General features: G+C 40.3%; 1 protein-coding gene across 1 annotated transcript; it reads right to left on the minus strand.

Moving 5' to 3' along the window:
- Nucleotides 1-15,139: 15,139 nt before the first annotated feature.
- Nucleotides 15,140-38,988, minus strand: LOC125484496 (bone morphogenetic protein 2-B-like). The gene is made up of 2 exons (XM_048603397.1): nt 38,641-38,988; nt 15,140-15,965 (listed from the first exon to the last, which is right to left on the minus strand). Exons 1-2 carry the CDS (start codon nt 38,957-38,959, stop codon nt 15,142-15,144), a joined length of 1,143 nt encoding a protein of 380 aa, XP_048459354.1. The 5' UTR covers nt 38,960-38,988; the 3' UTR covers nt 15,140-15,141.
- Nucleotides 38,989-72,089: the final 33,101 nt, after the last annotated feature.

A 72,089-nucleotide genomic window follows, 5' to 3' on the forward strand; every position in this document is an offset into this window, starting at 1 on the left:
AGACACTCACCACCCTGACTTGGAAATATATCGCCGTTCCTTCCCTGTCGCTGGGTCAAAATCCTGGAATTCCCTCTCTAATAGCATTGTGGGTCAACCCACAGCATGTGAACTGCAGCAGTTCAAGAAGGCAGCTCACCATCACCTTCTCAAGGGCAACTAAGAACAGGCAATAAATGCTGGCCAGCCAGTGATGACCACACCCCACGAATGAATAAATAAACAGATATAATCAAAATGTCATCATGCTCTGGTGCGATCTTGAAGCACTGAATATAATGCAAGATTTTACTGCAGTGGAGTTCATCTTTCTCTCTTCTTCTTGTTCCTCCCCCACTGCTGCTCCAGTCATTGCTTGACATTGGCCAGAGTCTCTGAAACAGGCCGCAAGGTCTCTGAAGTGGGCTTTTTGGTCTTTGTGATGGGCTCTGAGGTCTTGGTTAGTGGCTTCCACCGCTGCCACAATCAGAACTGCCTCATCCGAGCTGGAGCCACAGGCCTGGCAATTCTGTTCCTCATCAAAGGTTCTCCAGAGGCAGCTGCCGGCATCTTTTTTATTATTCGTTCACAGGTTGAGGGCATCGCTGGCCAGGCAGTATTTAGTGCCCATCCCTAATTGCCCAGAGGGCAGTTAAGATTCAACCACATTGTTATGGGTCTGGAGCCAGACCAGGTAAGGATGGCAGTTTTCTTCCCTAAAGGACATTAGTGAACCAGACGGGTTTTTCCAACAATTGACAATGGATTCATAGTCATCATTAGACTCTTAATTACAGATTTTTTTTATTGAATTCAAATTCTACCACCTGCCACAGCAGGATTCGAACCCAGGTTCCCAGAATATTATCTGGGTCTCTGGATTAACAGTCCAGCAAAAACACCACTAGGCCATTGCCTTCCCTATGGCTATCGATTACCAGGATGAGTGCAGCTTCAACAACATTCAAGAAACTTGACACCATTCAGGGCAAAGCAGCCCACTTGATTTGCACCTCATTTGCAAACTTTATCTGCCTCCAGCACTGACATTGAGTCATTGAAAGACAAATGGAAGTGCTAACCAAGTAAGTGCTAAGGAAGCAAATACGCAGCCTTACAACGCAGCTTGATCAAATCCAGAAACTGAGTGCCAATCCCTGTGCACAAAGTGTCTTACAGCAGCATTTCAATGTTCGCTGCCAGTGAGCCTCAAAGTGTGACTCAGCAGTACAGAAGTGTACAGGAAGTGGATTAGAACTGTGCTGTGGAGGTACAGAAAAGCTGACATATTGGATGCCAACATCTGTGGACATGGAGTAAGTGCAGCCATCACCCATTGGGCATGCCCAGAGATGTTGGTGCTGGTTGTCCAAGCTGGTAATGCAGTGAGATAAAATAAATTCAGAGGAGGCCTATGTGGAGCACAAACATCATCTTAGACTTATGGAGCTGATTAATCTATTTCTGCACCAATCCATACTTTTTTTCTCTCAGTGTCACTAATAGATTAGGTTGTTAATAAACTGCTGATTTACCAAATAATAGTTGAGTGATAAATATTGATCACAATACTGGAGGACACTCTTGTTTCCCTTTGAAAGTATGCCTTTTGATTCTTTTAGGTCTATGTGAAACAGAGTATGCTTCTGATACAGAGCAAACAACCCATTCTCTTAATTTGACAGTTCACATCTGCTACTCCAAAAGAAATCAATATCTTCAACAGAGAATGGCTTCAAACCTACATATTTTGAGCAGTATGGTTTGCTGTTCCACAGAGAAGTGTTTTTTTTTGCTTTCTTTTATTTCCCTGTGATATGTGTGCACTGTTTGCTGGACCAGCATTTATTGCCTGTCCCTAATTGAACCTTGAGAAGATGGAGGTGAGCTGCCTTCTTGAACTGCTGCAGTGCATTTGATGTAGGTACACCCACAGTGCTTATAGGGAGGGAGTTCCAGGATTTTGACCCAGCAACAGTGAGAGAATGGCAATTTATTTCCAAGTGTGGATGGTGAGTGGCTTGAGGGGAACTTGTAAGTGATGGTGCTTCTATGTATCTGCTGCTTATTCCTTCTAGATGGTGGTGTTTGTGGGTTTATAAGGTGCTATGTAAGGAACCTTGGTGAACTTCTGCAGGGCATCTTGTAGATTGGACAAACTGTTGAGACTCAATGTCAGTGCTAGAGGGAGTCAAGGTTTGTAAATGTGGTGCAAATCAAATAGTGTCAAGCTTCTTAAATGTTGTTGGAGCTGTACTCATCCAGGTAAGTGGGGAGTATTCCAACACACTCCTGACTTGCACCTTGAAGATAACGGACAGGCTTTGGGGAATCAGGTGGTGAGATCCTCTCTGTAGGATTCCTAGCCTCTGACCTGGCCTTGTAGCCACAGTATTTATACGGCAAGTCCAGTTCAGTTTCTGGTCAATTGTACTCCTCAGGAAGTTGATAGTAAGGGATTCAGCAATGGCATTGAATGTCAAGGGTCAGTGGTTACACTCTCTTTAGTTTGAGATGGTCATTGCCTGGAATATGTGTGGCACAAATGTTATTTGTAAGCATAAGTGCAAGTATCAAAACCATAAGCACTTGTAATCACATTCATGTAAAAATAAGACAGTAAAGTGTAATATGCCATTCCTTATCTTACAAATGAATTATTTTTAATGCCGTTATAACTGATAATTGAACATTCGCTGAACATATTCACCAAATATGCCATTGCTATCAGAGATTAAAGAAGCATAAGATTGCATTTCAAGGACACCTGGTTTTGTCCCCAGTATTGTACTCTGTAGAATCTGGGCCACACTCAACTGCCAGGCACTCCAGAAGGATTTTGTTTCATCTGGTTGGATCATGGTTAAATTGTTTTGGCATTTGGGCTTACCCAAAGTGCTGGATATGGGGCTGTACCACATGGGCATGGGCAGCTATGGAAATGAAGCAGCAATGGACATTCTTGAGGTAACAGGATCAGTCTGCTTTTGCAGTTTGCAATTTGCAGTTCTGAGGAAAGATCGCTGGACCCGAAACAAAGACTTTGATTTTTCTCCAGTGATGTTGTCAGACCTGCTGACCCTTTCCAGCAATTTCTATTTTTGTTGTGGTTTTCGTTATCATTTTGTGAGGTTCCTGAAGAATGTAGGTCCCTTAGGACAGAGGGAATGAGGGAACCAGGCAGTAAGTTGTTGATAACGAAAGCGGAACCTTCTTTTGCAATCTTGTTGACGATTATGCAGCCTGAAGGTCTTCAACATGTTTTTGTCCAATCTTACAGGTAGCAGATCAAGAGCACAGCATCTACACATGAATGTCCATTTTATTTCCTATCATGAAGGTCTGCCAAGTGGAGGGCCTGCATCATAGGTGTGACTAGGCCATAAAAATAACAGATTCTGCCATCTTGGTAACCCAAGGTACAGCACACATTAAATACGGTGCCTTTCCACAATTTGGACATAAAAAGCAAGGAGTATTGAGCCCTATTTGAACACACCAGTTGCATTAAGCATGCATACATATGAAAGGTATGAAAATTCTAAGTGCCGTGGTTCAAAGAGACTTAGCCTGAGCAAGGAACGCAAAAACATGTCGGTGCAGCAAGCAGTTAGAAAAAGAAATGGAATGTCGGTCTTTATTGCAAGATATTTGAAGTATAAGAAGAAGCAAGTCTTCAACTGGGGAGGGCTTCAGAACAACATCTGAAGATGGTTAGGTTGAAGACACTAGAGAAACTCCTGCAAAGGTGTTTCGGAGCCGAGGTCACTAACGTTCAACAACCGCGACCATCTTCCTTTCTGCCAGGAGTGACTCCAATCTGCTGAGACTTTTCTCCCTGATTCCTATTGACACCAGTTTTATTAGGGCTTTTTGATGCCACACTCGGTCGAGTGCAGCCTTGGCATCAAGGGCTGTTGCTTTCACCTCACCTCTGGAATTCAGCTCTTTTATTCACGTTTAAACCAAGGCTGTAATGAGGTCAGGAGCTGCGTGGCGTTGATTGAACCCAAAGTGAGCATCATTGAGTAGGTTATTGCAGTTTATTCACTGTTGCTGGGTCAAAAGCCTAGAATTCCACTCTAAGGGCATTGTGGGTCAACCTACAGCACATGGTCTGCAGCGATTTAAGGTGGCAGCTCACCACCATCTTACAAAGGGCAACCAGGGATGGACAATAAATTCTGGCACAGCCCCGAGCTGCCCACGTCCCATGAATGAATAAAGTAAAGACTGCAATATTGGGGTCAAAGTAGAACTATCCTGGTGTAGACTGGTACTACTTCAGTTTTCTTCATGCTAATATAAGATCAAAACATTTGTGGACACAAGTGCATGCTAAATCATCAATTAATATCCAACAGCTCGTTGTAGTGCAGCCAGTATCCTGCTGATTCTTTGGGAGATGTGATGAGAAACACCACCTTCCAAAAAATGGTGCCCCAAAAAGCTAGGAAACAGAGAATGTGGGAGACCAGCTAGGAATATACTAGTATAGTCAAGTCTATAAGAAACACAGCTATGGATAAGGATTAGCTGCAAATGAACAAAGCCTGGGCATTGTTACAAGGAAAATGGGCAGACTTAGCATTGACATGGATATGTGGTCAAAAGTTCATCTCAGGGTAAGATGTCAAATGAAAGCCAAAAGCAGCCTGTGAAGTCTGTCTGGAAGATCAGACTGACATTGATGAAGACTCGGGAACAGAAATAACTGCACAGAGGCTGGTATTCTGTCACCAAGTCACCCTTTCTCTTTTTGTTAATCCCCACACTACTGCTGCACCCAAAGGGGTCCCAGGCTGGCTGGCTGGCTGGCGTGCGTGCGTGCGTGCGTGCGTGCGTGCGTGCTAAATGAGTCCCATGGGCTCTGACCAACCAGCTCAGAGCCAGTCTCTAGAATGCAGAGGGTCTCTGAATCTCTTGTGTATATCTGTCAGATAGGACTCCCTGATTGGCCCAGATTAACAACCCCAATCAAGAGTTTCATAGTTGGCCGTCATTTCAATCACTCCACAACAGCATGCACCTAGTTCCTGAATCTGGAACTTTGTTTAGAACCCAAAATTAGAAGGGGAAAGAATACTTCAAGATTCTTGTCTACAGTGGGTCAGGGGTTTTACTTTTAATTAATATATATGAGAAAACTGGGTAAAGTGCTAAGAATCAAAATACCCAAGCATTTTTACCTGTTGGTCATAACCACACAGTATGCTGGATCTATTAGGAGCAAAGGATTGGTGTCTTTAGAAGGTTTGTAGGAGCAAGAGCTGAAGGCCATGAGCTAGGGATGGCGCCAGGACAGGAGAAAAGAGCCTGCAGCGGTGGAAAAGGGAAGTTTTAGGCTACAAAGCCTGGGCTGGAAGTGGAGGAGCTATTTCACTGTCACTATTTTCTATACTGCCTAGCCAATTCAAAACAAACCATAAATATGCAATAAAATTATTTAAGGCTTTAATGCAATCTTACTTGCAGTATGGTACCCATTTTAGTCTCCCACATACTGAAGATTTGATCTGGAAAAGGTGCATTTCTGAGATCCTGAATGGTCTTGAAAAGGTGGTCGTGGAAACAATGTTTCAGCTTGTGGGTCAGTCTGAAATTCGGAGCACTATTTTTAAACGGGGCGTCACTTTATAGGACAGGTTTGAAGGGAATTCCTCTCCTCACAGGGTTGTGTGACTTTGGAACTTTGCCTCAGAAGAAGGTGTGGTCATTGAAAACTTTTAAGATGGGGGTAGAAAGATTGTTAGGGAATCTAAAGAAATGGTTAATTCAAAACACAGACAGATCAGCCACAATCTTATTGGATAGCAGAGCAAATTGAAGGGTCAAATGACCAACTTCAGCTCCTGTTTTGTATATTCATATACGGCGAAGAACAACAGAAATGAGCCCCAATCTTAGTTCGGTGAGCAAACTAAAAGGAAATTGAAACTTTAGATCTGACTTAGTAAAGGAATGGAAACCTAGCAGGGATTTGCTCCAGATATTTAATCTTGTTGAAACATTGATCATCATATAAGAAGATAATCTTAAGATTAATGACTCAGTAGCAGGCAGAAGAATGCCCTACAAATGAATTCAGCTTTTAAATCTATTATTATACAATACTGTTTATGATCTCAATGCTTGAAAATTCTATCTATAACAAAAGCACATATTGAATGTATAAAATATACCAACTATTTTGTCACACTATGACTTCATGACAACTATTTACACTTATAATATGTTTTCAACCTAACAAAGACACGAGCAGTATTTTCTAGGTAGATGCCAACAAGGAAACAGGAGGAAAATTGTGGGAGATGTCCAAAAGCACAGACATATGAAATGGTGAAAATTATACACTTTGCTTTGAATGTCTGGTTATTCAGTGATAATTAGTTGTTACTTTTCCAGGGATATAATTAAAAATTGGCAATGTCACAATTAACCATAAAAACTGTCGATTGTAAACTTTTAGGTAACAATAGTGTAACTCTGCACTATACAGATTGAGCAAAGTTAGCCACTAAATAGTTACATTACATTGCTGCTTGATCCTTGCTGTGTGAACACAGGACTAAAAATCATCAAGAGGCTGCAGCCGAGATAGGGATAGTATTGTAAATTAATTCATCATTGCCTGTGAGATACAGGAAACAGTGCAAAAATTGAAATGTGGAAGCAAATATTTTTCATATTGGGACATTTTATTTGATATGTTTTTGTTTATCGTTTTAAATCTGTTTTGCTATAATATCACTAACTATATTTATTCATATATGAATGAATGGATGCCATGAAAAATGCTGCATATCTAGTAAATATTTCTATTCATGCAAATGGTTATCAAAGATATAATGCAGAAAGTCATTATAACATACCGTACAACATTTAATTGTCTTTAACATTTGCGTCAAATGTATAATTACATTAGGTTTAGAAATCTATTATGTTACTGTAATACAACGTACAATAGTTCATTGTAGAAGATTGGGTGGCAAAGTGGGTTGAAACATTGTCCTTTCACCTCTGGAAATTAGCTCAATTCCATCCCAGACAGAGAAGTTGCAAGTATCCTCTCTTTGGCTGTGTTAACAAAGGGTCCTAAGAGAAAGATTCACTAGAGACTCAACCCAGTAACTCTTACATATATAATATTCTACATAGTTTGAAAATGTCAGAGTATGAAGGAAAAACAATTTTGTAAAGCACTTTGGAAAACTACTAGAATTTGAAGAAGAAGTGCATTGCAAGTTGGCTAAGAGATCGTTGAAACTTAACTTTTGCAAAAGCAAGTAATTACTTGATAATCCATAAGTATTCATTATTCCAGTAATGTAGGAGCATAGGCAAAAAGATATGAACACAGGCATAAGGCAGATAAAGAAATTCATATCCCAGATATGTGACACTAAGAAGCTTTTTAAAATACTATACAATGTTATGCCAAATATCTGCAAAGTGAGGGAAAAGAACAAAATCAGCTCACTGGGAAGTGGGGAAGGGGTTTGGAGGGTGTAAAATACCTCTTCACTAACATCCTAAACTAAACAATGATTGTGAAATATCGATGTAAAATATGACACTTTCTAGTTCAAGCTCAGCCCTTTTTCCCTATAAAAGTATGTGCCAGATATAATATTTAATTCTGTAACAAGTCGGTGACTTGCAGATATTACAGTAATAAAACACACTCTCTTTTGGCAATATTTTAGTTCGATTTAAGCCCATCTCATCTGCAAGCAAACCAGCCAGTTTTCTGATCATAAAATTGCAACTTAAAAAACAGTAAATATTCCACGCAGAAATTTGGAACATGTCCTTCAAAATATCGTTTGTGAGTATAGTTCTGGTTTGGGAAGTGCTTTGCTGCTACATTTGTCACATTTGGTGATGAGTCACCCCACAGTGTTTGCAAACACTGAAAATAGCCTCTTTAGCACAGAGTTCAAATTTTAGAAATTCAGCCAGTAAGGGGCCTAAGTTCTTTTGAACCGCAAACCAGCGCAATTCTAGCAACATCCAATTATGGCTCTTTAGAACAGCAAGACCCAAGGACCAAGCTAAATTTCTCCTTGAAATAGATGCAACAAACAGGCCCTTTCCCATAACTGACTTGTCAGGATCTTATCAAAGCTGATTTGAGCCTGGATCATGGGGTGAAGCAACAGGTGTCCGTGCAGTTTTCTTGTGATGCTAGAAGGGAGCATATTTCTGATGAAGGGTCTAGGCCCGAAATGTCAGCCTTTCTGCTCCTATGATGCTGCTTGGCCTGCTGTGTTCATCCAGCTCTGCACCTTGTTGTCTTGGATTCTCCAGCACCTGCAGTTCCTACTATCCCTCCCATACCTATATCCTCCACCTCCACAAAAGCCAAATATTTTCTGAACTTGTTTGAGCAATTACCAGTAGTTGATTTAAAGCCTGCTGATAAAGCTGCTTAACTTGGAAATGACCAGCCAGAACTTCTGTATTTCACACTCTAACTAGGATAACGGTGCCCATTTTAGCCTTCCATGTAAGATTTAATCTGGAAAAGTTGCATTTATAAGTTTCTGAGAAATGGGCATGGAAATTATGTTTCCTCTGTGGGTCAGTCCAGAACTAGGGGGTATTATTTTCAAATCAGGGGTCACTCTGTAGGACAGGATTGAGGGGAATTCTTTCTCTCAGAGGGATGAAAAATCATTTTGGACATTTTTGATTTTGCAACAAGTTCATGCCAGTTGCAACCATAATAAAAGTACCAAAAAATTGGGGTCAAGCCTATATACTTTAAAAAAGTGATACCAAAGAGTAATTTCAGGATAGTAATCTAATCAATATGTTCAGATGATGGTTCTAAACCTCTTTAACTCTCAGCTCTTCCAGACTAATTAGGAAATTTAAGTTCTGAAGAGTCATTATAATCAATTCTGTTTTCCATCCACTTGCGGCCAGACCTGCTGAGTTTCTCCAGCATTCTCTGTGTATGTTTCAGATATCTGCAGCAATTCATTTTACAGGTAATATCAATTTTGGTGGACAAATGTTGATGTTTTTCCATGTCCTAACTGCAAAGAGGCATTTCAAAATTATAAAGTCCCATTACTCCGTTCTCTAATCCTTAGCCTCTAATACAAAATCTCATTCGATCTCCTGAAAAATCATTATCTCATTTTCTAATAACACTTTCTTTTCAGACAAGTTTCAATGACCTCTTCAATTCCACTCTCAATGAACCTAACAAAAATTGCACTCCATGATATCTACAGTTGTGTTCCACTCTGATGGGGTGAATTTTATGGGAACGGAGTAACTGCACCTCTCCATCCCCACCCCACACCAACTGAAAAGCACATCGGCCTATGGCTTTAAGAATGACACTTCTTGATACCTTTGGAGTGTGGTGGACACTACTAAGAGTGGAATGCTTTATTTCCCCTTCTAACTCCATTTTAATTTAGTCCCCTCCTGCTCTCCTTAACTCTCCTTCACATTTGGTAGTTTGCACTGCCCTTAACAGGCTTTGCACGTAAATTATTGAATTGGAAACATGGATATTTACTGGCGCCGATTAATCGCTGAAAAAAAATACCACGAGTGATTGGGTGATGGAAAAAAAAATGTTCAGTTGTGTGTAAGAGCACTTCTGGAAATAAATAAAACAAAAAAATTAAAAGTGACACTTCAGTCCCTCAGAGACAAACAGGAAGTCCCAGCCTAGAGACCTGCTGACCAATCTGACTCTCACAAGCTCTGCAGTCACAGCAGTATCAGGATTGAGTAGTGGCTACTGCTGGAACTAAAAGTAGTCCCGAAAGTTGAGGTGCGATAGATCCCAATTTCAGGAACGTCCAGGGACTTTGGACAGGCATACCGGATGAAACCAATAGAAGTGATGCTGGGTGGGGTAAAGGAGAGGATTTGGGTTTTGGAGGTTTGTGATTGGGGGCTGGGAAGGAATACAGGTGGGTGCAATCTTGGGAGGAAGCACCCAGTAGACATAGAAGTCCCTACTTCCTGTCTGCCAGCAGCCCATTCAGTGAAAGTTGCTGGAATTTTCATCATTCCCCCATCTTCTCCATTGTGACAAAAATAAATGTGGCAGAGGCAGATTGAGGAGCTTAATTGGCAGTTAATTGTATGCATAAGGGGCTCAATAGGCTGAAGAGTTGGAGGGTTGCCTGACACCTCAACCGGCCACTATAATACAAGGGACTGGGTGGGATTGGTATCAAGGCTACAGGTTGACCACCCACTTTATTTTACATTACCTCTGCTTGCAGGGTCTTTAAAATTCACCCTTCCCTTAAGGAATGTTTCCAATAGTTAGTAAAGTGTTCAGAATGGATCTTTTGGCATCAGTTTTGGCATGCTCCAGAGGTTTGTCATACACAGTCTGAACAGTTTGAAGATTTGAATTGTTAGATAGTGAATAAAATTCAATAAGCAATTGGGTACATTGGGTTGAAATCTCTGGTGTTCAGTTAATTTTAGAAATAGTCACAAGTTATACAATATCCTTTGAAATAAAAAAGCTGTTCAGTTTAGTTCTGTTCCTCCTCCTCCTCCATCATCTATTTTCTTTTTATTCAAATATTTAATTCCATCTTAGATAATGGGATTATCTTGGTTTCTACTTAAATTAATATATTTCATAATCTAATGATATATTTGAGGAACAAAACTTTTTCTAGCTTCCTTTGTATATAATCACCATAAATTTATGTACTTCCTGGACCTCCCTTGGTCACCAACATCTTGACCAATCCCCACCCACCCCTTCCTGGCCTCCAGGTCCCTGCCAGCAAAGCGGGTGTCAATTTCCCTCTGTCCGGGGCAAATAAAGTTCAGGGCAGCCGTGGGTGGCTAATGTTTGGCCAGGTGGGCTTTATAGATGGTGGTAAAAATCTCCAGAGGTTCTAGCATTCAAGCCAGGTTTCATTCTGGGACTTGACTTGTTGGGATCATATCAATATAAAAAGTATCTCACTGACATCCCATCCCTTGTGTCTAAGATTTTGGTGATTTGTCCACGCACCTGAAGACCTGCTTGTGGAATGTTGGAGAATTTGAAGAAAATGATGAGTGAGGTGCATAAGAGCATAGGTACTGAGGCGAGTTTGGAAAGATGGCACAAGCAAGCATGCTCAGGTTCATGGAAATTCTACATAAAATTTGCTAAAATCGACCCTTAGCCAATTTTAAGTAAAATTCAGCCCTGAATCTTTTTGGGTTAATGGCAGGAAGAGTAAAAACGTTTTCGTCATTAGTTTTGCTTTCAGTTCATTTTGAACACATCAGAGTTTGCACTGCAAAAAATCAAGAGTTGAGTTCAGAAGCAAGCTTTTAGTTTCTCTACCAACAGGTTTAAATTCAGTTCAGTTTAAAGGAAGCTAATCACTGCAGTTGTTGGGTTTTGTTCAAGTTTGTAAAATTTCCAAAGCAGAATAATTTGGGATCAAATTTTCAGGTCGTTAAAAGTGAATAAATGTAGGCCATCAGAATTATGAAAGGTTCATGCTATCAGACTTGGAAAGGAAGCCTAAAATTGTCTCTGCAGTTCAAGAAAGAGAAACTGAAAGGATTCAATTAAATAAAAATGAGAAGAGTTGAGATAGGAGTATAATTTCTCTGGACTCAATGTAATAGAAAATGTTGGGATATATATTGGTTTATTTGTTTTCTGTCTTTTGTGTAATAACTTATGTTCGGATGTTAAAGAATCTCAGCAGCCTCATGGGAATATGTTACAGTACCCAACCACCACATTAACTAGCAAAACATTTGATGTTTCAAGCCAGGTTTCGTTCTGGGATCTGACTTGTTGGGATCATATCAATATAAAAAGTACCTCACTAACATCACATCCCTAGTGTCTAAGATTTTGGTGATTTGTCCACACACCCGAAGATCAATGCTACCTTGACCTTGGAGTGTATGAGTCTGACTTTCACACACTTCAACCAAATCCTAAGACTTGAAAGAAATAGCTAGTGAGATAGTCAAAGTATTGGTTTTAACTTTCCAAAATTCTCTAAATGCAGGAAGGTTCTATTGGATTAGAAAATCATGACTATAACTCCTTTATCAAAAAGAGGTAGGAGATAGAAACCAGGAAACCACAGGTTTTAAATCTGTCTTAGGGAAGATGTTAGATGTTGTTATTAAAAAGACTGCACAGAGGCCAGTATCCTGTCAGCAAGTCACCCTTTAGTTACACCTGGAGAGTCCTTGACACTGGTCCAGCTCCATCAGAGCCAGCTCTCAAACTGAACAGGGTGTCTGACATTCCTGTTCTTATCTGTCAGCCAGGGCTCCCTGATTTGACCAGATTAACAGCCCCAATCAGGGAACTCATATTCTATGCGGTCCATCTGGCTGAATTCATTACAATCGCAACAATTATAGCATTTGAGGTAATCAAGCAGAGTCAACATGGTTTTGTGAATGGGGAGTCATGTCAAACCAATTTATTGGAGTTCTTTAAAGATGTAACATGTGCTGCGGATAAAGAAGAACCAGTAGATGTATACTCTACATAGATTAAGGGTAGAATTTGATAAAGTGCAACATCAAAACCTGTTGTAGAGGCAGAGGCCTATTGGTAATATTACTGAATTAGTAATCCAGAGTCCCATGCTAATGGGAACACATGGCATACACATTCACCATAACGATGATGAAATTTGAAAACAAAATCTGGAAATACAAGCTTGCCTAATGCAGGACGTGTAACTGCTGTTACTTGTAATGGTTCATTATTGTCCTTTAGGGAAGGAAATCTTTCATCTTTATCTGGTCTGGCCTATGTATACCTCCTGACTCACAGCATCATGGTTGATTTTTATCTGTCCTCTGGGCAATTAAGGATGGACAATACATGCTGGCCTAGGCAGTGACACCAATATCTCATGAACGAGGAATAAAGAAGAATCCCATGCTGTAGGGTGTAACATCTTGGCATGCATTGCTTGGCTAAGAAGAAATAGACATTAGGCATAAATGGTTATTTTTCTGATTGGCAGGATGTAAAATGTAGTGTGCAGCAGGGCCTGGGGCCTCAACCTTTGCATGAAATGATTTGGATGAAGGACCAAAGATATGTACCCAAGTATTTTGATAGCCAGTGAATCCCTAGAGCAATGTAGACTGGAGTTGTACATCAGGACCATGCAGAATTCTAATTGTAGCAAACTCCATGGGAATTGCCTGGGAAATTGAAGATTTTGATGAGCAACTCCCCTGCAGCTGGAGGCCTCTGAAAGAGTGTATTGAAGACAGAGAATTTGGAGGGTTCCAAATCAGTTATGTTAATAGTTATATAGGTAATATTAGAAAATTAAAAACCTACTCTAACACTTTGCTGTTAAACTGAACATACAACTCACTATTCACCATACTCAAATTCCAACTCTGTCTGCTTGCATCCCCATATCCCTGATAACAATACTCCAATCTGACACCCCACCCACCTAACATGATTCCAAGCCTCCACCATGGGAGACAACACCCCTCCCACCCCATCAGCCTGTTGTGCCTGACAACCCTGGCCACCAGCCTGATCTCCCTGCCACCCCCTCATTGATGGCCTGGTTGCTATTGATGACAATGATACATCATGCTTCCTCAGACATGCACATTACCTACAACATATCTGTGCAAGTACAAGTCCATAATGAAATCTGGTTCTCTCAATGCAAAGCTGGTTTCTATTAGCACTCATCCCATTTCTGTCCAAATTTATCATTTAAAACTTCTCAGCATTAAATTTCACCCTTTTGCTTACTTTATTTTGGAAGAAGGGTGAAACTTCATGAAATATTACATCTAATAAAAACAGTAGGCAAAGTCCATGATGGCAGCAAATATGTAGAGTCTGTGCAAAAAATAGGCTTAATGGGGCAAATGAGTCCTTCGTAATTCTATGCTTTCAGATGTAGTCACGTAAAGTAAACACTGGAAACTTGGCACTTCATCTACAAGATCATTCATTCCAAGATATGTCAGCACCTATTGTTCCCTCTTTACTGTATAAAGGGCTGCATGATTTGATTTATTGCTGCTTAATATTAAGAGTATGTTGAGAAATCCAACCAACTGCTTGTTTTCACCAGACAGAAGAATCAACTGGAGAGAAGTACTCACCCACTGATCTCGAAAAAAGCTCCCCTCCAAGTTATTTCCCCCAAAAAAACTTGGAAGTAGTTTCATGCCTGTTCATCAAATTATCATTTCTCAAACTGCAGATTAAATGTTCCTTTCCCACACTTACCCTCACGAGTCATGTGTAATCAGATGTACTTGATCGGGTATTAAAATTTTATTTGATCTTGAACCTGATTTATCCAAATCAAACAGCAGGTTATGTACTTCATTAACAATGTAAGGCACCATCAGAATATAATATGTCCAACTGAACTTAATGAATGGCCACTCACTTATCAATATCACTGTTTGGTTGCATAGAAGTCCTTTGAAAAAGTGTAGAAAAGTATGAAGAGGTGCCACTGACATTAGACAGGGTTAAATTCCCTTGGTGCTTTGCCAACTTCATTGTCATAACTACAGCTGAAATTCAGTAGAAATCTCATTTATGCCATGGATGAGGTTTTTGCTAAGGTGGTGGAGCATAAGAAGCCCCAAAATAAATTGACTCTGAGGTTTTGGAACTGGCTCCATCCAGTTTGCTAGATCAAAATCCTGGAATTCTTTTCCTAATAGATTTATGGGTGTACCTATTCCCTATAGACTGCAGAGGTTCATAAAGGTAGTTCAATACCACTTTCACAAGGACAATTGGGAATAAGTAATAGATGCTGGACCAGCCCCCACATGCCTTGAATAAATAAAGTTTGCTTCAGTCATTTAATTCTGTAACTTTTATTTGATGACCCATTGCATGTACATTTCTATTTAAATAGGCCCTTTTCTTTCTGAAAGTTGTATTAGCTGCAAATTGGAATTTTCAAGAATAACTTCGTTTTATGGAATATCAAAAAGGCACAGCTAGACATTTGGGCATTATCTGTACTTTAATTTGACATCTAGTGTACAATGATGAAGTAATAGAGGGTTGAATGAAATATTATCAAGATAAATTATTTTTACTGCAGATGGAATAGCACATAAATATCAATAAATACTTTCTTTGCAATAAATAGCTAAATTAGAAATTGGTTAATAAAATTATGAGCAATGGCATCTGGACACAATCATGTCATCAAATGCTGTAAGTGTTAATTTGCTGTTACTGTTAAAATGCAGGAGAGTTAGTGGTTCATAGGATGCAGGAACACAACAAGGTGCAGGAATAGCTCCGTTAGAAAGACGATTCATCTTTGATTTGATTAATGTATGCATTGTGGCAAGTTTATACTTTTGAGGACAAGTACCCTCACAGTAAAAGGCATTGTAACTTAGAGGGGCCCGAATCCAGTCTGACCATCCAATCTCTTCAAAAGATACGTGTAGTGGTCGCCTACAACACTGTCTTTGATTTCTCTGGCAGTCCTCTGTATGGCTTTCACGACGTGTGCGGACCTCTTTAAAAACCTTTTGCACTTCTATTTCTAGTTCTGCTTCGATGGTCACTATGTCATCAGGATTGTGTTTGTGACTTGCAAACCAAGGAATCAACTCAAGTTCAAGACCATAATTTTCCTGTGGATAGTTTATCCAGTATTCAACTGTTTTTCGAATGTCAAACATTGCGGCCTTCTCATCATTTGACGTAATGACTTTACTGCCAAGGAAATGGAGCTGAAATTCTTTCCATTCAACTGCTGGCTTGAGCAACTGGTAGATTTTCACAAGCTGTAGGTTTGCATCTCTCTTTTTCTGAAGTAAATTTGTATTCTGCTGTAAGCGTTTGTAGAGTTTAAGTTCACCTCTCAAAGTTTTTATTTCGGGAGAGACAAGCCAGTTCCTGGTAATGGTAATATTGAAGTACAGTCGCTGTTTATTGCTGGTCAGGTAATTTGCTGTTCTACTGGTGGTTTCCAAAAATGTCCCTGTCACAAACATAAGAGAAATATACAATTATTCAATAGATTATGGTGAATTTTCCTTATATTCGCCTAACTGACTTCGTATAGTTTCAGCACTGTGAATCTGTCCCTGAGAAAAGAAACAAAATTGGGCTGGATATATATCTCCAACCTCCCAGGATTCTCAATCAAACATCAGTTGGTAGTGCTCTTGCCTCTGAGTCAGAAAGTTCCATGTTCAAGTCTCATCCTTGGGTTTGAAAAGAAAACTCAAGGTTAACATTCTAGTATAATAGCATATATGCTGCATTGTTGGAAATGCTGACTTTCAGGCGAGATGTTAAGTTGAGACTCTAAATTGCATGTAAAATATTCCAAGCAGTACTTGAAGAAACATCAGGAGATATCCTTCTCTTAAAGTATTTGCCTTTCAAATTTTGCTTCACTCTTTCTGTGGCTTTGCCTGATGCTACTTTGGTCAATTATCAGCCATAAGCATGTTGACTGGTAGGGCAGAGCCAATGGGCTGAATGGCCTACACTTGTTTCTATGTTTCTAACAGTGGCTTACTTCGAAACAATCTCACTTCTGAGTCAAAAGGTTGAAATTTACGTCCATTCCAGAGACTTAAGTGCAAAAAGCTCTCAGCTGACATCCTGGTGCACTAGAGAGAGCACTAAAGGTTGGATATGCTGTCTTTTGAAAAGAAGACTTCATCTGTGATCTCAGAAAGCTCTGAAAGGTCTTATGGACATATTTCATTGAAAAGCAAAAAAAAATTATCCCCAGCATTCTAATCAATATTTACCCTCAGATCACCATCCACTAAAAAAAACTTTGGTCATGATCAGACTGTTGTTTGTAGGACCTTGTTGTGTGCAAACTCATTGTTGTACCCCCATCCATTAACAGTCACTACATTTCAAGGAATTTCATTAATTGTAAAGAACTTATTCATGGAAGGCACTGCAAGCATTTTTTTTGAACCGAAAGAAAGACAAGTTGAGGAATCACAGCTGTAAATTCCTCTTTCTTCTAGATTGTTGGATCTCCAATGTCTTATCACCATGTTTATTTCTATATAATTTGATAATTCACTTCAAATCACTACATTACTTTGATAATGAGTCAATTGGTTGCATAAAAGTAATGGTATTTTTCAGCAAGATCATCTGACCAATTCATATGAAAATCTGCCTTGTTCGTTAAAGACGCACATCTTTTACTGATATATAATTTATCAGCATTCACAAACTCCTTTATGCACGAGGTTGGAAATTATTTTTGAGCAATGTTGGAAATCTCATGAGTAGAATAGTGATATAACCATCCAAAGGTAGAGAGTCCAAAAAGTTATCTTGTGAAGCACTACCAAAAAGGAAATAAATTATGGCCATGAGCTTGGTGCTGTCAAGTTTTAAAGTACAGTCAATAAAGAAATATAGATATCACATAGAATATAGAATATAAAAAGGAGACACACTGTTGTCTTTTTTTTGTCTTGCATTCATCAAGACAGAATTACAAGAATACTAAGTCTTGAGCGAACAGCAATATAGACTACATGAGAAATGGGTCCTGATTGTGGACTCTAATTGGTAGTGACATTTCTTAATTGGATCTGTTCCTTAAATGTTATATTGCCTCTCTCTTGGAACTCACTGAAGCAGCCATCTTTGTGTGTGACTAAACAGTGGATGATGGATTATTTCATAGTACAAGAATATCACAATTGTGTCTGACATTCACAAACATACAATTATCAACAAGGTCGTCAGATAATGATCAAGGGTTACCAATGGTATTGCTGACCCAGTTAGGATCAACTGTTTCATCACAAACCAAGGATGTTTCTGATGGCCTATATAGTTCAGTACAACATTGTGCTGTTTTTGGACTCTCTACACTTGGATGGTTATATCACTATTCTACTCATGAGATTTCCAACATTGCTCAAAAATAATCTCCAATCGTGTGCATAAAGGAGTTTGTGAATGCTGGTAAATTATATATCAGTAAAAGATGTACTTCTTTAATGAATATGACAATATACAAATATAAAGTCATAGAAACAAATGGCTGTGACTTCTTTTGCAGGAATGTTTGATATAATATTTAGGGTTATACTCGACATGTGTTACATTTTTAAATAGTTTGAGCTTGTCATTTTGGAAACAATAGTGAATGCTTTCACCAGGTCTATGTCTGTTGCCACTTCTTATATCATTTTCACAGCAAACATTCCTAACTATCTTAGTTCAATACAGGTGCCCTAACAATAATGTACACCACAATGTGAAACAAGATATACGAGAAGAAATTTTGGTTGCTTGTGAAAAGGGGACGTCAAAAATTATTGATCACTTTAATCTGCTTATAAAGTGTAAAAATCAGCAGTAATTGCATGGATGAAGAGTTCATAGAATGGTTTCAAGATTGTTTCTTACAGCAACACGTTTCAGAACCAACCACAGCACAGATTATATCAGATTTGGCATTGTGTAATGCCATAAGATTTTAAATGACCTTAGAGTTAAGGGAGCAGTGACCACAATATGACTAAATTTTGTTTTCAGTTTGAAAGGGAGAAGACTGAGGTTAAGACTAGCATTTTAAGCCTAAATAAGGGCAATTGTGTGTATATGAAAGCTGACCTAGTTGAATTTAACTTGCATACTAGGCTAGGGGGTAAATCAAAAGAGACATAACGGTAGACATTTAAGGGAATTTTTCGGAATAATCAGAATAGGTTTATTCCTGCTATAAAGAAAAATAGTGGAGGACCTACCACTTACAGTCAACTAAAGATGTTAGGAAAAGCACGAAATCCAACAACACTCAAGAAGCTTGACACCATCCAGGTCAAAGGACTTGATTGGTACCACATCCACAAACATTCACTTCCTCCACCACTGACACTCAGTAGCAGCAGTGTGTACCATCTAAAAGATTCAGGGCAGAAATTCACCAAAGCTTCTTAGACAGCATCTTCCAAATCCATGACCACTACCATCTAGAAAAACAAAGGCAGTAGATACATGGGAACTCTACCATTTCTGAATTCCCCTCACAATCCTGACTTGGAAATATATCACCATCTCCCTCCATAATGGCAATGTGGGCCCTAGACTTCTGTGGTTCAAGAAGACAGCTCTCCACCACGTTCCTCAGGGCAACTAGGCTAGCAAACCAACAACTCATGAATGAATAAAAAAAGGGAAAAAGCACATGACTGTGCCAAGACGATTGTCAGGCTGACGATCTGTTACAGTATAAAGGCTGGCAGAGAATGACTAAAAGCTAAATCAGGAGGAAGAAGTTAGTGTATGATAGGAAGCTAGCCAGGAATGAAAAAAAAATGTCAGGTTTGTACAGGTATTTAAAAAAGAAATGACTAAAGAAAGTGAGCCTTGGTCCTTTAGAGAATGGAAATGAGGAGTTAATAGTAGACAAAAAGGAATGGCAGATGCTATGAACAAGTATTCTGCTTCCACCTTCACTATCAAGGGAACAAAAAGTATTCTAGTAATAGCTGTAAATCATGAGGTGGAAGTGAGAGAGGAAGTTATCGAATTATATTCATGGGAGAAGTAGGTACTAAGAAAACTGAAGGTTGACAAGTCTTCAGGTCCTGGTGGATTTCATCTGACAGTGTTTAAAGAGGTTGCTAATAAGGGAGTTGATGCACTGGCATTAATTTTTCATACTTTCCTAGACTCAGGAAAGATTCCATTGGCCTGGAAAGTAACAAATATAACTGCTGTATTCAAGAGAGGGAGACAGACAACAGGAAACTGATGTCTATTATGGGGGAATATGTTAGAATCAATCAATAAAGCTACACACTTAGAAAAACTGAAGGTAATTGGGAAGTGTCAGCATTTATTGTCTATGAGAAATCATGTTTAACCAGTTTAGGGGGGTTCTTTGAAGGCACTGTGGATAAAGGGAAACTGATGATGTACTGTACTTGGAATTTTGGAAGGCATTAATATTGGTGTCGAGGTAACCTGTTGGCACGGCTAGAAGTTTGTATGGCTAGTAGAAAACAATGAGTGTCCATAACTGTATGTTTGTCTGACTAGCAGGAAGTGATGTGTGGGTCTCACAGGTATCTGGGGCCTCAACCTTTTACAATTTACATCAATGGCTTAGACAAGGGGAGCAAAGGATGGTAGCTAAATTCACAGATGACACAAAGATAGTTAAGAATGTTTAAAGTGAAGAAGACGTAAAGAAATTGCAAACAGACATAGATAGGCTAAGTAAATGGGCAAGAATTTGGAAGATGTTGTATAATGTGGGAAACATAAAGTTATTCGTGTTGGCAGGAAGCATCAAAAAGCAGTGTATTATTTGAATGGAGAATGACAGCAGAATTCTGAGGTGTAAACAGATTTAGGCATTCTGATGCATAGGTCACAAAGGTTACTATGCAGGTGCAGTACTTAATATCAAAGGCTAATGGAATGATGTCCTTTACTACGAGAGGCATCGAACCTAAAAGTAAGGATGTTATGCTTCAGTTATACAGACCTTTGATGAAACCATGTGCAGTTCTGTGTGCAGTTTTGGTCTCCTTCTTTAAGGAAAGACATAAATGCAATGCAGGCCATTCTGAAAAGATTGACTGATTCCTGGAATGAAGGGGTTGTCTAATAGAGTCATAGAGTTGTATGGCATGGAAACATACTCTTCAGTCCAACTAGATCATGCTGAACATGTTCCCAAACTAAACTAGTCCCACTTGCCTGTGTTTGGCCAATATCCCTCTAAACCTTTCCTATTCATGTACTTACCCAAATGTCTTTTAGATGTTGTAACTGTACCTGCATACACCACTTCCTCTGACAGTTCATTCCACATACAAGTGTAAAAAAAGTCACCCCTTATGTCCTTTTTAAACCTTTCAATTTCCAGTTAACACTCTCTCTTAACACACATTCAGCAGTGCTACTTAAAGAAATCATCATCCGACTTTCAGGTTTGCTATTTTGTACTTTCTACTGGCTCTTGCTAAATTTTTGTAGGTAGTGGATGTTTTCAAAAGTTCATAGAAGTTGGAGAAGTCCTCTGTTGATAAAATAATGCTGCACATGGGAAAGGCATTAGTTGTTACTGCAAGACAATTATTTCCAGCCATGAAGCCTATAGCAATAGTCGTCCTTGGGTTACAACATCACGAGGAGATGGAGCAGGAAGGAGGATCAGAGAGAGAGGAGCTATTGGTAAGAAGCTTATTTACCTGGTGAGCATTTTTCAGTGAACATTTTTCCTGCTTGCACCTAAGTCAGAAGCAGTGGATTTGGTGACTGTGTTTCATTGTGGAACTGAAAGTCCTTGGTGAACTGAAGAACCAAAGTCACAGAACTGTGTCACATCCTGGAAGCAGACTTACAGCCTCAGTACAAGGTGAGGACTTCATTTGAAGTGAGTGTGAATGTGACCACTGCTCCATTGACAATTCAAAACTGTCCAAATCCAATGCGAACACTGGCATCGTGATTTTCAAAGCCAACCCCTACCAGAATTCTAATTCCTCTATGTCCTTTGGGAATTGCAGCCAGGATGTCTCAAAGCAATTTACGGAGAATGTAGACTGCACTTGTAAAGCAAAAGCATGCTCAACTCACCAGTAACAAAATCTATCCATTCCACACCCTGATTTCCATCTACAACCCAATCATAAGTGATCAGCTCGAACTGAGAGTCTGACTACTGTGAGAAGCTTGATAAAGCAGGTGGCTAAGATGCTGCCTGGGCCACTCTGGCAGAACCGCCCCACACTTGTCAGCAAGTGTCCCAATTTAACAGAGGTCTGTTGCATCCTGCACAACACAACACCAGCAACATTGTCATGACCAGCTTGGTAAGCATCTCAGACTGAAAAAGAAGGAGAAGGAGGAGACAGCCAACATATCCATCCTCCAACGGGGATGTACATTAGTGCATTATTTGATCTTGGTTCCTGTGAATGCAATCCCAAATTACCACAGCATAAGAATATCATGACTGACCCATTCCTCTGTTAACAGTCATCACCTGGTCACAATCTTAAATAAACATCATTACAAAATTATTATTCTGCACTAATTTTATCCAAAAAGAATGATATTGTATACAACAGTCAACTTGTGCACTCCTGTCATGTCGGTGTTTTTACCTGTCCTAGTGTTCATAAAGGATCTTCCATGAAGCATTCATATAAGCAGTCCTTTCCTCCTACCCTGGTTGCAGGCCATTCAAGCCTGATGTTTCCCAACATCAATGCTACTGTCCTAAATTCACTCAATGCTAGTAGCTAGTGGCTGCAAGTTCAGATCAAATGACCATGACCTGAATTTCCATGTAGTCAGAAAGGCTCTGCACCTTGTGGTGCCAGTGCCCCAAAGCTGGAAGTCCCAGCTCCATAGGAGGTACACTGAGGGTGCTGAGCGAGCTGTTGGATGGGTTGAAAACAAGTTTGCACTTGAGCATTTCTTGAGGCAACGTTGCATTTTAAAGTTCACTGCTTTCACTTAATAAGTGAAAGTGAAAATATGACACATCATATGTCAGGCATCAAATGTTAAGCAGACATAAGCCCATGGGGCAGAGTACCTTTAAGGGTTCTCTGCCATCGTGTCATCAGATACTTTGAAGGTAGTGGAGCAAAGATGGTCATCGGCCCATTCCTGGAACCACTGCAGTCTATACTACTACTTCCAGAATTATGAGGAATTTCTGAATATTGGCTCAGCAGTATTGATCCAGCTCAGTCACAATGACACTTGACTTGCAATATAAATTGGAGATGGTGTCTCCTTGACTTAAGACTATGAGACGCAGGAACAGAAGTAGACCATTCAACCTATTGAGTCTTCTCCAAAATTCAGTGAGATCATGGCTGTTCTAATAATTTGACTATCAATTCCACTTTCCTACTTTTTCCCCGTAACTTTTGATTACGGATTAAATATCTATCTCAGCTTTCAATATACTTAACAACACAACCTCTATAGCTCTTTGTGGTAAAGAATTCCACCAATTCACAATACTCTGATAAGAAATTCCTCCTTATCTCCCTCTTAAATGGGCAACTCTTCATTCTGATATTATGCCATCTGATCCTAGACTCTCCCACTTGGGGAAACAGCCTTCTGCATCTACCTTGTTAAGTCCCCTAAGAGATAGTAAGAACTGCAGAGTCAGAGATAACACAGCATGGAGCTGGAGGAACACAGCAGGCCAGGCAGCATCAGAGGAGCAGGAAAGTTGACGTTTTGGGTCAGGACCCTTCTTCAGATTTGGGGAGAGTCCCAACCTGAAATGTCGACTTGCCTGTGTCTCTGATGCTGCCTGACCTGCTGTGTTCCTCCAGCTCCACACTGTGTTATCTCTAAGTCCCCTAGGAATCTTTTTTGTCCTTCTCAAAGGTAGAGGATACAGGAAAGGCAGGTATCATCAAAGTAGACTTGGTGAATTGCTGTAATGCATCCTACATAACTATTGCTGTCAATATGCTGAGGATGGAAGGAATGAATACAGAGTTCACTTCCAGGCTTTATCATGCCATCCAAGACATTTAAAAAATGTCAATTTTCAATCGGCAGCTTTCTTTTTTCCATTCAGATCAGCCCCGTTTCTTTATGGGCTGCAGTAGCTCTGCTGTAGTATTGCCTGAAATTTTGAAGTTGACAATGGTGAACTCCTCCTTGCTCGCAGAGATTTAATTGGGAACTTCCCCTCAAAACTTAAAGAGCTCTAACTCAAGAAAATGTATTGAGTTCATGGCAAAAAGTGGAAGCCTTCAAGGGCTGATTCGGAAAAATTCAAACATCAGTTTTCCGTAAAGCTAAAACGGTATTCTTACATTAAAAAAAATGTAAGAAGTTGCCTGGTTCCTTGTTTTGTTACTTATCAAATTGTGCGAACTTCAAGGATAAAGAAACAGCAAGTGCAATTGTAACCAGTATCAGAACTGATCTCGTTTATTGGCAATGCCACTGCTACGTGGAGCATTGCAATCTGTAGTGCACGAGCCGAGAGAGCTGCTTACTGGCTGCATCGAAAACAACGCTGCTGGGTTGCACTGAAGTTTGCTCCAAGCACAAAACAAATAACCAGACCACAACAATTGCTTACAATAAATTTTAAATTGGTTGCAAGGTCCGGGAAACCACACCAAGAATTACTATCAGTCTGTAAAGTTACTTGCAAATTGGAGCTTCAGAACAAAACACGCTGAACAGATAGTCACTGCCAGTGAGTAGAATGACCAAAAACTGGAAACACACATCATACATGTGCACCCACACAATTGCACATAATGCTGAAGTAGTCGGCTTCATAAGTAATTTAGATCTATCTTTTGTTGAATTACCAGGAGTGATTAACTTTTATCTAAATGTTATCTAATCACGTGGTGTCAGATAACAGTTATAAACAACTTGAGTTTTACTCTGTCAATTTAACATTCCAATTCTTTTGAGCTAAACCAATAAAACAAAATAAAGCTGTCATCATCAAAAGACGTTGAAATTTGAGCTTCGTTATAGAGTCAAAAAGTCAAACAGCATGGAAACAGGCCCTTCAATCTAACCAGTCCATGCTGACCATGCTCCCAAACTAAATTAGTCCCACCTGCCCGCACTTGGCCTATATCCCTCCAAACCTTTCCTACTCATGAATTCATCCAAATGTCTTCTAAATTTTGTAACTTGTACCTGCATCCATCACTTTCTCTGGCAGTTCATTCCACACATGAACCTCTCTCTGTGTAAAAAAGTTGTCCCTCATGACCTTTTTAAATCTTTCTCCTCTCACCTTAAAAATATGACCCCTAGTGTAGAATTAACCCACCCTAGGGCAAAGACTCTTGTCATTCATCTTAACTATATCCCTCATGATTTTATAAACTTTAATAAGGTCACCCCTCAACCTCCTACGCTCCAGTGAAAAAAGTCCCAGCCTTTTCAGTCTATTTTTATATCTTAAACCCTCCATTCCCAGCAACATCCTGGTAAATCTTTTCTGAACCCTCTCCAGTTTAATAATATCTTTCCTATGTCAGGGCAACCAGAACTGGATGCAGTATTCCAGAAGAGGCCTCACCAACATTCTGTACAACTTCAACATGACATCCCAACTCCCATGTTCAAAGGTCTGAGCCATAAAGGTAAGCATGCTAAACGTCTTCTTAACCACCCTGTCTACATGTGAAACAAATGTCAAAGAATTATGTACCTGAACCCTTAGGTCTCTCTGTTCTATGATACTACCCCAGGGTCCTACTATTAATTGTATAAGTCCTGCCCTTGTTGATATTACCAAAATGCAATATCTCGCATTTATCCAAATTAAACTGGTATTCCCCAATTCATTGACCTAATTGATCTCTTTGTAATCTTAGATAACCTTCTTCTCTGTCAACTATACCACTAATTTTGGTGGTTTCTGCAAACTTCCTAACCATGCCTCCTAAAATCTCATTCAAACTATTTATACAAATGACAAACAAAAGTGGACCCAGTACCAATCCCTGTGGAACACCGCTGATCACAGGCCTCCAGTCCGAAAAACAACCCTCCACCACCACCACTCTCTGCCTCCTACCATAAAGCCAATTAACATGTTAATTGTTTAGCATGGAGACTATTAAAGTGCATTTTGTAATTCTGATTATTGTATAATCACTTACGGTTCTAGTTCACGTTTCAGAGCTTCCTGCAAATAATAGTAAATTGCAACATTATCATTTGCGTTGAATCTAATTGCGGATTTGTCCTAAATAGAGTTGGTCTAGTGAGGAAATTAAACTTCCATTATTTGTCTCAATATGAGCTTTTATTTACAAAAGGAAGTAGAAAAATGTCTCTAAAGATAATTCAATTAAAAATACACCAAATAAACAATAAAATTAGCTGAAAGATAAACTAAAGTCTGAAAGTTGCTTACAATTAATTTGCTCCTCATAACCTTTCTGCCAAATTGTTAACTTGAAAATTTCAATTATTAATAATCCTATTCTATATACTCTACCAGTCAGCAGGGCATGCCGTTTTTTTAAAAAAGCAGAATCTTTTAAAATATTCTTTCATGGAGTGCAGATGTCACTAGCAAAGCCAGCATTTATTGCCCATCCCCATTTGCCATTGAATGAAACAGCTTTCTCGGCCATTTCCAATGTCAGTTAAGAGGAAATCACATTGCTGCGAGTCTGAAGTCACATGTAGGCCGGACCAGGTAAGAATGGTAATTTTTTCCCCTAAAGCATTATTGAATCAGCTGGGTTTTTATAGCGGTCGTGATAGATGTCATTGTCACCATTACTGAAACTAGTTTTATATCCCAAATTTATTAAATGCAATTTAATGGTTTCCATGTTAACAACTAAACTCAAGTTTCAATGCCACCAGCTGCCAAAAATGGGATGTGAACATGTTTCCCAAGGCTGGGTCTCTGTATTGATAGTTCAGTTATACTATCGCCACGCCATCATAGCCATCCAAGTCGTGGCTGCAAAAAAGGAGATACTAGTGTTAGATGGTTAGTCAAGCTAAAACATTACTAGATCCTGATGGATTCTGATGCTGGAAATAATGATATAATTTATTCTTTTTAAATCACAATTTACTTCTCCCTTTTACATTTAATGGCAATAGCCCACGGCATAATCAACACATAGCAATAGTTATTTTCTTGACTGTTATGCACCTATCAAAAATCCTCTTCCTCATTCTCTCTTCCACCTCCCTTTTTGGATGTTCCTGTTAAACAAGCTGGAGAGGAGGCCATGGTGTGAACTTTGGCCAGGAATATAATTACCTGGCTAGCAATCCAACACTGTAGTAGTATAACTATAAAGCTGTTCTGAAAATTATTTTACTCATAGATATAAAAGCACTTAGGCATGATGCAATAATGAAGTTTAAAAAAACTGTGTACATAAGCAGTAATTTCATTTCCTATCAGTTTCATAACTTATGTTTGTAATTTGCAATAATAAGTTGCTTTGAAGAGGCAAAGTATGAAGAATTAAGGGAGAAAGAAAACATAAAGTTATGGTAAGAGAAACTATTATATAGTACTTACACTGTGCAATTTAAAATAAATTTCAGTAAGGCATCTCCTGCATGATTTATCAGCATTTTGTGAATCTTATGGATATTATTTTGCTTGCCATGACATCTAGCATGAGTCAAATGATACATGGTTCTGAAAAAGTGCAAGTGCGTTTGATGATCACTCCAATTGCTTAGAAGTCAGCACTTCAAACTTGGCTGGTTATTAATTTACACTACTCAAACCAGGAAAACAGGCCTCTGTACCAGCGATTGTAGAAATGTAGCTGGGTGGTATTCACAAGAATCAGAGACTATCCCATAAATACTTGGCTGACAATAGGAATGATTGCGAATCCAATGAATTTTGAAGTTGTAAAACAATTCATAATCTTTTCCTATTCCCAAATGAATCTCATTTCCCAAAAAGTATTCTGATCCTGTAATGATAGATTGTTAGCGCCACATTTCTATATTCTTAAAATAATTGTAATGTCATAATTGGGTGCTGATTTAAATTGATATCCATTCTATAGTGTGTGATCTTAGCTAATACGAGGTTCTAATCATGTATGCTACACCACTATTTTTAGGATGCCTACTAGACCAATGGATATTTCTACAAATGGTGTTGTGGAGGACAGACTGTAGCATAGCGAACCCACACATGGTATTTTCTTAGGGTGTACTTACTATACAAATTTTAAATGAGTTCTGAATTTCACTAAGGAGCAACAAGGAGCTTATCATCATGCATTTTCATCTCATTAATAGAAATCTCACCTCATTTCAATGTAACTCCCAATTCTGCCTTCTTTGTGGCTTGCATTGACTTTCAGCATATACATTCCCCAGCCATAGCTTACATACAGGCTGTCAGCTTCTTTAATTGCAATGCTATTTAGCACAGACAGAGAAGCTTGGCTCATGTTCAGAGCACAGATGTCTAAGGAGTGGACTTGCCCACTGTACAACACTGGGCTTTGTAAAAGTCACAACTGCAGCCTGTGTCAGCTGCTTACACAGCAAACACACCGCATGCTTCAAGCTAATGGCTAAGAGTAAAAGTCAAAAGGGACCAGATTTAGTGGAGTGAGGGAGGCTGTCGTGAGTCAGGGAGTACCGCCACATTCTGTCAAGAGGTACATCCAATCTCCATGCAGGAAACTGACCACAGTCAATCAGGTACTTGGTCTGACCACAATCCAAAGATCAGTGTCCTTGTAGACTGAGGACTGGATCGTGGTCAACCCTTCAGATTGAGTGCAACCACTTCAGAAGTTTCAGATAGGTCGGTCGGCATTCTCTAGAGACATCCTCCGGTGGCTGGGTTATGCTCAATCAGGGATGTTGTCCCAAATCAGTCCAGAGGGTGCACCATGGTCAGTCTCGCAGATTTAGGTTTAAATATTCAGGGGCAATCTGCGCAGTGCTGAGGAATATGGGCTGTTCATGTCTGAGAATGGGATTCAACTGTGTTTGTCACTAAGGAAAGAATGATGGTGCAGTATAGCAATTCAAGATAGAAGCGGAGGAATTCATGCAGCAGAAGAGGAGATGGAAATCTGAGGGGTTGAGGTGTGTCACAATTTTCTAAAGATTATATATTTTACGTTTCTTTATTTTTGACTGTGGACTGAAATTGGAAAAGGATTGTTTAAAGCCAAGGACTGTGGAAAGAACTGATGCACTTCTATAGGCAGGTACTCATTGTGAGTTGAATTTACACTGCTTGCAAGCAGTGGGGGAAAAAAGCTAAGATGGTGTAGCACCAGGCTGTGTGAGTGTAGAGTGAGACTTGGTCAGCAATGGAAACAGTGAGATTTGATTAGCAACATTGCTGATTGGCTTTTGTAACTATAGCCGGTTGTGGATGCTAGAGGTCATCAGCCTGATGACAACTCTTTTGATTGGCTTCTTAGCAGTTGAACAGCTGGTACATGTGAATAACACAGACACAGAAAGTCTCCAGACTGGAAGAAACAGGATCTCTCTCTCTCTCTCTGCAGTGAACTAACCAAAAACACATCAAATGGTAACTACCCGCTCCTACCATTTGCTATAACTCTTTAATCAGTGACTGTGAAACTACGCAATTAATGTGTAAATCCTATGTTTCGGCAATGAGTTGAGAATCTGGAAACAAGGGGATCAGAGGACAGAAGGAGTTGATAAACAGAAGGACCATCTTATCAATTGTGAGGGTTGGTGCTATTAAACTGCATTTCTCAAATATTTTTCCCTCCATTTATAACACCTATTTTTTGTCTGCCTGTGTCTCACTGTCTGTGTTTAGAGAGATTTCAATTGGGGTTAGAGTTTCAACTAGCAGAGTTATGTGTTACAAACTGTATTTTGTTTATCTGCTCCTAAAACTTATTTATATGTAATAAACAGTCATTCTTGTTAAGTACAAGAACCTGGTCAGTGCTTTATGATTAATGATTTAACCAAAGTACCCCAACTGGTCTAGAATCAAACTAGTTGAGACCCAAGGAGTAATGGCACTTGAGAATCAGCACACTCTTGCAAGTGGGTTGTAACAATTTATAATCACATTGGCTTCAATATAAGGAGAGTGAATGGCCAACAAGGGCATGGCATTTCACAAAGCCATGAGGTTGGGGATAAATGGGTAACATTAACAGTGATATAAACAGAGTAATGAGATATAGTGGGTTGAAGGGAGATGGAGGGGTGTTGAGGGAGGCTGAAAAGTCATCCGAGTTATTAAAGGGATCATGAAGGATAGGGAGCGGGATTGTTGTTAGTCTCAAGTGGAAACTGCAATGCATTCATAAGGACACAAAGCTGAAATCTTGCCATCTTTGCACCAAACTAAACTATGCACTAAGGAGTCAAATAGCAGCCACTGCATGTATAACTGATGGTGGTAACTATTTTTCTCTCTGGAGGTGTAATGCAATTATTTGCATGTGAGATCCTGCTAGGGGCAAATGTACTAATTGTGCACCCAGCTGATTGTGTAATACTACCTATCTGTCAACAAATTGACTTCGACTGAAAGTTTGCTTTTTTGCTAACTATGATAATACAAATTATGGCTTCAAGTAATCATGACTGTTGTGTACTTTGCATAAATTGTCCTCCTGTCATATTAGATATTCAGAGCTATGCAGACACAATCTTAAAAGTCTCACCTGTCTTTGCCATACCTGACAATGGAACACAATGCTTCAGAGCTGCAACATTCCACACCTAATTGTAAGTATGCAATTGCATGGTTTGCAATGTTAAAGGATGGCTTTATTTGGCAGTGGGTGCTGTCACAGTGGAGAAGTGCCTGTATTTAGACAAAGTAATGGAGGAGCTGTTTTAATAATGGATTTACATCTGCACAAGGAGCTAAGAGCTTCTTATTTAGGCACGACATTGTCCTTCTTCTGAAGGCAAAATCTCCATGATACCATGAGGCCATAACATATTGTTTGCTTGTGAGGGATCAGGAGTACCATTACTGATGAGCTGTTCTATTTTTGAGATTCATATCAAATTATCTGATCACTCATCAGAGACATAACCAGGTCTTGGAGGTTACCTTGCAGTGTTGCTGACCATTAGATATCAGACTCAAAGAAGATAGTCAGTGGAACATCTTCACCAAATCCAGTAACTTCCAGTAGCTATTGCACAGTCTCCAGAGACAGTGCCAGCAGATGCATATCCCCAAAACCAGTGGAAGAGAAAGACCAGATCTCAAACGTGCCAGACACAGCGTCACTTTATTTTTAAAAATTCATTGATGGGATGTGGGCGTTGCTGGCTCAGCCTGCATTTATTGCCCAGAGAGCAGTTGAGAGTCAACCACATTGCTGCCAGTTTGGAATTAAGTGCAGATCAGACTAAACAAGGACAGCAGTTTCTCTGAACCAGATGGGGTTTTTCCCAAACAATTGGCAACAGTTTCATGGTCACCATTAGGCTCTGAATTCTAAAGCTTTATTGAGATTCCGGTCTTTTTAACTTGCTGCCTACTTGCACATATTCTGCTTTCAAGACCCAATCTTTTTGTTCACATATCCCGTTGGTATTGATAACCACAACCACCCTCCCCCTCAGGGATGTCCTGTAGCTGTTCCATGACATCCTTGACCCTGGCTCCTGGGGGTCAACATATCATCCTGGAGTCTCATTTGTGGCCACAGAAATATCTGTCTATTTCCCTTACAATTGAATTCCCCTATAATATTCCAACACTTTCTCCCACACAAATTTGGTTGTTACTACTTTCCTCTGCAAGGACATTCGCTCCAATGGTATGCAAAGAGGTACATCTGTTTTGCAGGGGAATGGCCATATGGGATTCCTGCACTGCCCGCCTAGACCTCTTAGTCCTCTTACTCTGTTGGTGGATATCCATTCCCTCCCTACCTGTGTACTCCCTGCCTGTGGGGTGACCACATCTTATACGTGTTATCCATTACACTACTGGTTTTCCACAGTGTCATCATCTGCTGCTCTAACTCTAAATCACAGGGTCCCAGCAGTTGCAGTTGCAGACACTTCCTGTACACATTCTGGTCCTGCATATTGGAACTGTGTCTGACTTCCTAACACTAACCCACACGGAGTAGGAGGAGCAGACTATGGCCTTGAGCTATCCTTCCATGACTTACCCCTTTAATTGAAATCCTCCACTTGCCCTTCAAATCAAATCATATTAATTACTCAGGGCTATTTTTCCCTTTGGATCTCTGCACCGTTACCCTTACTAATTATAAACCCAAAATAAAGACCTTACACACTATAAGTGATTTAAAATAAGGTATAAATACTCATCCAACTTTACTCACCCAATCAGCTGCTTCCTCTTGTCTTGTGTAACTTTGTGAATCCTGACATCAACTCAGGAGTTCTGCTTCTGGTTTCAGTGAAGGTTCTCACTGCTTCACTCTGCTCTGCTCCAATCCACTCTGTCTACTCTGCTCCCACTGCTGCTCTGGGCTCAGAAAGAATGGGTAGCCATCCTGTCCTGGTGCCTGTTTATATGGCAGTGGATTGTTCCAAGAGCAACTAGAAACCAGTGTAGCCCTGGCCTACAAGTGCATCTGGAATGTCACAGATGTGAGGGCACAATGAAGCTCACTCAGTTTGTTGCTTGTGGAGGTCTTGTTGCCCCCACAAGAACAGTCGCCCATTCTTCCATCCAACATCAGCAGTTTCTGCTCATATCGGGGTGAAGAACCTAATGTTACCCACTGCTGGTTTTGGCTCTCTCGGCTCAGTTATGGCAGATTAAGAATCACTGGACTTGAAACATTAACTCTGCTTTCTTTCCACAGATGCGGCCAGACCTGCTGAGTTTCTTCAGCAATTTCTGTTTTTTGTTTTATGACCGGTTTTTGTCATATAATGACCCAAAAAGAGGGATTGAATATGATGGAAGTAAATGAGATAGACGTTTGTGGCGATGCATGAGTAGGAGAGGTAGTGAGGTGAGTGAGTAAGAAATGGAGGGGACAGGAAAGATCAGTAGCTTGGGAGGACAAGATGGCTGAGAGCTGCTGAGTGAACATGATGCACGTAATAATAAGTTGTATCCACACATTTTGGTGAAAGATGCGTACAGAAGCAGAGTTAGAGTTGTGGCCCTATGAGTGTGAGGTAGCACAGAGAAGATGGTGGCACTTAACTTGTGGAGCACGGAAGGGTATTAACCTTCTTATGGCATTCCTGGGTGTTTCTGAAGACAGCACTTACCCAGGTGGTGATCTCCATGCCAAGCTGTCTGCATCTGGTGATGTGACCTCCTTTGTCAGTTAGAACGCTCCACTTCTCTCAACAACCACATCCACCCGAAACGGATTGCAGCTTTTCTTTCTGCACTTTTTGCTTAGATCCAATGGTGGAGGCCAAAGTGTAAAAGCCAGTTCCTGGCTTGAATCATCTGAAGTTCTGTAGAGGTGGTGTTTAAATATAGCACCAACAGAGTGAACATCACAATGTTCCAGCAATGTCAAGCACTTCCAATTCTCCTGCTGTATGATTACATGAGCCAGGCGCCAAAGAGGTCAGTTGCACAATTAATGAGCTGAAGAGTGGATGACTGCATGAGAAAAGTCAAGATGAGCCAACATGGACCACACTTCATGAATCTCACTGAAAAATTCAGCCCATTATTTTAAAAAACTGGTGATAACATATTTTGAATCTACATAGAGGTAGAAGTGCCATTTATCCTGATTCTCTGCTTTCTAGTGGTTAGCTAATCCTCAATCGAAGCTAATATATTATCACAAGCCCTGCGTGATCTTATTTTGTGTTTTAACCATTTTTGTGGCACATTATCAAATGCCTTCTGGACGTAAAGATATATGCCTACAGGACCCCCATTATCCACATTGCTTGTTGCATCTTTGAAACAAATTAACACGCTTAAGCAAAGCTTAAACAAAGCCAAATACATAGATATGATGGGAGACCTGGCTAAAGTTGATCAGATAAATAGTCAAAAAGATATGATGGTAAATGAAGAGCAAAAAATATTTGAGGAAACAAATAATTTTATTCAGCAAATATATACTCCATCAAAACCCAAAAGCTCAGTGAGAAAGATCCATCAAGGGCTTATTAGACAAGTTGGTATCATATTAGAATAATAGAAACAGTTAATAATTGCTGTAAAAGGTCACTTTAAGCCTTAAGATTGTGGGAGTTTTAGAAATCAGCATTAATTTCCCACTTAAGGGTTTCCACAGGTGCAGCCCACCCAATCCTATCACATAAGACCATAATGGGGATGAGGGCGACATGTGGGCTGACAGGAAGCAGGCCATCAATGGTATATCACCCGACTTTACAGGTCCACCTCCAGACCATATGACAATTCAATGGAATCAAGATGGTTTTGTGAAAGGGAAATTATATTTCATAATTTTGTTGGAATTCTTTAAGGTTGCAACGAGTTGGATAGATAAAGGGAAGTCAGTAGATGTATAAAATATAATTTCCATGAGTTATTGAATTAAGTTTGACACAGAAGACTAATACACAAAATAAGGGTTAATGGATCTGGAGTAATCTATTAGCGTGGGTCGGAGATGCAGGAAGTGAGTGTTGGGTAAAAGGCGCATTTTCAAGTTAGTACATGTTAACTAGTACAAGGGTTACAAGGCTACAAGGGTTAGTGCTGCAGGATCAACTATTTATGATTTACATTAATGACTTAGAGTTAACAGGTCACTTCGCTAATGATAAAAAGTCAGGTTCACACTCGGGTGTCCATTGAGAAGGTGTATGTGAAGTCCACTGGCACTATTGAGGCCTGTAGAGACCAGAGGGCACTATAGGAGCTGGAGTGCATCATCACCTCAGAGAATGTTATTTTGATATAGTAAGTTTCCATTCACCTTTTATAAGTTTCTATCAACTATTAGTTCATATTCTTGTTATAGTGTCTCATTGGAGGGCTGCTTAACTTGTTTATTTTGTTTTATTTGTTTATTTCTTTAAAAATAAGAATAGAAGGGTAAGTGGGGATTTGAGCGATGAAGAGATCCAGACAAGGCATCTGAGTGGGCCACAGGGTGGCAGATGAAGTATTACGTAAGGAAGTGTTAGGTTAATCACTTTGGTGGTAAGAATAGACAAACAGAATATTATTTAAAAGGTGTGAAACTTCTAAATGTAATATGTTCAAGAAGGGAAGCTTCAACATTGGATCTATTACTTGGGAATGAGCTATGTAATCAAAGCCAAAGATAAGGGGCAGCGATAGCAAGAACTGCAGATACTGGAGTCAGAGATAACACAGTGTGGAGCTGGAGGAACACAGCAGGGCAGGCAGCATCAGAGGAGTGGGAAAGTTGATGTTTCAGGTCGGGACCATTCTTCCGAAATGTCAACTTTCCTGCTCCTCTGATGCTGCGTGGCCTACTGTGTTCCTCCAGCTCCACACTGTGTTATCAAAGATAAGGGGCCATCTGGACAACATAACCATATGCTTTAAAATTATGACAGAGAAGAACATAACAATGATACAAAAAGTTAATACATTGGAGAAAATCTGATTTTGTAGAGCAGAGAATAGTACTTCAGGAAATAAAATGGGCAACCATATTGGCAAACAACAATTTAGAATAATGGTAGGGTCCTGGGGAGTGTTGCCAAACAAAGAGACCTTGAGGTGCAGGTTCATAGTTCCTTGAAAGTGGAATCACAGGTGGACAGGGTAGTGAAGAAGGCGTTTGGTACGCTTGCCTTTCTTGGTCAGTGCATTGAGTCCAGGAGTTGGATTGTCATTTTGAGGCTGTACAGCACATTGGTTAGGCCACTTTTGGAATGCTGCATTCAATTCTATTCTCCCTGCTATAGAAAGCTGTTGTTAAACTTGAAAAGGCTCAGAAAAGATTTACAAGGATGTTGCCAGGGTTGGAGAGTTTGAGCTATATGGATATGCTGAATAGGCTGGGGCTATTTTCCCTGGAGCATCGGAGGTTGAAGGGTGACCTTATAGAGGTTTATAAAATCATGATGGGCATCGATGGGGTGAATAGCCATGGTCTTTTCCCCAGGGTAGGGCAGTCCAAAACTAGAGAGCGTAGGGTTAAAATGAAAGGGGAAAGATGTAAAAGGGACTTAAGGGGAAACTTTTTCACGCAGAGGATGGTGCGTGTGTGGAACAAGCTGCCAGAGGAGGTGGTGAAGGCTGGTACAGTTACAACATTTAAAAGGTATCTGGATGAGTACATGAATAGGAAAGATTTAGAGGGATATGGGCCAAATGCTAGCAAATGGAACTAAATTAATTTGGGATATCTGTTTAGCATGGACGAGTTGGACAGAAGGGTCTGTTTCCGTGCTGTACAACTCTATGGCTCTATAACTGTGGAAAATATTTAATATGGTGTTCAACAGAATGTAGTCAAATATATTCCACTAAAAGGAAATAACAAATGAAACACTGGTGGGATTCCATGAATAAATAAGCACGTAAGAGTTAGGATAAAGAAATCCAGGGAGTTCTGAGGAATGGTCACTCGACCCGAAAAGTTAACTCTGCTTTCTCTTCCCAGATGCTGCAGACCTGTTGAGCTTTTCCAGCAATTTCTGTTTTTGTTTCTGATTTCAAGCATCCGCAGTTCTTTCGGTTTTTATTTTATAAATAGTACACATTTCTGCTACTATGTGTCGATGATGAAGAGAGTGAATGTTTGTAGATGCGGTGCCATTTCAGCAGCTATGTCCTGGATGGTGTCAAGTTTCATGAGGAGATGAGTATTAAGGTAAATGCATTTCAATGAATGTGGGATGTACTAAACTAAAAGTTCAAAACCCCTTGTCCATGAATTGCATTTTCATGTTTTAAAAATAATGAAATTCTTACCAACAGAGAAATTGAGAACGTCTAGAATCAAGAAATATAATGAATAATTTGCACAACTTCAGAATAGAAAATCTTGCTTCAGTAATCTTATTGAATTGTTGCAGAGGTTACAGGGAGAATAGATGTTAATCCGGATACATCAAGGCTTGTTATGGCAATTGCTCTGCCAGGACCGTAAGAAATGACAGAGTTGTGAATATAGCACAGTCTATCGCGCAAGTCAACCTTCCATCCATTGATTCCATCTATACTTCTGAGAAAGGAAGTCAACATAATTAAAGACCCCTCCCACCCTGGTTATAATCTCATTCAACCTCTTCCATTGGCAGAAGATACAAAAGCTTAAAAACACGCATGAAGAGATTCATGAACAGCTTCTTACCCGTTGTTATAAGACTTCTGAACAGACCTCTCAAATTTTAAATTAAATGTTGATATTCCTCTTTGTGCACCTTCTCTGCAGACATAACGGTGTATTCTTCATTCTATTCTATTACCCTTATGCACTTTGTATGGTATGTACTACACACATACATGCCTGTACTACATGCAAAACAAATCTTCTCACTGTATCTACGTATATGTGACAATAATAAATCAAATCAAAACAGTAGATGTAATTTATCCAATGTTTCAAATGACCTTTGATAAGGTGCCCATAAAAGATTAAAATTTAGAGATTTTAGAGTTGAGGACAAGAGGCAAAATGGTTTGCTATTCGGTTTCAAGACTTAAAGCATAGAGGGTTGCTATGAAATGTTGTTATTCGGTGTGGGAGAAGGTGGAAAGTTGTGTTCTATAAGGAACAGAACTGGGATCACTGCTGTTCACAATTTATATCAATGATTTGAAATCAAAAATTCAATTTCTAAATTTGTGGATGAAATGATGTGGTGGGATAGTCAATACTAAGGAGGACCGCAACAAATTAGAGACATTAATAAATTTGCTGAATGGACAAATAATTGGCAAATGAAGGTCAATGCAGATAAATACGAGCTAGTACATTTTGATAGGAAGAATAGTGAAGTCACATATTACATGGAACCTGTGAGTCTAGGTAAGGTAGAGGAACTCAGAGTACAAGCATACAAATCTTTAAATGTTGCACCACAGATTAGCAAGACCATAAAAAAGTGAACCAAAAATTAAGCTTTATTTCTATAGGTGATAAAATTGAAACTAAAAAGGGAAGTTATGATAAACCTGTATTAGTTTTACCTTACCACACTAAAAAGATTACAGTGTACAGCTCTGCTTACTGTATTATAAAAAGGGACACAGAGGCACAGAAATGGTTCACAGAAGATTGATAAGGATAACACCAGAGATACATGTGTATATATAGCAGGAAAGGATTGACAGGCTGGCTCTGTTTTCTCTTGGATAAAAGGCTGAGTGGTTTTTTAACATTATTAAAGATTTTGATAAAGTGAATGTAAACAGAATGTTTTGTCTTGTGGGAAAAGAAACATAATAGAAGTCAGCAATGTAAGTTCGTTACTAAGTATTCTAACATGGAATTCAGAAGAAACTTCTTTACCCAAAACCTGGTGAGAATTTGCAACTTCCTACCATAGGGATAGGGGTAAGTCAGTAGTATAAATGCAGTTAAGGAGAACCTAGGCATACATTTGAGGGAGAAAGGAATGGATGGTAGATTTAGATTATAAAAAAATGGGAAGAATGGAACAAAAACATTAGCAAGGACTAGTTGGACTGAATGGCCTGCTCCTGCGCTGTATATCCTATGTAATCCTAAATACTGTTGTAGAAATAGGTGAGCTAATTCCACTACCAGCAAGTGCGGACTCCCCGAGGACTTCATATTAGCCTGGCTTCGGAGTCCCAAAGATTGTCCTAAAATGGCTCTATGCATTCCTTCACACAAACACTTCTCTACATGTCTGGAAAAGGAGCCCAAAATCCCAGTATTCAAGTTCGGATGTTTTCACTTTCGGATAATCCACCTAATCAGAATTCAACCGCTTGCAGTGGGAACCTGGAAAACGGATTCCCATAACTCATGCCCGTGACAGAGAAGTCAGCTAAAATAATCCCAAATTTAACAGCATTGATTTTCTCAAATTTTAATTCCTTAAAAATCGGCATGTGTTTGAAAATTTATGTTCAGTGTTGAAGCCAAAACGTTCAATTCTAATGGGGGGGGGGGGGGGGAAGGGTTCGGGTGGGGGGATTTTTACGATGTGGCAAATCTTATTTAAGTATGTGGCTAAATTGATACCATGATACATGAGCTACAGTTGAGTCAAATTTCATGCTGATAAAAACATACACACAATGTGCTTACCCTTCTCCATAAAGATATTGACAGAACTCATTCTGATAGCCTTCTTGTTGGTCAAGCCAATATTTTGATTGAAATGCCTCACACGCTGTAGGTAAAGTTCCTGCATTTTCTCCTCCTCTGTTCCCGAAAGATTTCTTCCTGAAGTAGGTGGTCTCAACACACCCAGTTGCTCCACGACTGCCTTTTTGATCGCTTCGATCCGGATTTGTTTTTCGTCTCTCCACCTCAGACTGGATTGGTATTTCATCTCGCTGCTCTTGGAGCATGTTAGCGCCAAACAAACAGAAACATACATGGAATAATAGCGGTACACTTCCATGCTGTGAGCTTGCCGTCAAAATTCCTGGCAGATCCTGCACCAGGAAGTAATGATGCGACTGGAGGCTTTCTCTAGCAGCTATTCGCTCCAGTCCGGGTGCGTGGGTTTATATTGTGTCCAAAGTTGACACTGTGCGCCGCGGCCTTTTGTTTATTCCTTTTCCTTTAAAAATAGAGAGATTTTATTAAAAGCACGCCCATTACAGGAGTCAAGTTATTTAGAATTCTAAAAGGCTGCGATAAAACATAATAAATAATGACAATAAAACTCACACAAAATTATTCAACGCAAAATGATTACAACAAAAAAAGTGAGATGTAGATGGGATGTTAGTAAACAGCATTAGGAGGATTTCAGATGTAAGTACACAACAGGCGATCTGACTGCTCCTTTGATTGACCGTAGAAGCAGAGACTCTAACCAAACTTCTAATGTCAAATTCCCTAAGCAGATCAAAGCTCTGCTGGTGAACAAGTAACTCCAGTATGTTTACAATCAGGCAAGAAGTTAAGTGCTCCGTGGTTTGGTCTGTGTTTTCACGGTCGCAGCCAAGCTGAGTTACCAACTGTTAATTCAGTTGGTCAGGTCAGCCACCTCCTTTCAGTCCGCATTCTCCAGGGGGGATTGAAGCCTGATAATTGAGATGTGTTTTTTTTTCCTTAATAGGAGATTGTTCTTTGCCCAAGCTTCTCTCCGGGTCTATCAGTTTTATGGAGTTGGAGTTGTTCAGTCTGTGTTCAGATTGGGTTTTGAAGAGTGTGCGGTGAGTTAACGGTCTGGGAGGTCACTGCAGGTGGCTGTCTGTAAATCCCAACCGGTTCTTCTTCCTGCTCCTCTGATGTTGCTGGGCCTGCTGTGTTCATCCAGCTCTACACCTTGTATGTCTCAGATTCTCCAGCATCTGCAATTCCTACTATCTCTTCTTCATACACATGGAGCTTTCGTTCTCTCTGGAAACAAGGCAAATCCAAGAACATTTTCTATTTGGATTGAAGAAGGGTCACAGGACCCAGAACATTAACTTTACTTTCTCTTCACAGAAGCTGCCAGACCTGATGAGTTTCTGCAGCAATTTCTATGTTTTGGATTTCCAGCACCCGCAGTTCTTCGCTTTTTGTTTTCTATTTGGGTTTCCAGCAGCTGGTCCCACAGCTTTAGTGAAATTCTTATTGAAATCCTGGAATATTGAAATAAATCAGTTTGGTTGGACAGTTAACTTCAAGTTTTTATAGTTTGAAGGCTGGTTTCGCTGCATTAAAGTTACCTTCTAGGCTGTCGTAGCTGTGAGCCTACATTCCTGTCCATGTTAAGAAAACAAAGTCAAATTGCATGCAGTTATAGAAGCACAGACTGGAATCCTTTTAATGCTTCAGTTTGTGAAGCTCTGAAAGGTTTACACCGACTGACAGCACGATTAAATTCTAATCAATCAGAGATAGTAAGAACTGCCTATGCAGGAGTCAGAGATAAGACAGTGTGGAGCTGGATGAACATAGCAGACCAGGCAGCATCAGAGGAGCAGGAAAGCTGGCGTTTTGGGTCGGGATCCTTCTTCAGAAATCAAACGTCAGCTTTTCCTGCTCCTCTGATGCTGCCTGACCCGCTGTGCTCCTCCAGCTCCACACTGTTATCTCTAAATTCTAATCAGAGTGTGCCATAAGTCACAAGGCAAACATGAATGTGAAAGTGTTTTCAGCTTATGTTGGATAACTCATCCAGTAAAGCCATACTTCCTCCTCCTCCTCCTGCTCCTCTGATGCTGCTTGGCCTGCTGTGTTCATCCAGCTCTCCACCTTGTTATCTCAGATTCTCCAGCATCTGCAGTTCCTACTATCTCTCTACAAATGATGTCCACTGAGGGTGGCATGGTGGCTCAGTGGCTCAATCGTTAGCACTGTAACCTCACAGCACTAGGTAAACCCATGTTCAATTCCAACCTCAGCAACTGTCTGTGTGAACTTTGTACATCCTCACACAGACCAAAAATGTGCAGGTCAGGGGGATTGGCTATGGGAAATGTGGAGTTGCAGGGGTGGGATTGGTCTGGATGGTATACTCTTTGGACAGTTGGTGTGGCCTGCTTCCATGCTTCAGGAATCCAATGAATTGCCTTTTTAAAAGATCTGAACATTCACATTCACTCCTCTAACCAGAAGCCTATTGCACATATTGATTTCTTTATATTTGAAAAGCCTCTTGATATCACTTCTATATATACCATTTACAGTTTGAATCTGTTCCCTCCTGTTGAACTCCCACAATTTAGTTTGAAGCAATTTAATAAATCACAGAAAGGTTACAGCACAGAGGAAGCCATTCAGACCATCATGTCTATGCCAGTTCTCTCCAGCAAGTAGGCTAGTCCTACTTTCCTGTCTTTTTTCACTGTAGCTCTGATTTTATTTTCCCTTCAGATAATCATCTATTTCTCTTTTGAAAGGCATAATTGAATCTGTCTCCATCACGCTCTCGGACAGTGTATTTCAGATTCTAACTACATGCTGCATAAAAAATATTTTCATACCACCTTTTGTTCAGTTACCATTCACCTTAAATTAATATTGTTTGATTCATGATTTTCCTGCCAATAGGACCAGTTTCTCCCTATCCAAATCCCTTATCATTTTGAACATCTCTATCAAATCTCATCTCAACCATCTCTTCTTTAAGGAGAACAATTCCACCCTGTCCAATGCATCCATGTGACTGAAGTCCTTCATCACCAGACCATTCTGTCCATGAAATGACTCTGAGCTTCTGGTTCCCTGCCACTTCAACACACCATCATGCTCCGTGGCCAACATCCCGGTTTCAGTCTTGCTGCAGTGTTCCAGTGAGGCTCCACATAAGCTGGAAGAACAGCATTTCATTTGCCACTCAGAGACCCTGCAGTCTTCAGGGCTCAATGTTGTGTTCAATAATTTTAGAACCTGAGCACCTTCAACTATGTCCTTTACCCATCCCCACACCTAGGCCATGTTACGACTTGGGCTGCTTTAGTGCAGCTAATGCATTTTCACCTAATTATGGTCTCCATTCTCAGCTTTTCTTTCTCTTTGGCTTACGATCAGCCATCTCTTTGTCTGCCTAACTGTCACGCTCTCTCTCTCTCTCTGGGCTCCATCTCCACCTGTCTGCTCACTTCTTTTCCAATTCACCTTTTGTCTTCAGCATATATAACTACCATTTCCTCGCTACTAGCAGTTCTGAAGAAGTGTCACTGGAGTTGAAACATTAACTCTGCTTTCTCTCTGTAAGTGCTGCCAGACTTGCTGAGGTTCTCCAGCAATTTTTGTTACACAACAGTTCTAATTAGAAGTAACAGTTTTCTACCCTGTTTTCTTTTTTTTATTTTGTATCCATTCTGATGTTTTACCCAGAATTCCCCTGAATTCAGCTTAATTTGCCATTTTTTATGTGAAACTTTGTCAAATATCTTTTGGAGATCCAGGTAGACTATATTACAGGTGAGTTCTGAAGAACAGTCACATGAACTAAAAACATTAACTCTGTTTCTCTCTCCGCAGATGCTGCCAGACCTATTGAATTTCTTCAGCAATTTCAGTTTTTCTTTCCAGAGTCCATTTGGGATATTATTTCTGCATAGCAGACAAGAAAGTTAGTCTGGCAGGATCTTTATTTCTGATTAATTCTATCATTTTACATTGCTTTGAAGTAAATCATTAGGGTCTGAGTTTATCAATTCACTTTTCGTTTAAAATGTGTATTGTTAGCCTGCTTTCAAGCAACTGGTTGCTGCTCAGTTATCCATGATTCCCTCACAATGATTGTCAATTTGTCACAAATTCCATCCTTTTTCTACATTTAAGAGTCCTGAAAAGAATGCCAAGTAGACTAGGATTTAATTATTTTGAGTCACTTTAGAATGCTTAGGTCATTTTTCCAATTTATTTCTAAATTATTAATTCAACATGATTTAGTACTACAAAAAGTAACTAAAAAGGTAGAATTGGATGAGGTTTGTCTCACGTTTACAGACCACCATCAATGACTGTGTCAATATCCAGCAGTTACAATGAAGTCCAACGCAAAATATTGAAATTTTAATTTCCTGTAGAGTCATGGAGAAATATAGCATGGAAACAGGCACTTTGGCCCAAACTGGTCCATGCTGACCGTGGTGCCCACTCAGCTAGTTCCAATTGCTTACTCCCACTCCTAATTTCAATGTTCTTATGTTCCTAATCTTAATACAATAATGAAACTCTCACTAATAAGAAAAAATGCATAATTTCATAGGAATATAGATATAGGAATACAAAACCTTAGAAAAACTGAATAACACACATTTTAGTAAACAGATTTGTGAACTGTTAATTATTGGAGACAAAGAACCTCAGTATAAGGAGAAAAGGGAAATTGGAAGATGTGCTAAGACCCTACCCTACAGTTTCATATAAACTGGACTTTATAGAATTAAGTTGATGTTGAGCAGAATGGCTTTTGCTGTCTGTGCAAAACCCCAATGCAGGTTGAAGCTGGGTCCCTCCATACTCTAAGTCAAATAAGCTACATTTTATTTGTACAGTACAGGTCATGTGTCAGAAGTGGACATTGCTTTTGATTGAATGAAAAGTGGCCAGTCAACTGTAATAACATCTGAGCCCTCAATTAATAGCCTGGATACATGGGGACTGTGACAAGCAAGGGAGGGCAATGAGGTGCCAATGGCAACATCATCTAGCTGAAGGGCAAGTGCTGGCTCTGTCTTTAAGGGGATGCCAACCCACATTTAATGCTGCCTGAATGGCTCAATACCACAGACAGAAACCTCATGGGAGCCCAGTTACCCCTAAATGAAGATCGAGAAGTAAACTGGAAGGCTGCATGTTAGATGACATGGGATGGCCCCACAGTTTAGTGACGGGCTTCTGAAGTTCCTATTCCCAAGGGGCAACAAGAAGAGGTCAACCTGCCTGATCAAGCAAGACTGGTTGAAGATCACAGAGAAGCTCATCAGATATGGGGATCAACCCTAAACTTGAGTTCAGTGCAACTGACAGGTCAGTGACCTCCTTTACTCTGGCAGAGTAAATCCGTCATGTGGCTCTCCTTTTTGAGACGAACATGTTCTATTGTGGGACTGTGTATTAGATGGGGAGGTAGTGAGCACTCAGGTGGGGCTGTGTCAGTAGCATATCTTTTCAGATGCATGGCAGTATCTCACTGGTAGCCAGCAATCCATGTTTGCTGACCCCACCAAGTCCCCAAAAAGCAGAAGAATGGGGCAGGCCTTCCAAATCCCTCAGACACAGTCAAAGGGCCATGCTAGTCTATGTTGGAAAAGCAACAGTGTTCCTCCTCCCTGCATGGATAATTGGCCCACGAAAACGAGGAACAAGCCAAAACTGATAGAGACATCCCAGGCATTCGTACTTTGAAGTGTGCATAAGAGGAGAGCCGCTGGAATTGGCTAGATCATAGAATGGCCACATGATAGCTGATAGTGAGACAGCATTGTTGACCCAAGAGACTGAGCGAATGAGTGCAGAGATATGAGAGTCTATTTGAACGACGCATATGACATCATGCTCATGTGTTCACCACAAGATATGTGGAACTTCACATCAGGAATTGTTGGATTGAGGAGACGACAGCTCTTACCCTCAAATGTTTGTGTTCATCCAGGTCTTAGAAATCTCTTAGAAAACTCAGCTCTAGAGATCACGGCCCATTGGACAACCTCTGAGGTTGAAGGGGTGGAATCCTCAGAGTCTACACCAGCACATCATTGCAGATTTTCTCACACTGGGGTGTGGTATTATGTGACCATAAACAGATGCAGCGTTGAAAGCTGGTGAGTACATTACTAAACTGCTCACTGGGGGCTACGATAGCTGGGACGACTGCCTGCTGGAGGCCTGACCCCTTCTGATCTCCAGGCTGCTGTTGTGCCTCTGGAGTCTGCAACATGTCACCTGCAAGAGCTTCAGTAAGAGGTGGGAGAATATCTGGGAGCAGAACTACAAAAAGCATTGAGCAATGAGATGAAGAAAGTAGAGGAGATTGCCCAGGCAATGAGTTCTGCCCTATCTCGGATGTGTGTGCACATGGCTTCCTTCATCAGGAGGTTGGCATCCCTCATGGAAAGTCAGGCCAGGTACTCGGTATCAAGATGCCACAGACCTGCATGCCATCTTTTTGTCTATGAGTTCAACACAGCAGGCTCAGATCCTCAGTGTCCTCCAGCGAGCAGAAAGGGATGTGTGTCCTACAAGGGAGGAGGAGTTTGAACTTGCTCATCAGAAAGCTTCTCTTAAGGTGCTTTTAGCATAGACAGACATTCCTCAGTCCCTCTGCCAGTGACCCCATCTCCAGCTTCCACAATGACTGTGGAGATGCCTATACCTATGCAGGAGCTCCTCAGTTTGTCAGCAGCCACTGGCTCTCTGACCAGTAGACAGTTGCCAAAGTTATTCCAGACTCTGAGACAGCACGGTCCACAGTCAAACGCCACTGCAACCTGTCTCTGCTACAGCTACAAGTGCAGAGGTTGCATCCCTTGGGAGTTCACAGTCAATGAGCTGGCCCTTGCTACACCATGTCACCATGCCTCTTCAAGCAGCCCTACCTTCTCTTCCTGAAGTGACAAAGGGGTCTACATTTTGAGTACCTGAAATGTAAAAGAGGGACAGGGATTAACTTTTAATATGAAGGCAAAGCAGAGGATGTGGCCATTGCAGTTTATCATGCACTACAAGGTGAGAAAGAGGTAAGAAGGTTAAAAGGAGGAGAAATGTATAAATATTTGAAGAAACTTTGTGCAATGACTCTCCAGCATTGTCACTCACCACATTGAAGATACTTTACCTGTCCTCAATGCCCATGTACTTTATTTTACAGAAAAGAGGAGATGTGTATTTTCATTGCATTTCTGCTGCCTTACCATGTTTCCTCTGATTCTTCAGTTAAGATACAGCAGATGATTTGGAGAACTTGCCCTGCAATTCACCCTTGGAATATGCAGGTTGGATTTGCCTCATCCTGGTGAAGCCTCCTAGAGCAAGTTATATTTTCTCATGTGTAGTGAGAAAGAAGGGAATGTATTAATGACTGTTCTGTGAGGTATATAGCGAATGTACCTGGCTTGATCAAATAAATGTCGAGATATGAGGCATGGAGATATAAGGGTTGACATTGAAGTGAGCATGGAGAAGCAGTTGGAGTTAAGAGCCATATATTGAAAGTAGAAGAGACAAAGGAAGGAGCAAAGAAAATATTGTGACTAGTGAGGATGTAAGTGGTGGAAGGATGAATAAAGAATATATGAACAATAGCCTGATTTTCCAGTGGTCAGATAATCTTTGCCATTGAGTAGCCGAGAGTTGTTCATGGGGGATCCTGTGGAATCCACAATGTAGCAAATGCCAAGGGAATTAATTGCTTAGGAAATGGAAGATCTGAGAAATTCCCCTGCAGCGGTACCCCTGTAAAAATATGCATTTAAATTGGAGAATTTGAAGTGTGCTGCTGCATAAGTAAACAGTTACTCAGGAAAAGATGGATTATTAAAACTTAGTCTAACTCCTCTGTAACTATTCAACTGACCCCCAACTTCCCACACAACTTCAATTATATGTCCTCCAGACTCTACACATATCTCAGAACCTGACCTGACACACCCAACACCCCGGTACCTGATAATAACACCTGGACACCGGAAAACTGTCACACTACCCCACTCCAAACGCGAAATCAACGACCCTCTCCCCACACCCCTCCCAACTCCCTGGGAACCGACAACGTCACCGCTGTCTCCAGACTCAAAATCCCCTCCTACAGGACTGGGCGCAACAGCAATCTCTTCCCAGGACATTACTCCTACTGCAGGATACAGTCCTTCCCCAACCCCATACCCGAAATTTCCTGCCCTACCACAGACCTACCATAAACAATCCATGACTCACCTAACCCCATTGCCACCCTGTACGCTGGCACCCTACTCTCATACACCTGGCACCTAATTTATTTGGAACCCAATCCCTACCCACCTGGCACACTATCCTCCGGGCACCCTAACCTGACAATGAGCTTTACTTATCCTTTCACAGGAGGTGACAAAGTGGCTGTCTGTGACACTGGACCTTGAAACCACAGAAAACGGTATAAAAAAGGGTTTGCTTTCCCCTGACAATCAAGCACTATGAGGGAACTATCAGATTTAATGTACACTTACCGCCCTATTGGAATCTGAAAAAGAAGTTACTGGTGGCAATATGCATGTGATTGCCACCCCTTGGGAAACCCGGCCCAATATTTTTATCTTAATACCTCAGGTGAGGTCATTGAACTTCTTTTGCGATTGCAATCATTTACTAGGAGCTAAGCTCTTCAGTTGCTTCAATCCACCAGTGTACAGTCTGGAGGGTTTGTTGCCCCAGAATAACAGGATATTGTCCCTCCAGTCTACTGACTGGACCAGATCCCAATCTTAAATCAAAATATTGATGCCATCTTTGAACCACTTTGCACTTTGCTGCCATCCCCTGCAGTCTTCAGCTTGAGTGTAGCTCCTGCCTTTATTTGGTGTCAATGAAGTCTGATTTCACTCATTCCCACACATGCCTGCCCAAATAGCTGTGCAGCTAATGAATAGCACAAGTATTGCAGTGTGCACTCTTGAAATGTTATAATGAGTTCCCAACACAAATTTAATGTGATTCCTTGTACTATGTAAACAGAAGTGTGCAGCACAATGTAACCTCTAGGTCAACGTATTCTCTTATCTTCAGATCAGTTGCTTGTCCTTCTTCATTATCTAGAATGAGAGTCAACACATGCACTTTAATTAGTTTACTGTCCTATATTATTCTCCCTATCTCTTCTGAGAATTTTCTAGCCAGAAATATTAGGTTTCTCATCCTGTATCAGCTGAAGCCAAGATTCCACCAAACCTGGAATATTATATGCCCCCCCATTTTAATTAGTGTGTCTAATCCCATGATTTTTTTCCAATATCTTGAATGTTCTCATCATTACTATGACCATAATCCATCCAAATTTCTAATTAACTTTCTAGCTTCTAATTTTTCTCATTAATTCCTTCATTATTCTCGCTAACTACTTTTTTGCCTGCATTTGAGATACCTTTCTTACCAACTTCAATTTATCATTTCAGAATGCTTTGCTTCTTCATCTCCATACCTCTCCAATGTTCTTGTTGCAATTTCACAATTTTTTGACATTGATATGATAGCAACATTTTTATATTATTTTTATTTCTAACTGACATTGAAATAATATCAACATTTTTGCATTATTTTTGTTTCGAACAAAAGCAATGCTGTAATGAAGCCAGGTTTGCTTTAAACCATGTTCTCAAAAATCTCATCTTCTCCCTTCAATCCCATCATTTGTAGCAGGAGTAGGTTCTGCATGCTTTTCTGTAGTTGGGATAATTTCACCCATCTCTCTATCTCTCACCTTCTGAACATCTTTGAGGATGAAGAATCTCTTAATGTCCCCCATAATTGTTCCTCATCAAGTGCACAGAGACTCAAAAAGGAATTGCATAGTTCTACACCCTTTGCAATCCCTTTTGAGTTTCGCAATGTGTTCAGGGGTCTACAGTTTACACTTAGCTTCCACATTCCCCTATCACTTCTCTGGTCCTCCTGTAGGTGACAGTCAGCCAGCAGGAGGCAGTGGTCACTGGCTTGATGTTGATGGAAACAAACAAGAATGCTTAGGACACAAACGGAAATCTACCTGGAAGGGCCACCCACTTGGTCGTGTATGGTGTATCTACTTTGTGCTCCATCTGCAGGTTGCTGAAGATATTGTGCAGCTTGGAATCTGTTATCATTTTTTCCTGAGCCTGGGTATGGCATCCAGTTTGCTTTCAGCCCATCCAGATCATCCAACCTCCTTAAGGATGCAGTTGAAGTCACCAGTCAGAATGACTGGCCTGGACATCACCAGAAACAGTGGAAGCTGCTAAAGGACAGTCAGACACACACTCTTTACCATAGAATATTGAACGTAGAACTGTACGGCATAGTATAGGACCTTCGGCCCACGATGTTGTGCCAAACTTTTACACAAAACCTAAGGTCTATTTAACCTCCACCCCTACCTTATACTATCATCCATATGCCGATCTAATAGCTGCTTAAATGCCGCTAATGTGGCCGGCTCCACTACCCTCTCCGGCAATGCATTCCATGCCCCTACCACTCTCTGAGTAAAGAACTTACCTCTGAAGTCTCCCCTATATCTGCCTCCACTCACTTTAAAACTATGCCCCCTCATAATAGCTACCTCCACCCTAGGAAAAAGTCTCTGGCTGTCCACTCTATCTATACCTCTGATCATTTTGTACACCTCCTATCAAGTCACCTGTCATCCTCCGTCGTTCTAAAGACAAAAGCCCTAGCTCTCTCAACATTTCCTCGTAAGACCTTCCCTCCATTCCAGGCAACATCCTGGTAAATCTCCTCTGCACCCTTTCCAACACTTCCACATCTTTCCTGTAATGAGGCGACCAGAAATGGACACAATACTCCAGATGTGGCCAAGCTAGGTTTTTGTATTGCTGGAGCAATCTTGAACTCAATCCCTCGATTAATGAAAGCTAACACACTATACGCCTTCTTAACAACACTATCCACCTGGGTGGCAGCTTTCAGGGAACTGTGGACACGAATCCCAAGATCCCTCTGCTCCTCCACACTGCCAAGAATCTTTCCCTTAACGCTGTATTCTGCTTTCAAGTTTGTCCTTCCAAACTGAACCACCTCACACTTTTCAGGGTTAAACTCCATCTGCCACTTCTCAGCCCAACTCTGCATCCTATCAATGTCCCTTTGTAACCTAGAACAGCCCTCTGCACTATCCACAACTCGACCCACCATTGTATCGTCCGCGAACTTACTAATCCACCCTTCCACTCCTACATCCAAATTATTTACAAAAATCACAAATAGAAGAGGACCCAGAACAGATCCTTATCGTACATCACTCGTAACTGAGCACCATGTTGAATATTTTCCGTCCAATACCACCCTTTGTCTTCTAAGGGTCAGCCAATTCTGAATCCAATCTGCCACATTTCCTCCCATCCCATGCCTCCTTACTTTCTGCATGAGCCTACCATGGGGAACCTTATCAAACGCCTTACTTAAATCCATGTATACCACATCCACTGCTCTACCTTCATCCACGTGTTTAGTCACCTCTTCAAAGAATTCAGTAAGGTTTGTGAGGCATGATCTACCCCTCACAAATCCATGCTGACTATCACGAATTGAACTGTGCCTATCCAAGTGATCATAAATCCTATCTCTCAGAGCCCTTTCCAATAATTTGCCCATCACTGAAGTAAGACTAACTGGCCTGTAATTTCTGGGGTTATCCCTATTCTCTTTTTTGAATAAGGGAATGACGTTTGCCACTCTCCAATCTTCTGGCACTATACCCGTCGACAGTGAGGATGAAAAGATCATCGCCAAAGGCCCTGCGATCTCTTCCCTCGCTTCCCATAGAATCCTTGGATAAATCCCATCAGGCCCAGGGGACTTATCTATCTTCAAGTTCCTCAAAATTCCTAGTACATCTTCCTTACTAACATCCACCTCCAATCAATATTTGGAAAGTTGAAGTGACCCATGACTACAACCCTGTGACTTCTGCACCTTTCCAGTATCTGCGTCCCAATCCACTGCCCCACTTCTCTGCAACTATTTTGAGGTAGATTCCTGATTGCAAAGTGGGTGAAAGATTATATTGGGGTTATGCAGGAATGTAGAGCTGAGTTTAAAATCAGATCAGCCATGATTTTATTGAATGGTGGAGCAGGCTCAAAGGGCTGAGTAGCCTATTCTTGCTCTTTTTTTTTGTATATTCGATTAACTCCAAGTTTTGCTCGGGTTCCTTAGAGTCATAGAATCATAGAGATATACAGCACGGAAACAGACCCTTCGGTCCAACTCATCCATACCGACAAGATATCCTAAATAAGTCTGGTTCCATTTGCCAGCATTTGGTTCATATATCTCTAAATCCTTCCTATTCATTTACCCATCCAGATGCCTTTTAAATATTGTAATTGTACCAGCCTCCACCACTTCCTCTGGCAGCTCATTCCATACCAAAACCACCCTCTGCATGAAAAAGTTGACCCTTAAGTCACTTTTAAATCTTTCCCCTCTTACCTTCAGCCTATGCGCTCTAGTTTTGGACTCTCCCACCCCAGGGAAAAAAAACCTTGTCTATTTACCCTATCCATGCCCCTCATAATTTTCTAAACCTCTATAAGGTCACCCCTCAGCCTCCAATGCTCCAGGGAAAATAGCCCTAACCTATTCAGCTTCTCCCTATTGGTCAAACCCTCCAGCCCTGGTAACATCCTTGGAACTCTTTTCTGAACTCTTTCAAGTTTCACAACATCCTACCTATAGCAGGAAGACCAGAACTGCACGCAGTATTCCAATAGTAGCTCAACCAATGTCCTGTACAGCTGCAACATGACCTCCCAACTCCTTTACGCTATGCACTGACCAATAAAGGCAAGCATAGCAAATGCCTTCTTCACTATCCTATCTACCTGGGACCCACTTTCAAGGAACTATGAACCGGCACTCCAAGATCTCTTTGTTCAGCAACAGTCCCCAGGACCTTACCACTAAGTACATAAGTCCTACCCTGATTTGTCTTTCCAAAATGCAGCAGCTCACATTTATTTAAATTAAACTCTATCTGCCACTTCTCAGCCCATTGGCCCATCTGATCAAGATCCCATTGTACTCTGAGGTAACCTTCTTTGCTGTCCACTACACCTCCAATTTTGGTATCATCTGCAAACTTACTAACTATACCTCCTATGTTCACATCCAAATTGTTCATATTAATGATAAAAAGCAGTGGATCCAGCACCAATCCTTGTAGTGCACCACTGGTCACTGGCCCCCAGTCTGAAAAGCAACCCTCCATTCCACCCTCTGTCTTCTACCTTCGAGCCAGTTCTGTATCCAAATAGCTAGTTCTCCCTCCATTCCGTGTGATCTAACCTTGCTAACCAGTCTGCCATGAGGATCCTTGTCAAACATTTTACTGAAGTCCATATAGACAATGTCCACTGCTCCGTCCTCATCAAACCTCTTCACTAACTCTTCAAATAAGTCAATTAATTAGTGAGACATGATTTCCCATGCACAAAGTCATGTTGACTATCCCTTGATGCTACACTTGATAAATTGCTGGGTTGATGTCAAGGGCAGCAATTTCATCTCCACTCTGGAATTCAGCTCCTTTACACATGTTTAGACCAAGGCCCCATTGCGATCTGGAGTTGAGTGGTCGTGGTGAAACCTGATTTGAGCTTCAGCAAATAGGTTATTGCTAAGCAAGGGATAGCGCCATTGATGACGTCTTCCAATGCTTTGCTTATGATAGAGATTAGACCAATGGGGTGATAATTAGCAGGGTTGGATTTGTATACAGAACATACCCAGGCAATTTTCCATATTGTTGGATAGATGCCAGTGTTCTAACTGCAGTGAAGCAGCTTGGCTAAGTGTATGGCTAAATAAAAACTGAAAGAACTGCGGATGCTGTAAATTAGGAACAAAAACAAAGTTGCTGGTAAAGCTCTGCAGGTCTGGCAGCATCTGTGAAGGAGAAAACAAGAGTTAATGTTTCGGGTCTGGTGACCCTTCACAGATGCTGCCAGACCTGCTGAGCTTTACCAGCAACTTTGTTTTTGTAAGTGTATGGCTAGCTTGTGAGCACAAGTCTTCAGTACTACTTCTGGAATGTTGTCAAGATCCACAGATACAAGAATCCAGCTCCTTCAACCATTTACTATCATGTGGTGTAAATCAATTTTGTTGAAGGCGGACACTGTGGTGCTGAGGACCTCAAGAGGAAACCAGCATCCACTCTGCACTTCAGACTTTTGCCCTGATGGGGAAGGCAATGGTGTACTGTGTAATCACTAGACTATTAATCCTAAAATTCAGCTAATTTGTGGGACCTGGGTTTGAATCCTGCCACAGCAGATGGTAGAATTTGAATTCAATTTTTAAAAATCTGGATTTAAGAAACTACTGATGACCATGAAACCATCGGCGGAAAAAGACATCTGGTTCAGTAATCTTTATCAGGGAAGGAAATCTGCCATCCTCAATGGTCTCACCTACATGTCATTCCAGACCCACAGAAATGTGGTTGACTCTCGACTGCCCTCCGAAATGGCCCAGCAAGCTATTGAGTTGGACAACTCACTACAAAGCCCCAAAGAAATGAAACCAAACAGATCATCTGAGCACCAGAAAAGACAACAGCAGAAACAGCTCTACTCACTCTGCAAAGTCTTCCTTACTAACATCTGGGGGCTAGTGCCAAAATTGGGAAAGCTGGATCTCAGACTAGTCAAGTAACAGCCTGACATAATCACACCCACGGAATCATACCTTATTGATAAATCCCACACACCACTATCACCATTCCTGGAGATGCCCTGTCCCACTGGCAGGACAGACCCAGCAGAGGTGGCAGCATAGTGGCATACAGTCAGGAAGGAGTTGCTCTGGGAGTCCTCAACATTGACTCCAGACCCCATAAAGTCTCATGGCTTCAAGTTAAACAAGGGCAAGGAAACCTCCTAATGATTACCACATACCCTCCTCCCTCAACCAATGAATCAGTACTCCCCCATGTTGAACAACACTTACAGGAAGCACTGAGGATGGCAAGGGAGCAAAATGTACTCTGAGTGGGGGAGTTCAATGTCCACCACCAAGAGTGGCTCAGCAGCAATACTACTGATCAAGCTGGTTGGGTCCTAAAGGACTTTGCTGCTAGACTTGGTCTGTGGCAGGTGGTGAGGGAACCAACAAGGGAGAAATACACTTGATCTCATTCTCACCAATCTCCCAGCTGCAGATGCATCTGTCCATGACAGTATCGGTAAGAGTGACCATCGCACAGTCCTTGTGGATATGAAGTCCCACCTTCACATTAAGAATAACCTCCATCATGTTGTGTGGTATTATCACTGTGCTAAATGGGACAAAATTCGCACAGATCTAGCAGCTCAAGACTGGGCATCCTTGAGGCACTGTGGGCCATCAACAGCAGCATAAATGTACTCCAGCACAATCTGTAACCTCATGGCCCGGCATATTCCCCTACTCAACCATTACCATCAAGACAGGGGATCAAACCTGGTTCAATGGAGATTGTGCAAGGGCATGCCAGGAGCAGCACCAGGCATACCTAAAGATGGGGTGTCAACCTGATGTTACAGGGAAGGGGAAAGTCAAATCCCTCTGTTAATTAAACCAAAAACGAGCCCCAATCTTTTACGATGGGAGCAAAGGCTCATGTCTAATGATTAAATCCGAAACACCCAGAGAAGCTCATCACACCTCTCATAATCTGTTAAAAGCATGGTTAGATGAAAGAAAGTCCCTGATCATGACTTTATAAGTAACAAGTAACAACTTATTTATTTAACCCTAACAATGAACAAATTAACAGACTTACTAAAAAAACCGAATAATCCCCCCCAGACTACTAACTACTCCCTAATTGGCCTAAATTCTACTGGAATGCTGTTCAAATAAACACAAATCCCATTTATATAAACCCAATTAAGAGACAACAATAAATTAAAACTTAATCTCTCCAAATTCACACAATCTATGTCTTCTGGAACACTCTGCCTTTTCTGTTACACCGCAAACAGCTTCCTTCCGCTGATTCTGCTGTCAGGGATATTTGTTGTCTCTGTAATTTCTACGGTGAGGACTTTGAGGTAAAATGCTAAATTGTACCTTTTTTGAATAGACTGTGCTTTCTTAGAGAGCTTAGCGATTTCTTGTGAGAGCTCAGGGCTTATTACTCACATGGCATGCTGGCTTTTCCCTCAGATGACAGTTGGCATTCACCCCGATTTTCAAAAACCCTCATTTTATATACCCCCCGATGACACATCAATTTCTTGTAATATATTTGGTTTCAGGTTGTTTAAACCATCAGTTTAACATTCAATTGGTTTTCTGTATCTATGTGCTTGGTTTAAATTAATTGGCTACATTCAAACTTGTTGTCTCAATACCAAAACAAAACTGCTGTTTTACCTGCCAACTATAAGGCCTTTTGATATACTCATTTCAAGTGTGGGGCTCTCTGTACAGTGCTTGTAAATTTCCAAGCACAGACAAAGCATAGTCTCTTAAAGGGACAATGGACTACTTTACCCCACTATCATTTTTACCAATAAATTCTAACTTCCTGCCTTTCAATTCATGGATACTCTACACAACTTCATAACATTTGTGAAGCCACCAAACAAATCTATTTGTGTGCCAAGCAGCATAAGCAGCAAGTGATAAACAGAGCTAAGTGATCACACAAACAACGGATCAGATCTAAGCTATGCAGTCCTGCCACATCCAGTTGTGAATGGTAGTGGACAATTAAATAACTCACTGGATGAGGAGGCTCCACACACATCTTTATCTTCAATGATTCAAGAGCCCAGCACATCAGTGCAAAATATAAGGCTGTAGCTTTCACAGCAACTTTCAGCCAGGAGTGCCGAATGGATGATTTATCTCGGCCTCTTGCAGTGGTGCCCAGAATTACAGATACCAGTCTTCAGCCAATTTGATTCACTCCATGTGATATCAAGAAATGGTTGGAGACACTGGATACTGCAAAGGCTACAGGCCCTGACAACATTCCGTCAATAGTACTGAAGGCCTGTGCTCCAGGACGTGCCACTTCCCTGCCAAGCATTTCTAGCACAGTTACATCACTGGCATTACCCGCCAATGTGGAAAAGTGCCCAGGTATGCTCTGTACACTAAAATCAGGACAAACCCAATCTAGCTAATCAGTGCTTCATCAGTTTAGTCTCAATCATCAGTAAAGTGATGGAAGGTGTCATCAACAGTGCTATCAAGCAGTACCTGCTCAGCAATAACCTGCTCAGTGACACCTAGTTTGGGTTCCACCAGGGCCACTCAGCTCCTGACCTTAGTACAGCCTTGATTCAAACATGGACTAAATAGCTGAATTCCAGAGGTGAGGTGAGCATGACAGCCCTTGATATCAAAGCTGCATTTGACTGAGTGTGACATCAAAGAGCCCTGGCAAAACTGGAATCAATGAAAGTCGGGGGGAAACTCTCTGCTGGTTGAAGTCATATCCGGCACATAGGAAAATGGTTGTTGTTGTTGGAGGTCAGTCATCTCACTTCCAGGACATCTCTGCGGGAATTCCTCAGAGTAGTGTCCTAGGCCCAACCATCTTCAGCTGCCTTATTGAAGAACTTCCCTTCATCATAAGTGGAGATGTTCGCCGATGATTGCAAAATGTTCATCACCATTTGCGACACCTCAGATACTGAAGCAATCCATGTTCACATGCAACAAGATCTGGACAATATCCAGCCTTGGGCTGACAAATGGCTGACAAGTAACATTCACATCACACAAATGCCATGCCTTGACCATCACCAATAAGAGACACTATAACCACATTCAATGGTGTTATCATCACTGAATCCCCCACTGTCAACATCCTGTGGCTGAACACAAACTCAACTGGGCTCTCCATGTAAACACAGTGGCTACAAGAGCAGTTCAGAGGCGAGGAATATGGCAGCAAGTAATTCACCTCCTGACTCCCCAAAGCCTGTCAGGACTGTGATGGATCCCATTTGATTGGCACTCTATCCACAAGAATCCATTCCTTCTACTATTGACACTCAGTAGCAGCAGTGTATACCATCTACAAGATGCATTGCAGAAATTCACCAAATACCCTCAGACAGCATCTTCCAAACCCATGACCACTTCTGTCTAGAAGGACAAGGGCAACAAATACATGGGAACATCACCACATTGAAGTTCCCCTAAAAGTCACTCACCATCCTGATTTGGAAATATATTGCCATTCCTTCCCTGTAACTGGGTCAAAATCCTGGAATTCCCTCCCTCATGGCATTGTGGGTCAACCTGCAACAGGTGAACTGCAACGGTTCAAGAAGGCAGCTCATCACCCCTTCTGCAAGGGCAACTAGGGACAGAAAATAAATGCTGGCTAGCCAGTGATGCCCACATCCCACAAATGAATAAAATAAAAAACAATGTGCTGGGCTCACCCCATCATCAGGATGGGCATATTTGAGAAGGATCCTCTTCAACAAGATGCATAATTGTTCACCACCATTCACAACTGGGTTTGGCAGATTTCAGAGCTTAGATCTGATCTGTAGGCTATGATATCACTTAATCCTATCTCTTGCATGCTATTTATGCTGTTTAGCATGCTTGTAATCCTGATCTTTAACCAGGTTGACACCTCAGCTTTAGGTGCAGCCAGTGCTGCTTCTCGCATGCCTCCTGCTCTTTTCATTGAACTAGAATTGATCTCTCAGCTTGATAGTAATGGTAGAGTAGGGGATATACTGAGCCATGAGGTTCCAGATTGTGGTTGTATATCATTCTGGTGCTACAATACAACAGCACCTCCTAGATGCACAGATTTGAGTTGCTAAATCTGTTCAAAGTCTTTCCCATGTAGCATAGTGTCAGTGCCACACAGAAAGATGGAAGGTATCCTCAAAGTGAAGAAGGGAATTCCTCTCCAGCAGGATTCTATGGTGGTCAGTCCTACCAAAACTATCATAGATGGGAAACATCTACAACAGGTAGATTGATGAGGACAAGGTTGATTAGATGTTTCCCTCTTGTTGCTTTTCTCACCACCTGCCACTGACCCAGTCAAGCAGTGATGTTCTTTAAGACTCAGCCAGATCAGTTAGTAATGGTGCTACTGAGCCACTCTTGGTGATGAACATCAAATTCCCTCACCCAGAGTGCATTCTGTGCCCTTGTGAGCCTCAGTTCTTCCAAGTCGTGATCAACATGAAGATATACTGATTACTCAGCAAAGGTGCAGTGAGAGATAGTAGGAATCAGATGGCAGTCAAGAGTCAACTACATTGCTATTGGTCTGGAGTCACATGTAGACCAGACCAGAAAAGGACAGAAGCTTTCTTTTCTTTTAGAGGCAAAAGTCAACCAGTTGCGTTTGTTTTTGAGAATTGACATTGTTGCCATTAGACTAGCTTTTATTTCAACATTCTTATTGAATTAAAATTCCACCATCTGACATGGTCAAATTCAAACCCATGTCCCCAGAACATTAGCCTGGCTCTCTGCATTAATAGCCAGTGATATTACCATTACATCACTAGGCTACCACCTACCCCAAATCTTACTATGAGAAAGTGTTTTTATGAACCCGCTCATATGGGATGCTGACATCTACAACTTTGTTTTGTCTTAGTATGAACGGTATTATACATATTACAGATGTGTTTCTCTGCTTCTGTAAAAAAAGATCAGTGACATGACCATATACATAACGTGTCACTGGGAATGACTTTTCCTGTAACATGTAGAACATTGTAATGATATAATTTGTTTGCTTGATGGGCCAGTTTCCATTATTTCTCATTCTTGCTTTTATGTAGCATTCAGCAGAGCAGATTCATTGGGCTTGAATGGCCTACCTCTGCTCCTATATTTTATGGTCTTACAGTCTTACTATCACTATAGAGCAAGGCACGACAGCAGTCCCAAAACACTATGCACACCTCTATAGGGATTTAACTTACATTGATGTCACAATTCTGCACCATACTCTAGCTATCTAACCAACTCAGCTGAGCATTCCTTATAATGCCACAGCACCACATTTAAAAATTGATTGCAAGTTAACTGAGAGGTTTCAACTTAATATTTGGATTACACAAGCTTAACACTATAACGGATTTTACAACAAACATTAATAAATCTGTAATAGTGATTAATATTAGTATTAACAAATAGTCTCTTCGCATTATTAGACTGAAGAAAGAAAATTTCTTTCTGACATCACTACCAATAAACCTGCTATTTTTGCATCTCAAATATTCTCCTTAACCTCTCCTGAAGTTGTTAATTACCTTTGGAATGATTGCCTTCTTGTCCCTTACAACTGTCCATTACCCATGTCTATGCCTCAAGATTATGTACTGAAAACTATCTTTGCAGTGGAGACCATAAGGAAAAATCACAATCCTTTTTCAAATTCACTTATAGGATGGGACATCATTAGCTGAGTCAGTAGTTAGTTCCCATTCCTAGTTGCCCATGAGGAGGCAGCAGCAAGCTGCTGTCTTGAACCACTGAGGTCTATGTGTTGTAGGTACACCTACAATGCTGTTAGGAATGGAATTCCACTTGTCCCTAACCTAAATCCACGTGCAGACAATTTCAATGAAGGATATCTGGAAAGCAACCTGTAAGAGGAGTTTTGCTGATTCTCCTTTCCCAGGCCTATCATCAACTCTATAGATTAAACACGATCTTATTGAATAAGGAACCAGCTCAAGTGCTATAAAACAGTCAGTCTGACTGTGGTTGTAATAACTGTATCACTGTGATGTTAGAGCCCTCACTGTTTTATTTTTATTTTATTCTTTTATCAATTTTGGTTTGTCATTGTGAACTGGTAACTGTAAGCTAAATATGACTTTAGGACTATAGGTAACAGCTTGTGTTAAAAGGAAAACAGACCAAACAAGATATTGTTTGTTCATGAGGCTGGGCCTAGAAGTTAATTGCAGGTTGGTTCCTGATCAAAAGGTTCTGCAGATACCTTGTCCCTGGGAAAGAGCATTATGTTTAATCCGATAGCAGAAGTTGGCTATTAATAAGGTCACTACCTGGGAATTGGTTCTGGCAAGTCTGGAAAAGACCTTTTGCTCAAGCAGATGGCAGATGTTGAATTGTAACTGGGACTTCATGGAAGAGACGGTCAGTCTGTCAGGGAGTTGGCAGAGTTTAAGTTAGGTTTAAGATTTTTTTTTCTATGAAATGGCTGTTGACATTACAGCTTGAAGATTTGAAAGCTCCCTGCTTAACCTCCCATAAACAGCTCTTGGATGTTCAGAGAATTGAAAATTAAGTTATAAGTATTGCAGTCTTTATCTGAGTGAACTCTAAAAGTGACCCAATAGACATCTTCAGAAAATTGACCAAGAAACCATTATCTAAGCCTGAAGAATAATACATCATGAAAGCTGTTTAAGTAATCTGGCCACTTTTGTTATTTTCTTTTATTTATCTCTTATCTGTGTTTGTTTGTCTGTCTATCTTTTGTGAGAATTGGGCTTCAAACAAAAGTTTTTGGGTTTATAGTATTGACTAATTAAATTACTTTGTTATTTAATTTTCCTGTACTAAATTTACTATATTGTTACTAAACTGCTAAATCTTTTGTTTAAGAAACAAACTGATGTCTGGAATTGACTGCTCACAGAGTCTAGGATTGGTTATTTAACAGTCTGCTTAGGAACCTTTGGAGTCAATTTTGAGGATCTTAGAAGATTTTCATTTTATTGTGCCGCAAATACAGAGGTGGAAAGGCTGATATCGTTTTGCTGTCTGTCTCCATATTGTAACGGTGGAGATTAATTTACCATTTTTAATCTATCTCTAATGCTTTATTTTTATTTCCCCTCATTCTGACTTAAAGGATAGGCACACTGAAGGTCAGCATCAGATTCCATCACAGCTGAGATTCAGTTCTAACCTTAAGCATATTCACATGTGTGTACTTTCCAACACAGACCACTAGATAGCAATCACAAGCAGGAATCGTGATTAATTTTTCCATTATTTTACCCAGACATACAAGTTCAGTTTTAGATTTTCCACTGCTATCTCCTATTGCTCTGAGCATAAGGATTGAATTGAAGCTCTCTGCTATGTGTAGCCCAGTACCACACTAGGCGTTGCATAAAATCATTGATTTATTGGAATTATCTATTTATTAAATTTTTCCCCTTCTTTAAATGTAGTGATATTTTAAATATTCTTTTCTCTACTGTTATTACTTTTTTGACCAACAATCTTTTGCTTTAAATGCATTATATAAATGCAAATCATTGTTTAAATAGACCTTTTCACTATATGTTTGCATCATATAACCATATAGAAACATAAAAATGCAGATGTTAAGGTTTAGTGAATCAAATAGATAACGTTATGCTCGCTATATTCAAGCACAGTGGCAAGGAGTAATGACCATTCATGATTCCGATAAATCAGGCAGTTGTCTTATATGACAAAGTAGCGTCACAGAAACAGACCTTTCAGCCCAGCATGTTCATGCCACTGTTTATGCTCCACACATGCTTCCAATTCTTTAAGTAATCCCATCAGAATTAGTTTGGGTTCCTGCTTGTGATTGCTACTTAGTGACCACTGTTGGAAAGTGCACGTGAATGTGAATGAGGTCAGAACTAGACCTCAGCTGTGTTACCTCTCATGCACATTTTTAATTTGCCTGTCATTCAAGTTAGAATTGAGGGTAATTGAAAAAAAACTTTTGAGATAGGTTAGAGATTATAAATTAAACTCCACAGAAATATTGGAAGTACGGTCGGATTGAAATATTGACTGTCACAGTTCTTCAACTCCAACGAGAAACCATAGAATTGAAATTGTAAGCTGAACTTCCTTGACTTGTAGCACTACGTTGAGAGGGTGAATGGGAAATAAAATTCAGACTCCTGCATGAGAGCAGCTCCCCATCACGTGCTTGTCTCCAGGTAGTTGAAATAACTCCACACGGCTGGTATCTTGTCACCAAGTCACCCTTTATTTACCTGTGGAGTCTTTGACACTGATCCAGCTCCGTCAGAGCCAGCTCTTGGAGTGAACAGGATGTCTAACACTCCTGTTCTAATTTGTCAGACAGAGGTTCCTGATTGGACCAGATTAACAGCCTCAATCAGGGAACTCATATCTCTGAGGTCCACTTGGCTGACATCCTAACAATAATTACATACCTCTCCCTCTGTGTCTAAGGACATAGGTTGGTTCCTTTCTTCGTAGCTCCTCCTGGGCATTTTAACACCAGGTCAGGTTCCTCCAGCTCTCCTCTGGTACAGGTGGTGTGTAATGAACAGTAGCTCGCCTCTTGCGCCCAGACCATCTCAAAAGAACTTCATTCTCTTCTTCAAGTATCAAAAGCATCGAGGCACTGACATCCACTGTGTCCATCTCAGACTCTGAGGTTTCTTCAACACTTGATGGAGAGAGAGAACCCACAAGCTCCAGAACAGTCGGAAAAGCTGTCAAGGTACCAAGCTCATTTTGTTCCCGCACCATTTGTGAATTTGCAGCTTTCATATAGTCCATGCTCTTGTTCAGGACTGTTGCAACAGCCAGAAATTTATATGTCACTGGATCTGACCTCGCAGCGACCATGCCTCTTACCCATGCAGGGCCATTCCTGTGGTTCCTACATTAAATTTCATCCCCTGAAGTATACTGCCTCTCTCACTTAACAGAGTCTTGTGTCTGGCATTAGCGTTCCTGATGCTGTTTCTACTCCCATCCCCATCACCACCTCCCCACCATGCCCAGGAAGATCAGATTTAACCTGGTGCGGAGGCTTCTACCCATCAGCAACTCTGTTGGAGCTACCCATGTAGTTGCATCAGGGTAGTCCTGTAATCAAATAGGAACTGAGACAGTTTGGTATCTAGTGAAGCTGTAGGTTGTTTCTTTAAGCCTGCCTTCAAAATTTGGACTGTTCCTTCTGCCAGACCATTGGATGAAGAATGGCATGGAGCTGTCCTTATATGTCCTTATTTGACTTTAGGAAACACTCAAATTCCCTGCTGGTAAAAGATGGCCTGTGACCAATACCTCTGGGAGCCTATGTATTGCATAAGATGCTTGCAGATTTTCTATCGTTGTCTCCATGTTTGACAAATAAGCTGTATGTACGTCCAGACACTTTGACTGGACATCCACAATGACGAAGAACATTGAGCCCATGAAAAGACCTTCCTAACTGATGTGTAACCAAGTCCAGGGTTTACCCAGCCATTCCCATGAATATGGGGGAGCTGCTGGTTGTAATTTGTGTCCTTGTTGGCACACTGGGCACTGCTCACCAACATGGCTATGTCCGCATCCAATCCTGTCCACCAGACATAACTTCTCGCCAACATTTTCATTTTGGATATCCCTGGATGACCCTGGTGGGGTTCAGCCATATCTGGCGGCGACCATTGTTTGAGACAATTACTCTTGCTCCCCATAATAATATGCCATCATCTACTATGATCTGGTCTCTCTGGGTCCAAAGAGGTTTCAATTTTGGTTGTGACAGCCCTCTAGTTTCCCCCATCACCACCAGCTGTTTCAGTTTTACCAGGACCAGATCTTTCTGCATCCATTGTCTAATATTATCAGCTATGACTGGAAGTGCATCCAGAAAATTTAAAACCATTATGGACTCTTCCAATGGAAGTACCACTTGTAGTGTGTCTGCCAGTGAGAGGCGGCTCAATGTATCCACATTTGCTACTTGGCCTCCGGGATGGTGTTCCAATTAGGAATTTTAAGACTTAGTATTCAAGACCACCACTAAATTTGGCCTGAAGCTATGGATGGCACTGCCTTGTCCTCTTTAAGTAAACTTAGGGTTTATGTTCTGTTATCTTTACAAACGTATGTCCGTATAGGTATTGATGGTTTAAACACTGGAGTACATGCATCATACAAACACTCAAGATGCAATCTGTATGTCATCCAATGGGACCTTTCATTCAGTCCACAAGAGTCCATATTCTTTCATTTCTGTAATATTTTGACAAAATAGCCAATCAAACTCTTTATTTTGATTGTCATTGTTTTTACATCCCTCTCATCAATACTACTTGCATTGTTTTAAAGTCAGTTTCTCTATGGATTATGTGTCAGTGTCTTATCATTTAAATGGTGTTTTTGTGCTCTTCAAGGTCGCACCAATCCTTTCATCAGGTAGGTGTACAAGTCTGAGACATGTTCTTCAGTGCATTTTTTTAATCATGTATTCCCTCATGTTTGTTACCTTCGAGGTAACATTCACTTTTGGACAATTGCTTCAGTATCCTAAGACCATGTCAAGCATTCTTGACTCTCATATGATCTTATCAAATGATCTGTGAGGTTTTACTTATCTCTCCATGTATGGTTCCAATGCCTTGGATAATGGCTTGATCACCAATTCAGTCTTTCATAAAAAAAGAAGACAAAGACACAAACATTACCAAGAAAATTCTATCAGTTTGGTGTTCCTTTTCACTAAACTGCATTTTAGCCTCAATTGCCATTTCAACCCATTATTCTAAATTCCTTTGTCTTCTGCCACCAATCCCCACCCTTAATTACTTTGTCTCATCCAATTTTGCAACTCGAGCATGACCACCCAACTAATACTGAGATATGGAGAGATTTGTAGTGGAACATAATCTTATAATATTTTAAAACAGAAGTCAAACATTTCTGTTTGATTCAGGCAAAATATACTTTGTTTCTTCTCTTAGATGACACACTTTTTTTAAAGTTACTTGATAACTCATTCTAGATATTTGATATATCTCTACGTACACTTGTCCAAACTCAATATTCCATTTAGTCCCTCAAAGTTACCAACCATTTTTAATGCATTGAAACCTCTGAGACTGTGTGCATGCACTTTATCATTTCCCAAATTCCTTGTAAATTTCCAGATGATTATTCCATTTAAATGTTTTAGAATACCAGAGCATGTGAATCTTAATACAGTTTTTGGCATGATATGCTTAAGTGTACCCAGGCTCAGTGGTTTTGAGATTCCTGATACTCAATACATTTGATGTTTCCGCAGTACTTCCCCAACACTGATAAGTATTATTGACGAATGGCTTGATGGGTTGAGGGTGCCTCATCCTTCACTGTGTTGTGAAGTTGAAAGTCTGCAAACAGGGTCAGCATTCAGTGTCTCCAATTTCTAAAAAAAACAAACAACATCCATCCATTCCACATCCAGCAGAATGCGTTAATTAGTGTTAATCTAGTATGGATTCAAAAAGGGTTGAGCATAAACTCTTGCATGTATTTACATGATCCATCTCTCCTCCTGCAAGGAAATAAGTGTATTATATTTTAGCAAAGGAAAAGTCCACCTCCTTTATTAAATTCTCCTTTTTTAAACTCCTCACCCATACAAAGTTGCATTTTGAACATTCCAATGTCCCTATCACTTGAATAATTTTACACCAAAGTACATTTACAATGAACCTTTCTTATCACCTGGAATTAAAGAATCACTCATGTGTTAAAACAATATTTGGAAGTTCAGTCTGGCTGGAAAATGAAATTCCAAACATGGTAATCTAAACAGAAAGGTCCTGAGATTAAAATTTACCCAAGATTCTTTCCTCAGTCTGAACACAACACAGACCCAATTCCAAAAGGTAAGTTTTTACCAAACTTTTAAAACCAAACTTTTTAATCAACATTTCATCACAGGTTTTTGCATTACACAACCACTGATGGTTTCTTAAAAGGACTTTACATTAACCATACATGTTCTACACTGATACAGGCATACATTACACTTTCAAATCACCATACATTCCTAAAATGCAAACTAACTTCAAAGAATCCCCAGATCTTGAGCTCCAGGGAACAAAAACACATAAATTGTATAAGACGATGTTTAGCAACCAACAAACAAGGGTGCATTCAAACCAGACCTCAAGGAGTTAACACTTCTACAAGGTTCAGTGCACTTGCATAGCACAAAAACCTGGCCTCCAGTTCTCTCTTTTTCCATTTATAACCATTTCCCCATCCTTTCATGGGTCCTAATTGTGATAATGTATTAGCTACAGTCCCAAATGCAGAGTCTGCCTGGAATACTGAAGATTTCCAGAGCATCAGGTTGCTTTTCCCTTCTTTTAAACATTTCCCTGAATCCCATCTCATTGCCAAAATGTCTTGGTCCACAGACTATATCCAAGCGGTTTTTTGGATTCAGTTAAATGCAGTTAAGAGAAAACTCGACAACGTAAAATTTACTTAAATATGGCCATTTATTAAGTAAATAAAAAGAATGAAAAAGAAAGGAAAAAAAAAAGCCTCATGCTCTTCTGCCCTTCAGGGACCCCTCAGTGGACAGCTGGTTTGGAGGTTTAGGTTCGTTCCTGGCACCGTTCGCGATCCCGCTCAGAGGTAAAGTCCAACAACATGGAACGAAAGCCTTTCCCTTATATCGTGTAACAAACAGCATGTACAGAAAACAAGTTTGATTATGCTGTCTTCGGCACGTGCAGGAATGTTCACAGGAATCATTCAAGGTCATGCAGCTGAGGAATATCATCAACAATTTTAGCCCTTTAGCCCATCCTATACAGAGACCAAGTGAGAACATGCATTTTGAATTGAAATTGAAATAAAATTGGCCATTTTGATGTTGTATTAATGCAGATTACTACAATATCCACATGAATACAGGTTCACAGTTGAATTCAGAGAAGACAGCCTGGTGTTGCTCCTGAGAGTAGGTTCTGGATAACTGACTATTTTCAGTTAAGGAGACTAGAGTCTCAAAAATAATCAATAATAATTAATATTTTATACACACATAGTGAAAAACTATAGAGTCTAAAAGCAATTGGTAACTGCTTTGCATGTAGTTTTCATTTAGAAGATAGTGGCAAATTATGTCAGACACATATATTTTACGAAAAAAACTTCATTCTACATGGCGGAACAAATGGAGTCCGAACCTTTGATGTTCTTATGTCCCAAAATATAGTTACATTTAAATAGTAACTTTAATGTATCAAATAATCACGACACCATTCACAACACCTCAGATACTGAAACTGTCCATTTTTTCCAAAAATAGCAAGTCCTGGACAATACCTGGGCCTGGGCTGAAAATGGCATCATTCACACCACACAAATGCTGAGCAATAATCATCCCCAATAAGAGCTAATCTAACCACTGCCCCTTCATGGTCAATGGCATTAAAACATAGAACATAGAACAGTACAGCACAGTACAGGCCCTTCAGCCCACGATGTTGTGCCAACCTATTATACTACTAAGATCAATCTACTCTGCATACCCTATATTTTACTATCCTCCATGTGCCTATCCAAGAGTTGCTTAAAAGTCTCCAAAGTATCTGACTCCGCTACCACTGCCACATTCCACACGCCCACCACTCTGTGTAAAGAACCTACCTCAGACATCTCCCCTATACCTTCCTCCAATCACCTTAAAATTACTATTACTGAATCCCACACTTGCAACATCCTGGGAGTTACCATTGATTAGAGATCGAACTGGACTTGCCTTATAAACATAATGGCTACAAAAGCAGGTCAGAGGCTAGGAATACTGCAGTGAGTAACTCACCTCCTGACTTCACAAAGCCTGTCCACCATCTACAAGGCACAAATCCGGAGCATGATGGAACACTCCCCATGTGCCTGGATAAGTGCAGCTCCAATAATACTCAAAGGGTCGACACCATCCAGGACAATGCAGCCTGCTTGATTAGCACCACAACCATAAGCATCTACTCCCTCCACCACTGATGCTCAGTAGCAGCAGCATATAACATCTACAAGCGCTGCAGAAATTCATCAAGGATTCTTAGACAGCAAACTTCCAAACTGTGACCATTTCCACCTTGAAGGACAAAGGCCGCAGATACATGGGAACACTACCACCTGCAAGTTCACACCACTCTCTATCCTGACTTGGAAACATATTGTCATTCCTTCACTGTCACTGGATTAAAATCCTAGAATTCTTCCTATAGCATGTTGGTCTACCTATAGCATGTGGATTGCAGCAGTTCAAGAAGGCAGCTCACCACCACCTTCTCAGGGGCAGTTAGGGACAGGAAATAAACGCCGGCTCAGGCAGCAACACCCATGCCCCACAAGTCAATTTAAAGACAAATCCAAAGGTGCTTCATAGTCATATCCAAAGGCAGTTATTGAATAAACTATCAAAGGACTTTTTATTCAACCAGTATTTTTCTTGACCTTCTCACAAATAGTTAGCATTGAAACACTCTTTACAAGTTCAACTGCATTTTCATGTTCCCAAAGTTCTCAAGCATTATTTAATAGAGGGATAACTACTGAGTTTGTAAACTCTGGCTGGATCAGTTACAGAAATTACTTGTAGCCTTGACATTGCACTGATTTTACAACAAAAGATTCTGAGAAATTTCGATTCTGGTGGTTACTGAGTGTGTTTTAGTTGAAAGAACAATAAAAATGGTACACGATAGGAAACAATGTTGGGACCGTTGGTGTTCTCACAATATGAAAATAATCTGGACTTGAATGTAAAAACAGAAATCAAAATTTGCAGATCACACCAAGAAGAGTGATGAACTGTAATAAGAACTACGAGTGAACCCAGAAGCTTAAACAGCTTAAGAGATTCCATAGATAAAGGACAGATTATAATTACACAAAGTCAAAGTGATATATGCTGCTAATAAGATCTAGAAAATTTCAGTTTGGCAGTGTGGTCCCTAGTACCGAAAATGGAGGAGTCTATTCAAAATAGAAACACTTTTATGCCTCATGTATAAGCTCCCCATTGAAATAGTGAGCACTGTCATGGAGAATCATGTGGAATGACTCGTCAGTTTCACCCCAGCTCTGCATAAGGGAATGTGATTTAGAGATTTTTTTGTACTCTCCTTCTAAGATTACAGACACTGCCTTGCACTGGTATTAAAGAAGAAAGCAGGTTTTAAATCTCCAACCTTTATTATACTATAGATAGTGAATTTATATTTTCATTCCTATTTATTCCATCTGCTGTTTTTCTTGCTTTCTGAACAAGTACAGCTCTTGATCTTCTGTTCCACATCAATCATTCCAGACTCCTGAAGGTAACTTTCAATTTACCATGATCTTAACTTGGTGCATATTTGTGAGCTGGAGCTTTACCCTCACGTGCATCTGGAATTCCTTCCCTTAGGGAACTGTTGGTCTACCCATAGAATGTGGACTGCAACAGTTCAAGAAGGCAGCTCACCACCTCCTTCTGAAGGGCAACTAGGATCCAGCAAGAAATGCTGACCAGCCAGTGATGCCCACATCTCATGAGTGATTGGAAAAAAATCATGACCTGAAATATTACTGTTTTGTCTATTCCTAGAAGCTGAATGACTCTATGACTGCCTTTGCCACTTTAATTGGAAGTGGGGCCCTTAAATGGTTAATTGCCCCCATCATCACATCTAGACTTCTGACTCTGGGATTGCGAATTTGATTGCCATGGCCTGAGTTTCATTATGCCAGCATAATTGTATAAACATTTCTTTTCTTTATTGGAACCAGAGACAGCATTGTTTTAACAGGACGCTAGAGTCCATTCTATCCTGAGTATTTATTGAATAAAGCTGATTTGCTGTGGCATATTTTGACTATCCTCTACTTAAAGGAACTGCAGCTGTATCCTGGTCAAGCTAAGGGCTTGTACTTAGCAACGAAAAGGGAAGTATTTATCAAGCTCAGTCTTCAAAAATAAAAACTAGATCAACCAGTTGAAGTGAACAATCAGCTATATTCATGTTTGTTATTCATATTGTTAATTGTTAATGATTCAGAAAAGAACATAATAACTGATACTATTCCTGAGCTATACTGAGTCTTCAAATCTGAAAATAGCAATTAAACTGTCCCCATATCAACATGGTTATGTGCATGCTTTATTATTGGCTGTAATCTTTTCAGCACTCAGTAATCTGGGAAATTACTTTATATAATTCAAATTTGAAAAATATTATCAAAACATAATAAGACTTTTCTTATATTAAATATTGTACTAATTGGCATATAAGTTGAAAACATACACTTTCTCCAAATAGGGAACATGAATTTAATAGCATATCAAAACATGACTGTGCTGATTAAAAAATTCTGTTTAAAAATTCTGTTTTAGAATTTTGTAAGATTATATAATGCTGCAAGCCAGTTTATATTGTTGTCAAATGTTGACAATATAACCTAGAAGCACAAAAAAGGGTAAAATATGAATTTGTTAGTTACATGACAAGCAAATTAATTAAGAGTTAACTGGTCGTAAAAATGATTGAACCTCAGAAATCAGTTGACGATCTAACAGTTGCAGCATACCACAGACAGGAAGACCTCACTATCTTCCTTCCCTTGCTTGGCACAGATGTACCCCAAACAGGCCAACTCTCTGGCAGTGTGGAAACTGATGTGCTTTGTGGTCTTATTAATTAAAAGATTTTTAAATTAAAACAACAAGGAAATCAGAATCATATTGATTGACTGATTGACAAACAGGATGACTACCAACTGAAGTATAGAAAGTATGACGGAGATCTTTGATACTAGAGTGTCACATATTTTTATGATATCTTAAAGGTATAGTGCTTCTCTGAGAGCTGTGCAATAATTCGCATCCACCTTCATCCCTTTGAAGAGGAGGAAACCTGTTCTGATGAACAGATACATCGATATATATCAGTACATTATCTTTATACATTAAGATAATGCTTTGACAAATATACAATGTGATCAGATCTAGTCTTCAAATACTCATCACGACTTAACTGTATTGTTTCATTCTGCCATGTGCTATCTCTAATTGTGGATGGATGTGTATCATACTTAATGGAAGAATGGTTGTGATACTTTATCACATGATATTTAATGTATGGAAGAATGTAAACACGTTGGAAGGTTTAGTTGGATCTTGTATCTTCTGGGGTTTAGAAGAGTAATATTCTTCTTGGTTGAAACCAAGATAAGATCCTGAGTGGTGTTGACAGGGTAAATACAGAGAGGATGTTTCCTCTTATAGGAGAATCAAAAACTAAGGGTCACTGTTTAAGAATCAGTTAAAACAAAGATTTGGCAAATTGTTTTCTTTCAGAGATCCATGAGTCTTTGGAATTCTGTTCTGAAAAGGTGGTGGGAGCAGAGTTGTTGGATATGTTTAAGGTAATGGTTAATAGATTCTTCTTAAGAAAGTGAGTGAAATGCTACTGTGGCAGCCAGGAATGGGATTTGAGGTTAAACCTGGCCAGCCATGATCTTATTGAATAGCAGAACAGGCTCGGTTTTAGATGTTAGATGAAGGATAGAAAGGGAGGCAAGAGAGGGTGGGAGATTGGCATTAGGGAAATCATTACTACTGTAATTGGAGAAGATATTTCTGAGGGATGATTTAGTGAAAATATATGGGTTGAAATTAGAAATAGAAAGGTGATGATCACCTTGATGGGATTGTACTATAGGACCCCCAATAGTCAGAGGAAAATTGAGAAACAAATATGTAGAGAGATCTTAAATATATGTAAGAATAATAACGTTGTAATAGGAGGGGATTTTAATTTTCCAAGCACTGATTGGGACTGCCACAGTGGTAAAGGTTTGGATGGTGAAGAATTTGTTAAATGTATTCAGGAAAATGTTCTTTATCAAGATGTAAATGTTCCTACAACAGAAGGAGCAAAACCTGAATTTCTCTTGGGAAATAAGGCAGGGCAAGTAACTGACATGTTAGTAGGGGAGCACTTTGGGACTAGTGATCATAAAGCTACTAGTTCTAAAATAGTTATGGAAAAGGATAAGTCTTCCATAAATGTTAAAGAGCTTAATCGAAGTAAGGCAAATTTTAAGTGTATGACACAAAAACTTTCAAAAGTTGATTAGAGTAGACTGTTCACAGGTAAAGGGATGGCTTTTTAAAAATTCATTCACAGGATGAGGGCACCACTGGCTAGTCAGCACTTATTGCCCATCCCTAATTGCCCAGAGGGCAGTTAAGAGTCAACCACATTGCTCTATGTCTAGAGTTACATTTAGACCAGGCCAGGTAACAGTGGTAGTTTCCTTCCCCAGATGGGTTTTTCCGACAATTGACAATGAATTTACGGTCGTCATTAGATTCTTAATTCCATATATTTATAGAATTCAAATTCCACCATCTGCCATGGAGGGATTTTGGTCCAGGGGTCCCAGAACATTGCCTGAGTCTCTGGATTAATAGTCCAGTGATAATACCACCAGGCCATTGACTTCCCTGTAGCCTGACTGACAAGTGGGAGGCCTTCAAAATTGTGATAACAAGAACTCAGATGCATTATCTTCCTTTTAGAGTGAAAAGCAAAGCCTGGTAAGATTAGGAACAATCGATAAATAAAGATATTGAAGTTCTCGTCAAGAATAAAAAGAATCATAGGTATAGACAACTGGGATCAACT

Source organism: Rhincodon typus, chromosome 1 (assembly GCF_021869965.1).
Source record: "Rhincodon typus isolate 14 chromosome 1, sRhiTyp1.1, whole genome shotgun sequence".
Lineage (NCBI taxonomy): Eukaryota > Metazoa > Chordata > Chondrichthyes > Orectolobiformes > Rhincodontidae > Rhincodon > Rhincodon typus.

What these genes read in the sequence shown, in the direction of transcription:
- LOC125484496 (XM_048603397.1), bottom strand. Translation starts at nt 38,959, where the DNA reads ATGGAAGTGTACCGCTATTATTCCATGTATGTTTCTGTTTGTTTGGCG. An exon ending in CAATATCTTTATGGAGAAGG is followed by an intron (nt 15,966 to 38,640) that starts GTAAGCACATTG and finishes TGTTTGTGACAG; the next exon opens with GGACATTTTTGGAAACCACC.